The following is a 72089-nucleotide window of genomic DNA, read 5'->3' on the forward strand; positions in this document are numbered from 1 at the left end:
GGACCAAGGTGCAGCGTGGTAGGCGTACATGTTCTCTTTATTAGAAAAAGACGCCGAACAAATCAATAAACACTACAAAACAAACCGTGAAGCTTAAGGCTAAGTGCCATAAACAAAGTCAACTTTCCACAAAGACAGGTGGGAAAAAGGGCTCCCTAAGTATGGTAATCAGAGACAACGATAGACAGCTGTCCCTGATTGAGAACCCTACCCGGCCAAAACATAGAAATACAAATAATAGAACATAGAATACCCACCCCCAACTCACACCCTGACCAAACCAAAATAAATACATAAAAAGGATCTCTAAGGTCAGGGCGTGACAGTACCCCCCCCCCCCCCCCCCCCCCCCCCCCCCCCCAAAGGTGCGGACACTGGCCGCAAAACCTAAACCTATAAGGGAGGGTCTGGGTGGGCATCTATCCGCGGTGGCGGCTCAGGTGCGGGATGCAGACCCCGCTCCACCACTGGCTCACCCCACGTTGGTGGCACCTCTGGTGCGGGGACCCTCGTCGCCGACCCCGGACTGGGGACCCTCGTTGCGGGCCCCGGACTGGGGACCCTCGTTCCGGGCCCCGGACTGGGCACCCTCGCTGCGGGCCCCGGACTGGGCACCCTCGCTGCGGGCCCCGGACTGGAGGCCTTCGTTGGAGGCTTCGTGCCATGGATCATCACTGGAGGCTTCGTGCCATGGATCATCACTGGAGGCTTCGTGCCATGGATCATCACTGGAGGCTTCTTGCCATGGATCATCACTGGAGGCTTCTTGCCATGGATCATCACTGGAGTGAGGAGACGTATGGGCAGTCTGGTACGTGGAGCTGCCACAGGGCTCACCAGGCTGGAGAGACATACAGGAGGCCCTGTCCTTTGCAGAGGCACCGGATACACTGGGCCGTGGAGGCGCACTGGAGGTCTCGAGCTTGGAGCCTGCACAACCCGTCCTGGCTGGGTGGTTATCTTCACCCCGCAAATGCGGGGCGCTGGCACAGGACGCACTGGGCTGTGCAGACGTACCGGAGACACAGTGCGCAGAACCGGCGCAGGATACCCTGGGCCGTAGAGACGTACTGGCGGCCAGATGTGCTGAGCCGGCACCCTCCGACCTGGCTGGATGCCCGCTCTAGCCCGGCCGAGTCGGGGACCTGAAAGGTAGCGCACCGGGCTGTGCACGCGCACTGGAGACACCATGCGCTCCACCGCATAACACGGTGCCTGACCAGTATGACGCTCGCCACGGTAAGCACGGGGAGTTGGCTCAGGTCTCCAACCTGATTCAGCCACACTCCCCGTGTGCCTCTCGGGCTTCCTTGCTAGCCGTGTCCCTTCGTAACGCTGCCGCTCTGCTTTTGCTGCCTCCAGTTCCTCCCGTGGACGGCGATACTCCCCAGCCTGCCTCCAGGGTCCCTTACCATCCAGGATTTCCTCCCAAGTCCATGAATCCTGAACACGCAGCTCCTCCTTACCACGCTGCTTGGTCCGTTTGTGGGTGGAAGTTCTGTCACGGCTGTTGAAGGAAGAGGACCAAGGTGCAGCGTCGTAGGCGTACATGTTCTCTTTATTAGAAAAAGACGCAGAACGAAACAATAAACACTACAAAACAAACCGTGAAGCTTAAGGCTAAGTGCCATAAACAAAGTCAACTTCCCACAAAGACAGGTGGGAAAAAGGGCTCCCTAAGTATGGTTCTCAATCAGAGACAATGATAGACAGCTGTCCCTGATTGAGAACCCTACCCGGCCAAAACATAGAAATACAAATAATATAACATAGAATACCCACCCCAACTCACACCCTGACCAAACCAAAATAGATACATAAAAAGGATCTCTAAGGTCAGGGCGTGACAATGTGTCTCTAATATGGTCATACATTTGGCAGGAGGTTAGGAAGTGCAGCTCAATTTCCCCCTCATTTTGTGGGCAGTGTTCACATAGCATGTCTTCAAGGTCTGCCTACAGCGGCCTTTCTCAATAGCAAGTGAACTACGTCATCAAAGTTGGCATGCCGTCACACGAGCGTGGAGAAATTGGTGTCATGTGGAGAACAACAACAGGGCCACAGAGCCGGAGTTTTTAACTTTTTATGGCTGCAGGGGCAGTATTGAGTAGCTCTGTTTAAGGTGCCCATTTCAAACGGCCTCGTACTCAATTCTTGCTCGTACAATATGCATATTATTGTTATTATTGGATAGAAAACACTCTCTAGTTTCTATAGCCGTTTAAATTATGTCTCTGAGTGGAACAGAACTCATTCTACAGCACTTTTCCTGATATGGAGTGAGATTTCAGAAATCTTGGCCCCTGCTCCCAGGTCAGTTCATAAGTCCCTGTGAATGCTATGATGCTACAAACACTGCCTACGCCTTCCTCTAGATGTCAGTAAGAGGTGACAATTTGAATGGAGTCGATTGCGCAATCAGGGCCTGTATAAAAGGCCAAAGACCGGATGTACCGTTCTTTTCCTGCTGCGCCTGACGCACGATGTACGTCGGACCTGCTCTCTTTCCAAGCTTGGGTTTAGCCAGTAATATTTCGCCGGTCATGTTTTTACTCGTTATAGGTGTTAAAAACATCATAAGGTAGTTAATTTAAACCGTTTTATAGCAATTTATATCCGTTTAGTGCGATTTTGAGGCATTGCTTTGTGTTGCACTTTGAAGCGCCGGGCACATTTCGGGGTCCCGGTCGAACGTTAGTGGGCATTTCGACGGACAAGAGGACATCTTTCGACCAAAAGAAGATTAGACCCAAGAAAGGATACATTGCCCAAGATTCTGATGGAAGATCACCTCATAGTAAGAAATATTTAAGATGATAAATCGTTGTTCTGTCGAAAAATTTTAAACGCATATTCCGCCATTTTCTTTGGTATAGCTTCGCTTGGCGAACCCTGTATTGCACAGTAAGGATAATTTTAGAAATGTAATTCAGCGATTGCATTAAGAACTAATTTGTCTTTCGATAGCTGTCCAACTTATATTTTTTTAGTCAAGTTTATGAATAGTTATGCATGAGACAAGATCACTGTTAAAGATGGCGCCCGACATTTTCAGGCTAGTTTTGCTAGTATTGTCATTGTATAACCACGTTTTTTTGTGGCTAAATATGCACATTTTCGAACAAACTCTATATGTATGTTGTAATTGTCAGGACCCGGTGCGAGAAACAGTCACTAATAATCGTCAGAACCCAGAAGATGAGGCAGACACAGCAGTACTAGAGATGGTGGTTTAATTAAAGAACAAAATCTTCAGGCAAAGAAACTAAATCCACAATGTCCAAAAATAAAGCCAAGAGGCACAAAGTGGAAATCCTCCAAAATACAAAAGAAACTCCACAAAGTGGTAAAAAACAGCAGGGAAAAACAAACCTCAAAAGACTACTCAAATAATACACAAGAACTAAACCAGAGAACCTCTGGAAAATCCAACAAGAGAAATATCTATATAAAACAAGGCTTGGGCTGGGGCTGGGTGCTAACTTACAAACACTGAGCAAGGAACTGAGGAACACACAGGGTTTAAATACTAACAAGGGAATGACCTACAGGTGCAAACAATAATTAGAGCAAGAAAAACAAAAAGGTACAAAAAAGGTGCAATGGGGACATCTAGTGACCAAAACCCGAACAGTCTTGGCCAAAACCTGACAGTAATATGATGTTACAGGAGTGTCATCGGAAGAATTCTGAGAAGGTTAGTGAAAAAATTAATATATTTTGGCGATGATTACGTTATCGCTCTCTTTGGCTTGAATCAATGCTCGGGTAACGTTTGCACATGTGGTATGCTAATATAACGATTTATTGTGTTTTCGCTGTAAAACACTTAGAACATCTGAAATATTGTCTGAATTCACAAGATCTGTGTCTTTCCATTGCTGTGAGCTGTGTATTTTTAAGAAATGTTTTATGATTAGTAATTAGGTAATTCTCGTTGCTCTCTGTATTTATTCTAGTCGAGTTGTGATGGTGGGTGCAATTGTAAACTATGATTTATACCTGAAATATGCACATTTTTCTAACAACCTATCCTATACAATAAATATGTTATCAGACTGTCATCTGATGAGGTTTTTTCTTGGTTAGTGGCTATCAATATCTTTATTTGGCCGAATTGGTGATAGCACCTGATGGAGTAAGAAACTGATGGAGTTAGAAAAGTGGTGTCTTTTGCTAACGTGGTTAGCTAATAGATTTACATATTTTGTCTTCCCTGTAAAACATTTTAAAAATCTGAAATGGTGGCTTTATTCACAAGATCTGTATCTTTCATTTGGTGTCTTGGACTTGTTAATGTGTGAAAGTTAAATATTAAAAAAAAATTTTTTTTTGAATTTCGCGCCCTGCACTTTGAGCTGGATGTTGTCATAGGTGTACCGACCTCGGGCTTGCAGCCATAAGATTAAACAGAAAAACAAAAAACATAAACGTGGCAAGCATCGGACGAAAGGAGAAATCGAACGGGAGAACAAGGGTACGTTTGTGACGGAGGAATGTGTCCCTTTCTGTTGCTGGTTGTAGCCATGGACGTGCTGCTGCTGTGCTGCCGAACACGTGCTTCAAATTCTGTTTCGAACGTAACGTTAGCTGTGACAAATTAATATCATCAGATGTGGAAACTCCATACTTTCAGTGGTCGATTTTAGTATGTACAGCTTGTTGGGGCAAACACAAAAAATGTTTTGGGGATACATGACAGCAAAGGCACAACACTAAACAATACATTAATTGTACATCTATCCCTCCAGTGATAATGCTAAATTGTAATTATTTAGCCTATATGGCATATTTATTGCCTACCTCCCTACTCTTCTACATTTGCACACACTGTACAGATTTCTTTCTATTGTGTTATTGACTGTACTTTTGTTTATCCCATGTGTAACTCTGCGTTGTTGTTTTTGTCGCACTGCTTTATCTTGGCCAGGTCGCAGTTGTAAATGAGAATTTGTTCTCAACTGGCCTACCTGGTTAAATAAAGGTGAAAAATTAAAAATAATAATAATTGCGCTATGACGGTGACAAACGGTGCTCACATACTGTTAGGGCGTACTGTCCCAACAGCAGTCCCAACACATTACCACTGCCGCACCAGGCTAACAACAGAGCCTTGTCTGGCAGCAAAACAGTTCATTCAGCCTAATTTACTTCCTTTAAAAAAACAGCTGATATGGCTGACTTGCTTAACCCTGGTTGTTTTCCGGTCTGTGGGACCCATTTTCAATGTTTACTAAAAGAAAAATGATAAAATGAATAATTTTTCCAACCTGAGACTCATTGGCCTTTGCTCATTTTCTGGGAAGAACATGTTAAATAACACATTTTCATTGAGTGCACACTGCGCACCCCCTACAAATGTATATTACATATGTGGACCTGAGGGTAATAAAAGTGTGTATGTGTGTATGTGTGTGTGTGTATGTGTGTATGTGTGTATGTGTGTGTGTGTGTGTGTGTGTGTGTGTGTGTGTGTGTGTGTGTGTGTGTGTGTGTGTGTGTGTGTGTGTGTGTGTGGATGAAAACCAGTAAAAATGAAACAAGGTTTGCTGAGTGCCTTCACTCTGTCTTCCTCCTCCCTGGGCCTGCTGTTTCAACATATCGCCAATAACCTGTCTCCTGCTTTTCTCGCACACTGTACCCTTTGTAGTGTGTGAAACTATACAATGTCTTGTGGGAACCTGCACAATGTTATTACAGTACATTATTTTGATACATTGTAAAGAAATCTGTATTTTCCCACACTACCCTAGCCAGGTGCAAATTGGGGGAGGGACACAACAAATATATAGCTTTGCATGTGTGGCTCCTTACCAAAATCAATCAGTATGGCAAAAGTAATCTCTCCTCAGAGGGCCTTAGAAATAATTTTTGCAGAGAGAGCTGGTGTGAGCTAGTGTGGAAAGAGCATCTTCCACTTTGGAAGATGAAGAATTTTCCGAATATGAGGATCATGTCTCATGTTGGAAGAAGAGGATGAGATTGACCCTCAGCCAGCCCGTCAGCAGCCAGCCCAGGACGAACCCGTTGGCAACCAGCTCATCAGCAGCTGGTCTTCTTGCCCAAGGAATGAGCCACCCCGCATGGCTGCCAATATGATAAGGATGCAACCAGGGCCGACGCGGATGGCGGTTACTCATGTCTTCTTTTGAATTATTCATCCCAGACACCACCCAGAAAATCATTCTGGACTGCACTAATTTGGAGGGAAGGTGTGTTTTTGGAGAGAGACATGGAAGGAGATGGACCAAACTAATTTACATGCATACTTTGGGGTTCTTCTCCTTGCTGGTGTTAAGATCCAATTAGGAATCAACAGAATCCCTGTGGGATGCAGAAACTGGCAGAGAACTTTTCTGTCCAACAATGTCTCTGGAAAAATTCCACATTATTTCCAGGATTATCTGCTTTGATAACTGAGACACCAGACCTGCTTGGCTGCAGAGACAAGCTAGCTGCAATCAGGTCAGTGTGGGACAAGTGGGTGGTCCGCCTTCCCCTGTTTTACAACCCTGGGCCCAACGTTACTGTTGATGAACACCTTATGCCACTTAGGGGCCGCTGCCCCTTCAGGCAGTACATACCGTCTAAACCCGCAAAATATGGAATCAAGATCTGGGCTGCTGTGATGCTGCTTCATCATATGCGTGGAACTTGCAAGTGTATACAGAGAAGCCAGATAGAGGAGCCCCTGAGAAAACCAAGGGATGTGGGTTGTCCTGGACTTGACACAGGGACTCTGAGGCCACAACATCACATGGGATAAATGTTTTACTTCGCACAAGCTGGGACAGGAGCTCCTCAAGAGGAAGCTGACGATGATAGGAGCAGAACGAAAAAACAAGCCAGAGCTCCTACCTTAGCTGTTGAATACACGTAACAGGCCTATCAATTCCTCTAAGTTTGTGTTCACGGCCGACACATCCCTAGTGTCCTACGTGCCAAAGAAAGGCAAAAATGTGGTAGTCATGAGTACGCTGCATAGGGATGGGAGAATCTGTGGCCAGGAACATCAAAAACCAGAAATCATAATGGATTACAATGCCACAAAAGGAGGAGTGGACAATTTAGACAAGTTGGTGACTATTCTACTGTCACGCTGTACGTTACTGGTGGAGAAGTCAGGTGCAGGAGAGCAGAGTTGTGAACAGGCGCACACTTTATTAAGGCAGAGGCAAATAAAACAGACAGACGCCACTGCGTCAAAACCTCCAGCCAAAGGTAAAAGTGCTATGCGCGAAACAGTCACAAAAAGGGAGCAAATGTTGTACAATAAACATCCCTCGTGAAAAGCCACGGAATAACGGAAAAACCCAGCCTGGCGGGTACACACGAACATGTAACAAAAACAATTTCACACAAAGACATGGAGGGGAACAGAGGAATACATTCATGCAGTGTGATTAAGGATTGAAAACCAGGTGTGCAGGGAACAAGATAAAACAAATGGAAAAATGGAGCGGCGATGGCTAGAAAGCCGGCGACGTCGACCGCCGAACGCTGCCCGAACAAGGAGAGGAGCTGACTTCGGCGGAAGTCGTGACATCTACAATGTAGAAAATAGTAAAAAATTAAGAAAAACCATTGAATGATGAGTAGGTGTGTCCAAACTTTTGACTGGGACTGTGTATATATATATATTTTTTACATTGTTTGCAAACTGATATGTGACACGTATTAATGACAAAATAACAACGAGCCCCCCCCTGCCCTGAATGACGGGTCATCACTGCATACTCACTGCATACTTACTCGAATCCAGGCTGCATCACATCCGGCCGTGATTGGGAGTCCCATAGGGCGGCGCACAATTGGCCCAGCGTTGTCCGGGTTTGGCCGGGGTAGGCCGTCATTGTAAATAATAATTTGTTCTTTGTTCACATCCGGCTATGTTCACATGGATACAGCCATAGCCGGATGTGCTACAGCCTGGATTCAAACCAGGGACTGTAGTGACACCTCTTGCACTGAGATGCAGTGGCTTAGACCGCTACGCCACTCAGGAGCAACAGCAATGAGCAAACAGTGGTTGTATTTGATGAACGCTTATTGAAAATGTATAGATTTCAGCAAACAATGAAAGGCACGCAACTACAGAGGACGAACATAGGTACATAATTTACATTTTTGAAGTAATGACCTTGGGCAAGTCCATGTAGTAGGAGCTAGATTCCACAAAGCCTGGTCTCTACTCCACACCTTTGGTGGATCATCAGAAACCTCCTTCACCATGGAGAGGCGTTTAGTCCATTACCCTTACATCAACTGTAATTGTCTATCTGCTAGTGCACATGTTGGTAGCCATGCCCTTTCATGTGTTTCCATCCTGATCTGTCATTCACCTTTGAATGATGTCATCCCCAACAGGTAGAGTGTCGGTGACGGCTCTTACCAAAAAACAGAAGAAAGAGGCGAGAAAGCTGGACAAACGACACAAAGCCAACCAGCTGCGGCAAAATAAGAAGGACCTGGTAAGATGCTCTTACATTTGACACAATGTCACTTTGGAACCACAGCGGTATAAATCAGGCAAGTTAAAAGTAGAGTCAGCTTTATGACATTGCAACGAGCAGCACCGCACATATTGAGATGAACGCGATGCAAGACTTTGCAGTCACACAGAGTATATGCTACAACGTGGTAGCTATGGGACCAAAATAGATGAGAAGTTCAGCATCAATGCACTCTTAGTTGTTTTGGAAATCAGCACGATATTGCTATTACTTCGTACATTGCTGAGTCTACCTTAAATGCTACGTGTCTGTCCTGTCCAGGTCCTGGCAGAGAAACGTCATCTGGGCAGCAGGGATGGTCCCCCCCACCTGGTGGCTGTGGTGGCCCTCCATGCAGGTGTAGATGCTGAGGCTGTGACCAGGCTGCTGCGGTGTGAGGCTGGCGGGCTGGTGCGTGAGGAGAAGAGTGTGTATGGGGTCAGTGACAGCTTTAGCCTGGTCATGCCCCGCTTCAGAGGTTCACCTTCCTCCACCCAGACACCGGTAGCTCACTGACTTGGCTACAACAATTTGTTTATGTTGTGAAAACTAAAGTTCTATAGATACTGACTATAGTTTATGTAAATGTAATCCATGTCTGGATGTACTGAACGTTTATAAGGGGCATTCTGAGTCATTCATCTACATTGGATATTTATTCATTTAGCGGACGCTCTTATACAGAGCGACTTAAGACGTCCGCATGCTTCCCATCCGAAGTGTTTGTGCATATATTATGATGACGTTTATGTTAGTTTTGGACTTGGGAGGTGGCATTTTCTGGGGGCAAGCTGAAGTTCGGAGCCGAAGTCTACGCTCCTTCGTTGGTGATTGGTCAACAGTAGAGATTCTTCTATAAACTCTGTCATTCAATGAGAGACAACTCACTTTCATGCACATTTTTTAATTGAGAAATACTGCACCAAACATCTTAGGTAGATGTTAAATTGCGCTACTAAGATCTCTGCAAAAACATCATTTAATTATAGATTTCTTGAGATATCTTAGATAAATTCTGACTATTTTGAGGAAGTGTATACTTGCTATGGTGTCTCAAAATGGACAAACAGTACTATTGTCATTATATTTATATTTTTTAAGCAGAGGTTTTCTCAGGGAGTATGCGAGCGCACTCGTTTGGTTCGGCTAGCCGAGTTTGGCTAGGCACCAGCCGAACTGAAGCATGCTGACTCATTTACAGGAGCAATTAGGGTTAAGTACCTTGCTCAAGGGCACATCGACAGATATTTCACCTAGTCTGCTTGGGGATTCGAACCAGCTACCTTTAGGTTACTGGCCTAACGCTCTTAACCGCTAGGCTACCTGCCGTCATTCGATGCTGATGCTAGTACTAATCCGACAACATAATCTCTGACTCTATTCCCTCCCTCTCCCTTCTCTCTCTAGCTGACATGCACTCTCTACTGGATGTGGTGAAGGTAGCAGATAGTCTGGTGTTTGTGCTGGACTCTACAGAAGGCTGGAACAGTTATGGAGACTACTGCCTCTCCTGTCTCTTTGCACAGGGGCTACCAGCCCATTGTGAGCTTCCATACAAGCTATCCAAAAAAGATGCTCACAGTGCACTTTATTTTTTTCAACTTGCTGATTAGATAAATGTTTAGCAGATGACATACTGTAGATATTATACTGATTCCTTTATTCCAAATCTCAACTACCCCATCCCTTTTTTCTCTGCATCCACTGTCATCTCTATCCTATATAACCTCCACTTCTCTCTCCCCCAGCTCTGGTGTGTCAGGGTGTTTCAGACCTAGCAGTGAAGAAGCGTGTGGACTCACGGCGGGTGCTAGCCAAGATATCCGAAATCCGCTTCCCTGGGGCGCGCCTCTTCCCTCTGGACTCAGACCAGGATGCCACACTGACCTCAGACACCTGGGAACACAGAGGCAGAGGAGGTTGGGCTTCCGCTCCCGTCGGCCTCACCTCCTGGCCCAGCAGGTCTCCTACACCCCCAACAGCTCTGAGAAAGGGAGAGAGGAAGCCCCCACGGGCCTGGGGACCCTGAGTGTGTCTGGGTATGTTCCGAGGCTGCCCTCTGTAGGTGGACAGGCTGGTGCACATCTCTGGGTTTGGAGACTTCCAGCTCAGTCAGATCGATGCGCCCATAGACCCCCTTCCCGTCAACTCTATGACCCCTCGCCCTGCCAAGCCTGGGAAGGAAGGAGACGTAGGCATGCAGGTGGGTCAGTTTCTCTCTCTCTCTCTCTCTCTTTCCTAGGGCTCAGGTCCTCTGGGAGGGGAGAGAAATGGGAGGATTAGAGGGAACGTATTTAAGTTCACACAGGACAAAAGATAGGATAGACTGACCCTAGCTTCCCGGCACATACAGGTGAAGTCGGAAGTTTACATACACCCAGGTTGGAGTCATTAAAACTAGTTTTTCAACCACTTCACAAATTTCTTGTTAGCAAACTATAGTTTTGGCAAGTCGGATAGGACATCTACTTTGTGCATGACACAAGTAATTTTTTCAACAATTGTTTACAGACAGATTATTTAACATAACTTCACTGTATCACTGTATCACTTTAGAATCTTCTGATAGGTTAATTGACATCATTTGAGTCAATTGGAGGTGTACCTGTGGATGTATTTCTAGGCCTACCTTCAAACTCAGTGCCTCTTTGCTTGACATCATGGGAAAATCAAAAGAAATCAGCCAAGACCTCAGAACACAAATTGTAGACTTCCACAAATCTGGTTCATCCTTGAGAGCAATTTCCAAACGCCTGAAGGTACCATGTTCATCTGTACAAACAATAGTACGCAAGTATAAACACCATGGGACCACGCAGCCGTCATACCGCTCAGGAAGGAGACGCGTTCTGTCTCCTAGAGATGAACGTACTTTGGTGCGAAAAGTGCAAAACAATCCCAGAAAAACAGCAAAGGACCTTGTGAAGATGCTGGAGGAAACAGGTACAAAAGTATCTATATCCACAGTAAAACGAGCCCTATATTGGCATAACCTGAAAGGCCGCTCAGCAAGGAAGAAGCTACTGCTCCAAAACCGCCATAAAAAAGCTAGACTACGGTTTGAAACTACACAAAGATCGTACTTTTTGGAGAAATGTCCTCTGGTCTGATGAAACAAAAATAGAACTGTTTGGCCATAATGACCATCGTTATGTTTGGAGGAAAAAGGGGGAGGCTTGCAAGCCAAAGAACACCATCCCAACCGTGAAGCATGGGGGTGGCAGCATCATGTTGTGGGGGTGCTTTGATGCAGGAGGGACTGGTGCACTTCACAAAATAGATGGCATCATGAGGAAGGAAAAATATGTGGATATATTGAAACAACATCTCAAGACATCAGTCAGGAAGTTAAAGCTTGGTCGCAAATGGGTCTTCCAAATGGACAATGACCCCAAGCATACTTCCAAAGTTGTGGAAAAATTACTTAAGGACAACAAAGTCAAATCAAATGTATTTATATAGCCCTTCTTACATCAGCTGATATATCAAAGTGCTGTACAGAAACCCAGCCTAAAACCCCAAACAGCAAGCAATGCAGGTGTAGAAGCAAGTCAAGGTATTGGGATGGCCATCACAAAGCCCTGAACTCAATCCTATAGAAATCCTATCAATCCTATTTGTCGGCAAAACTGAAAAAGTGTGCGAGCAAGGAGGCCTACAAACCTGACTCCGTTACACCAGCTCTGTCAGGAGGAATGGGCCAAAATTCACCCAACTTATTGTGGGAAGCTTGTGGAAGGCTACCCAAAATGTTTGAACCAAGTTAAACAATTTAAAGGCAAGGCTACCAAATACTAACTGAGTGTATGTAAACTTCTGACCCACTGGGAATGTGATGAAAGAAATAAAAGCTGTAATAAATCATTCTCTCTATTATTCTGACATTTCACATTCTTAAAATAATGTGGTGATCCTAACTGACCTAAGACAGGGAATTTTTACTAGGATTAAATGACAGGAATTGTGAAAACTGAGTTTAAATGTATTTGGCTAAGGTGTATGTAAACTTCCGACTTCAACTGTAGACTATTGCAGCATAGATACTGGAGGCTGAGACGCGGGGGTCGGGGGACACTGTGGCCCTGTCCCACGATACCCCCGGACAGGGCCAACCAGACAGGATATAACCCCACCCACTTTGCCAAAGCACAGCCCCCACACCTCTAGTGGGATATCAACAGACCACCAACTTACTACCCTCAGACGAGGCTGAGTATAGCCCTCAAAGATCTATAGCCCGAGGGAGCACAAAACCCAGACAGGAAGATCACGTCAGTAACTCAATCCACCCAAGTTGAGTATAGCAACGTAGCTACCACGTTGCACGACGTGACGCTCCCTTCCTAGGGACGGCATGGAAGAGCACCAGTAAGCCAGTGACTCAGCCCCCGTAATATGGTCAGAGGCAGAGAATCCCAGTGGAGAGAGGGGAGCCCGCCAGGCAGAGACAGCAAGGACGGTTCATCACTCCAGTGCTTTGCTGTTCACCTTCGCTCCTCCTGGGCCAGACTACACTCAATCATAGGACCTACTGAAGAGATGAGTCTTCAATAAAGACTTAAAGGTCGAGACCAAGTCTGCGTCTCTCACATAGATAGGCAGACCATTCCATAAAAATTGAGATCTATAGGAGAAAGCCCTGCCTCCAGCTGTTTGCTTAGAAATTCTAGGGACAATAAGGAGGCCTGCGTCTTGTGACCGTAGCGTCCGTGTAGCTATGTACCAAATCGGAGAGATGGGTATGAGCAAGTCCATGTAATGCTTTGTAGGTTAGCAGTAAAACCTTGAAATCAGCCTTAACAGGAAATGAGTAATATTACTGGAGTAATATGATAAATATTTTTGGTTCAAGTGAAGATTCTAGCAGCCCTATTTAGCACTAACTGAAGTTTATTTATCAGTTTAGCTGGAGAGTATAGCATTGCAGTAGTCTAATCTAGAACTGACAAAGGCATTGTTTAGCTTTTCTGCATTTTTGGGCACAACATTTCTGTTACGGCTATCGTCATATTCTTCCTCCTCCGACGAGGAGAGGCGAGACGGATCGGACCAATACGCAGAGTGGTTAGTGTTCATAATGATTTATTAAAACGAAACTGAATACTGAATTACAAAACAAATAAACGAAGTGCATAAACCGATACAGTACCGTGTGGTGCAACAAACACAGACACGGAAACAAACACCCAACAAAACACACGTGAAACCCAGGCTGCCTAAGTATGATTCTCAATCAGGGACAACGATTGACAGCTGTCTCTGATTGAGAATCATACCCGGCGAACACAAACATCCCAACATAGAAAATCAAACATAGACAAACCCACCCAACTCACGCCCTGACCAACTAAATAAATACAAGAAAAAGGAAAACAGGTCAGGAACGTGACAATTTCAGATTTTTGCAATGATACGAAGATGGTCACAGCTTATCACAGGCTGATATCATTACATAGAAAATTGACAGTGATTTAATGAATAATTTACAAACTATAGTGAAGGCATTTATCAGTGCTGCTTCTGCTTGTTGGCAGTACGTGCTAACTGCTCTCTCTGTGTTTCAGGATGGTGGTGTTGATGAGGTGGCGTCAGTGCGGGTGCTGATGAAGGCAGACCCAGCTCGCAGGGAGAGTCTGCAGGCCGAGGCAGGGGTAGACCCCATGGATGGAGAGCAGACCTGGCCCATTGATACTGAACTGCTGGAGGCTGAAGGTGAAGGGAGAGAGTGGACAGAGTTATAGAGGGTCGTTACATTGAATTACATGATAGATTTATGGTTGCAGTGCTGTTGTTGGCATCCATTGTATGGGTACTTTGAACTGGTTCATGTCAACACATTGAGTTTATTATTGTCTTTGGGTTTACAATGTAATGAACTTTTTAAATAAATGTTCTCCTTCCTCCCTCGTCCTTCCCTCAGAGGCCAGAAAGAGCAAGCGTGCTATGAAGGTGCCTAAGGGGACATCAGACTACCAGGCCACGTGGATTGTGGATGAGGAGGATGAGGATGGCGAGAAGGGTGAAGTGAGCACGGACGATGAGGAGGATGAGGACGCGATGATGGACGAATCCATAGATGGAGAGGACCTTAACTCTCAGGTGGTGAGTAGAGAATACAATCCACAGCCTGGGAAACTGAAAAGTCTGCACAGAAGAATACTTATGTATGTATTTTTCCAGCACATACATTAGTTTCAAGTTTTATTGTTACGTGCCCAAGTACAGTGAAATGCTTTTCTTGCAAGCTCTAAACCCAATAATGCAGTATTCAAAAACAATGTAATAGTAAAAATAACATAAGGAAGAGCAAAGACACTAGAAATAAGAACAGGAGAAAGTAAGAAGCTATATACAGGGTCAGTTCCAGTACCATATTTACAATGTGCAGGGATACTGGAGTGATAGAGGTAGATATGTACAGTGGGACAAAAAAGTATTTAGTCAGCCACCGATTGTGCAAGTTCTCCCACTTAAGAAGATGAGAGAGGCCTGTAATTTTCATCATAGGTACACTTCAACTATGACAGACAAAATGAGAAAAAAAATACAGAAAATCACATTGTAGGATTTTTAATGAATTTATTTGCAAATTATGGTGGAAAATAAGTATTTGGTCACCTACAAACAAGCAAGATTTCTGGCTCTCACAGACCTGTAACTTCTTCTTTAAGAGGCTCTTCTGTCCTCTACTCGTTACCTGTATTAATGGCACCTGTTTGAACTTGTTATCAGTATAAAAGACACCTGTCCACAACCTCAAACAGTCACACTCCAAACTCCACTATGGCCAAGACCAAAGAGCTGTCAAAGGACACCAGAAACAAAATTGTAGACTTGCACCAGGCTTGGAAGACTGAATCTGCAATAGGTAAGCAGCTTGGTTTGAAGAAATCAACTGTGGGAGCAATTATTAGGAAATGGAAGACATACAAGACCACTTATAATCTCCCTCGATCTGGGGCTCCACGCAAGATCTCACCCCGTGGGGTTAAAATGATCACAAGAACGGTGAGCAAAAATCCCAGAACCACACGGGGGGACCTAGTGAATGACCTGCAGAGAGCTGGGACCAAAGTAACAAAGCCTACCATCAGTAACACACTACGCCGCCAGGGACTCAAATCCTGCAGTGCCAGACGTGTCCTCCTGCTTAAGCCAGTACATGTCCAGGCCCGTCTGAAGTTTGCTAGAGAGTATTTGGATGATCCAGAAGAAGATTGGGAGAATGTCATATGGTCAGATGAAACCAAAATATCACTTTTTGGTAAAAACTCAACTCGTCGTGTTTGGAGGACAAAGAATGCTGAGTTGCATCCAAAGAACACCATACCTACTGTGAAGCATGGGGGTGGAAACATCATGCTTTGGGGCTGTTTTTCTGCAAAGGGACCAGGACGACTGATCCGTGTAAAGGAAAGAATGAATGGGGCCATGTATCGTGAGATTTTGAGTGAAAACCTCCTTCCATCAGCAAGGGCATTGAAGATGAAACGTGGCTGGGTCTTTCAGCATGACAATGATCCCAAACACACCGCCCGGGCAACGAAGGAGTGGCTTCGTAAGAAGCATTTCAAGGTCCTGGAGTGGCCTAGCCAGTCTCCAGATCTCAACCACATAGAAAATCTTTGGAGGGAGTTGAAAGTCCGTGTTGTCCAGCAACAGCCCCAAAACATCACTGCTCTAGAGGAGATCTGCATGGAGGAATGGGCCAAAATACCAGCAACAGTGTGTGAAAACCTTGTGAAGACTTACAGAAAACGTTTGACCTCTGTCATTGCCAACAAAGGGTATATAACAAAGTATTGAGATAAACTTTTGTTATTGACCAAATACTTATTTTCCACCATAATTTGCAAATAAATGTTTTAAAAATCCTACAATGTGATTTTCTGTATTTTTTTTTCTCATTTTGTCTGTCATAGTTGAAGTGTACCTATGATGAAAATTACAGGTCTCTCTCATCTTTTTAAGTGGGAGAACTTGCACAATTGGTGGCTGACTAAATACTTTTTTGCCCCACTGTATAGGGGTAGGGTGACTAGGCATCAGGATGTATGACAGAGTAGTAGCAGTGTAAATTAAGATTATGTGTGTAGAGTTAGTGTAAATGTGTGTGCATGTTATGTGTGTGAGTGTGTGGAGTCCTGTGAGTGTTCATAGACAGTGCATAAATGAATGTGAAGGTCAACTCAGTTGGTGTAGCCATTAATACAGAAGAAAGAGTGACAACTGTTACGCTGACCTCGTCCTGTCCCAGGGCATTGGGTGCACTGCTAAGGTGTTTGTTTACGTGTTTGTTTACCCTCTGCCTGTTGCAATAGTGAAACCACTAAAGGAAAGTGTAAGCAGACAGGGTAGTGTAAGGAGAAGAGGGTGATCCTACAGTCTGAGTTGATTGTTGAGATGTCTGAGCTGATGTGGGGTGATGCGGAAGACTTCAGGGGGAAGCAGCTCAGACAGGACAGTGATTGGTGGAGAAAAAAAGTTGCGGCGCCGGACGGTGTGTGGTTGGGGGTGGAACAAAACAGTGTATACGTAACCCGTGGTTGGTCTGCAGCGCAGCACCACTGTTTGTTTTCTCAGTGTCTGCCTCTGGGCTGTAGTGCCAGGCTGCTCACCGTGGCAACAATAGTGTTTGGAGCAAGGGTCCCGAGAGAAGCCACCTGACTTCCTGCTCCGCGGACACAACTTCCTGTCTGGACCAAGGGAGGGACGGCCATTTATTTATAGCAGCCCTGCTTGAAAGAAAGGGGGAAATTCGTCTTTGGAGAAAAGGTTCAGCTCCATTTATTTTCTTTAATCGTTATTAGAATGTGTTTGATGTTGGGGTTGGACAGGATTGAACATCTAGGAGATGTTAACAATGGAGGAAAGGGTGCTGGGGATGATCATGATTATTATTATTATTACAGCTGGATTTGTTCTGAAGGTTGTGAATCGACCCCATGCAGTGTGGATTTCCCTCTCATGTATCTCTTGCTTACTGTAATGCCACTTCTGTGAGAACCACTTGTACACTTCTTCTAACTTCCTTGGGCCAACACCATTAGGTTTATAAGTAGTATAATGCCCTTGGCTTGAACCTCATTAACACCAGTAGTTCACATTACATACGGTGCCTTCGAAAAGTATTCAGACCCCTTGACTTTTCCCACATTTTGTTACAGCCTTATTCTAAAATGGATTAAATAAATCAAAATACTCAGAAATCTACACACAATACCCCATAATGACAAAGTGAAAAAACTGAAATGCCATATTTACATAAGTATTCAGACCCTTTGCTATGAGACTTGAAATTGAGCTCAGGTACCTCCTGTTTCCATTCATCATCCTTGATGTTTCTACAACTTGATTGGAGTCCACCTGTGGTCAATTCAATTGATTGGACATGATTTGGAAAGGCACACACCTGTCTATATAAGGTCTCACAGTTGACAGTGCATGTCAGAGCAAAAACCAAGCCATGAGGTCAAAGAAATTGTCCGTAGAGCTCCGAGACAGGATTGTGTCAAGGCACAGATCTGGGGAAGGGTACCAAAACATTTCTGCAGCATTGAAGGTCCCCAAGAACACAATGGCTTCCATCATTCTTAAATGGAAGAAGTTTGGAACCACCAAGACTCTTCCTAGAGCTGTCAGCCTGGCCAAACTGAGATTAAGGTAGCCCCGCCGCACCTCTCTGAGGGGTTGGGTTAAATGTGGAAGACACATTTCATTTGAATGCATTCTGTTGTACAACTGGCTAGGTATCCCCTTTCCCTTCCCAATCGGGGGTCTTGGTCAGGGAGGTAACCAAGAACCCGATTGTCACTCTGACAGAGCTCTAGAGTTCCTCTGTGGAGATGGGAGAACCTTCCAGAAGGACAACCATCTCTGCAGCACTCCACCAATCAGGCCTTTATGGTAGAGTGACCAGACTGAAGCCACTCCTCAGTAAAAGGCACATGACAGCCCGCTTGGAGCTTGCCAAAAGGCAACTAAAGACTTTTAGATCATGAGAAGCAAGATTCTATGGTCTGATGAAACCAAGATTGAGCTCTTTGGCCTGAATGCTAAGCGTCACGTCTGGAGCAAACCTGGCACCATCCCTACGGTGAAGCATGGTGGTGGCAGCATCATGTTGTGGGGATATTTTTCAGCGGCAGGGACTGGGAGACTAGTCAGGATCGAGGCAAAGATGAACAAAGCAAAGTACATAGCGATCCTTGATGAAAATCTGCTCCAGAGCGCTCAGGACCTCAGACTGGGGCGAAGGTTCACCTTCCAACATGACAACGACCCTAAGCACACAGCCAAGACAACGCAGGAGTGGCTATGGGACAAGTCTGAATGTCCTTGAGTGGCCCAGCCAGAGCCCGGACTTGAATCTGACCGAACATCTCTGGAGATACCTGAAAATAGCTGTGCAGCAACGCTCCCCATCCAACCTGACAGAGCTTGAGAGGCTCTGCAGAGAAGAATGGAAGAAACTCCCCAAATACAGGTGTGCCAAGCTTGTAGCGTCATACCCAAGAAGATTCGAGGCTGTAATCCCTGCCAAAGGTGCTTCAACAAAGTACTGAGGAAAGGGTCTGAGTACTTATATAAATGTGATATTTAAGTTTCTATATTTTTTATAAATTAGCAAACATTTCTAAACCTGTTTTTGCTCTGTCGTTATGGGGTGTTGTGTGTAGATTGAAGAAAAACTAAATTAATACATTTTAGAATAAGGCTGTAACTTAACAAAATGTGGAAAAAGTCATGTATATGATGTAGTATGTACAGTAGCTCTACAGTAGAAACTAGGGATGGGGGGATCGATACAGTTGCATATCGTCGGGATATTATTTTTGACGATATATTGTATTGACAATATCGCAATATTATTTTTGCGCCAGATGGCTGTACTTTCACCAAAATTCCACCATATTTACTTCATAGCTTGTTTAATAGGGAGCCAATTTTGTTTTCAGCACTTTTATTTCAATGACTGATCAACACTAGTTTTCTCATGGCTCTCTTGTCCTTCTGCAGCAGACATATAGTGAGCAATATGTTTGGAACATCGAATCACAATAAAATCACAGTATCTAATCGCAATACATATAGAATTGTGAGAATCGCAATACATATTGTATCAGCACCCAAGTATTGTGATAATATCGTATTATAAGATCCCTGGCAATTCCCAGCCCTAGTAGAAACATCCTGTCTTTTTCCATTTGGTTTAGGATGCTGCCTCAGGTTGTGGCTCGGAGGAGGATGAGGAGGAGGAGCTGAATTCCACATCAAACAAGGGTGGATCAGACCAGCGCTATGATGAGCACATGGACGAGGCAGAGGAAGGGGAGGGGTTAAAACGCTACCGGGAGGCTCGGGCCAATGAGAGGTTCCCAGATGAAGTGGACACACCTCTAGACCAATCGGCTAAGAACAGGTAAGGGCATGACTATCATATTGTCTATCAAATACACAGTGGCCCCTTTTCCTTCAGTACTGTATAGGACCCTCTGCTCTTAATGTAGGCTACAACACAGCGGGGCTGTCTAAGCAAAACCATTCAAACGATCCATGAAAAAGACATGTAACATCCACAGTCGACCCATGGCTCACATACAGGTAACTGCCAAAATAAAGGAAACGCCAACATAAAGTGTCTTAATAGGGCGTTGGGTCGCCATGAGCCAGAACAGCTTCAGTGCACCTTGGCATATATTCTAAGTGTCTGGAACTCTATTGGAGGAATGCGACACCATTCTCACGAGAAGTTCCATAATTTGATGTTTTGTTGATGGTGGTGGAAAACACTGTCTCAGGCGCTCCAGAATCTCCTATAAGTGTTTGATTGGGTTGAGATCTGGTGACTGAGACACACACACCGTTTAAACAACTCTATGCTCTTTTGAGACCCCTGAGATCTCTTCTAGCCATAGTAGCCAAAATAAAGGCAATTTCTGCATTTTTATACATGACCTTAAGCATGATGGGATGTTAATTGCTTAATTAACTCAGGAACCAAACCTGTGTGGAAGTACCTGCTTTCAATATACTTTGTGTCCCTCATTTACTCAAGTGTTTCCGTTATTTTGGTGGTTACCTGTACGTTGAGTTTATATTTACATTTGGAAAAATGGTCAAGCAGAATGTGATAACCTTGATGAACAGCTCATTTCCAGCCAGTGACTTGATCCTGGCCTGTGGTCAAAGAGTCAAAGCACTCCAAGATGTAACATTTCCTTTAGCAACACTCAAGGGAAAGTCTGAGGAGGGAGGAATGTACCAAACTTGTCTGAAACATCTGGTCATATGTAGTAGACAATGCCTTCGAGCCGTTAACGCCCAAACTTTACTTTCCAGGACGTCCTGGCCAAGCGTAATTATTTAGCTATACGTTGACGTTGCTAATTTCCTGTGTGCTCAGGTTCCAGCGTTACAGGGGCCTGAAGAGTTTCCGCTCCTCCCCTTGGGACCCCGTGGAGAACCTGCCTGCAGACTACTCCCGCATCTTCCAGTTCCAGAGCTTTGAGCGCACAAGCCGCCGCGTACTGGCTGAGGCTGCGCAGGAGGAAGAGGGGGCCATGGTAAGAGTCTGCCGTGTGTGACATTCTGTTTCATCCCTGTCCCCTCTCTGTGCCCCCCCCATCCATTAACCCTGCTCTGCTCTCTAGGTGGGCTGGTATGTGACCCTCCATGTAGTGGATGTTATCCCCACGGTGATGGAGAGTGTCCAGACAGGCAGGCCTCTGGTGCTGGTCTCCTTACTGCCACATGAACAGAAGGTATACAGTACTGGCATACTCCTGAATGAATGTGTCTTAAGTCTGAAAGTTAAGAATTGTAACCCATTTCTGCTGTAAAATATGTTGCTAAAAGTGTAGACAAACTACAGAATAATAGAAATTCTGAATATATATATTTGTATATTATAAATATGCACTATATATACAAAAGTATGTGGACACCCCTTCAAATTAGTGGCTATTTCAGCCCCACCCGTTGTTGACAGGTATATAATATCGAGCACACAGCCATGCTATCTCTATAGACAAACATTGGCAGTAGAATGGCCTTACTGAAGAGCTCAGTGACTTTCAACATGACACCGTCATAGGATGCCACCTTTCCAAAAAGTCAGTTTGTCTCATTTCTATCCTGCTAGAGCTTCCCCGGTCAACTGTAAGTGCTGTTATTGTGAAGTGGAAACGTCTAGGAGCAACAACGGCTAAGCCGCAAAGTGGTAGGCCACACAAGCTCACAGAACGGGACCACAGAGTGGTGAAGTACGTAGTAAAAATCGCCTGTCTTGGGTTGCAACACTCACTACTGAGTTCCAAATGGCCTCTGGAAGCAACATCAGCACAATAACTGTTTGTCGGTAGCTTCATGAAATGGGTTTCCATGGCCAAGCAGCCGTACACAAGCCTAAGATCACCATGCGCAATACCAAGCGTCGGCTGGAGTGGTGTAAAGCTCGCCACCATTGGACTCTGGAGCAGTGGAAATGCGTTCTCTGGAGTGATGAAATCACGCTTCACCATCTGGCAGTCCAACTGACTAATCTGGGTTTGGCGGATGCCAGGAGAACGCTACCTGCCCGAATGCATAGTGCCAACTGTAAAGTCTGGTGGAGGAGGAATAATGGTCTGGGGCTGTTTTTCATGGTTCGGGCTCGGCCCCTTAGTTCCAGTGAATGGAAATCTTAATGCAACAGCATACAATGACATTCTAGATGATTCTGTGGTTTCAACTATGTGGCAAAAGTTTGGGGAAGGCCCTTTCCTGTTTCAGCAAGACAATGCCCCCGTGCACAAAGCAAGGTCCATACAGAAATGGTTGGTCGAGAGCGGTGTGGAAGAACTTGACTAGCCTGCACAGAGCACTGACCTCATTCCCATCAAACACCTTTGGGATGAATTGGAATGCCGACTGCGAGCCAGGCCTAATTGCCCAACATCAGTGCCCGACCTCACTAATACTCTTGTGGATGAATGGAAGCAAGTTCCCAAAGAAATGTTCCAACATCTAGTGGAAAGCCTTCCCAGAAGAGTGGATGCCGTTATAGCAGCAAAGGGGGGACCAACTCCATATTAATACCCATCATTTTGGAATGAGATGTTCAACGAGAACGTGTCCACATACTATTGAACGTGTGTGCGTGTATTTGTGCGTGTGTACAGTGCCTTCGAAAAGTATTCAGACCCTTGGACTTTTTCCACATTTTGTTACGTTACAGCCTTATTCTAAAATGGATTTTAAATAAAAATCCTCAGCCTTCTACACACAATACCCCATAATGACAAAGAAAAAAACTGTTTTTCAGACATTTCTGTACATTTATTCAAAGTAAAGAACAGAAATACATTATTTACATAAGTATTCAGACCCTTTGCTATGAGACTCAATTGAGCTCAGGTGCATCCTGTTTCCATTGATCATCCTTGTTGTTTCTACAACTTGATTGGAGTCCACCTGTGGTAAATTCAATTGATTGGCATGATTCAAAGGAATTGTCCGTAGAGCTCCTAGACAGGATTGTGTTGAGGCACAGATCTGGGGAAGGGTACCAAAACATTTCTGCGGCATTGAAGGTTCCCAAGAGCACCGTGGCCTCCATTATTCTTAAATTTAAGAAGTTTGGAACCACCAAGACTCTTCCCAGAGCTGCCCGCCCGTCCAAACTGAGCAATCGGGGGAGAAAGGCCTTGGTCAGGGAGGTGACCAAGAACCCGATGGTCACTTTGACAGTGCTCTAGAGCTCCTCTGTGGAGATGGTAGAACCTTCCAGAAGGACAACCATCTCTGCAGCACTCCACCAATCAGGCCTTTATGGTAGAGTAACTCTAACTCCTCAGTAAAAGGGTTACAGCCCTTGCAGTTTGCCAAAAGTCACCTAAAGACTGTCAGACCATGATAAACAAGATTCTCTGGTCTGATGAATCCAAGATTGAACTCTTTGGCCTGAATGCCAAGTGTCAACTTCTGGAGGAAAACTGGCACCATCCCTACGGTGATGTATGGTGGTGGCAGCATCATGCTGTGGGGATGTTTTTCAGTGGCAGAGACTGTGAGACTAGTCAGGATTGAGACAAAGATGAACGGAGCAAAGTACAGAGAGATCCTTGATGAAAACCTCCTCCAGCCAAGACATCGCAGGAGTGGCTTTGGGGCAAGTCTGAATGTCCTCGAGTGGCCCAGCCAGAGCACGGACTTGAACCCAATCAAACATCTCTGGAGAGACCTGAAAATAGCTGTGCAGCAACGCTCCCCATCCAACCTGACAGAGCTTAAGAGGATCTGCAGAGAAGAATGGGAGAAACTCCCCAAATACAGGTGTGCCAAGCTTGTAGCGTCATACCAAAGAAGACTTGAGGCTGTAATCTCTGCCAAAGGTGCTTCACCAAAGTACTCAGTAAAGGGTCTGAATACTTATGTAAATGTGATATTTCAGTTTTTATTTTTTATAAAATTTGATAACATTTCTAAAATCCTGTTTTTGTTTTGTCATTATGGGGTGTTGTGTGTAGATTGATGAGAGAAACATTTTAGAATAAGGCTAACTTAATAAAATGTGGAAAAAGTCAATGGGTCTGAATACTTTCCGAAGGCACTGTATATAGATAGATAGAAGTTATAATTCTAACAACCCTAGCTTATGGTCTTATTAACACTATAGTTCATCAGAAACTATTCTTCCAGTTCCTTACCCCTTGGTTTCTTTCTATCCTCTGTGATTAGATGTCAGTGATGCACATGCTGGTGAGGAGACACCCCAGCAACACAGACCCTATCAAGTCTAAAGAGGAGCTGGTGTTCCACTGTGGATTCAGGAGGTCCAGGGCCTGCCCCATCTTCTCCCAGCACACATCAGGTTGGGGGACCTGGCTAAACTGCACCATTTATGTCTTGAACAAAATGATCTATTGAATAGAAAGTATGGCAAATATGCTGACACTGTGGGGACTGGAGTATTGTGTGTTGGCTAGCTTTCAGCACTTTAGCATTAACAAAGCAAGTGATGGAACCATGTCTACAGTCAGTGTTCGGCTCAGTGTTGTATCTAACCTGTGATTGGCTCTCTCTCCACCCGACAAGCACAAGCTGGAGCGTTTCCTTCGAGCCCCCACGGTGGTTTCTGTATACGCCCCCATTACATTCCCCACCGCTGGGGTACTGCTCTTCAGACAGAGGGAGGATGGAAAGGGTCTGGATAGAGGGATGTTTGGCTGAATTAGTATGTCTCTATCTGTTTGAAGATGGGGAAGACCAGAGGAACACACTGCCATTCTTTGCTTCTGTGTTCATATAAATGTTTGTGTATCTGATGTGTGGCTGAATTAGTATCTCTAGCTGTATTTGAGCCTGTATCTCTCCTGCGCTCCCGAGTGACTCAGTGGTCTATGTACAGCTCAGTGGGGATGTACACATACAGGTGTACTATATGGGTTTTGGAGTCTGTTCTGATGGACTGTGGCGATGACATTTTCACTCCAAGAGATGCATTGTCATTTGTATTAAATAAAACCAATCAGACCAAATCACTTGTTTATTTTTATTTCATTAGAAAACGTCCTTGTGGTCCAGTTAGTTTGTTTCCTGGCCATTAGATGGCAGCATTGTGTAAGAGGAAACAGGCTCTTTGTTGCAGTGACTGATAACTGGGTGGAACTGAACTCACTGATTATCTGAGAGCCATGCACTGTCATGTCCCTGTACTCAAACAATAAAAACTTGAAAAAACATGAAGAAAATGTTGAGGCATAATCAGAGGGAGCATGTTCAGATCAAAAATACAGTTGTACAGATTCCATTCTCAATTTCAACATGTTTAGCACATGAATTACACAGAAATATATCATCTGAACAACAATGATCACAATTTTGGATGAACTAGCTTGCCTTTCCTATTTAGGTCCAGTGCTCACTCTGTTTGGGGAAGTCTTCTCCAGCTCTTTCCACTGCCATTCCTTTAGGTCTTTACGTTTTATTCCCATATTGTAATTGTTTTTTTGTTTATTTTATGCAGATAGTGTACATTTCTGACGAAACAATTTCTGCCTGTTCAATTAATTTATTTGATTGAAAAAGTTTATTCTAAACACTTGGTTGACTGCTTATATCCTCCACACTAGCTACGGTCTCAGACCTTTACACAGTGCACCCCCCCCAACTCCCCGGTTGTCTCTCCCCGACCTGAAGACTCCATTTCATCACCAGTCAGACTCAAGCAGAGAGCGCGTGACCCCATGTTGGTCTCTCTGGATCCCCAACGCTCAACAGTTTTACATCCCTCCCCATCCTCATCTCATGCTTTGTGCTCCTCAGAGAAACAGTGATTTATGAATTGTAATATTTATCATAAAACTGCGCTCTTGCATGCTTGCAGCTCCCATTATTCATCCGGGGTCTCTTTTGGGACTGCACCAAAGAGGCATGCCAATATGTCTGGGAAACTAGAAGGTGAAGACTTGGGGTTGGAGGAGCGGAACATGATCCAAGAAATGGAGGCGGATCAAAAGTTCACTGTGTACATTTTTTCATACTGCGAATTTGATTACAGTGTGGAAAAAGTTGGAAAATAAAGATTAAACAATCGCACGAGTAATGCCTCTATTGCCTTGGGGGGCACGCCGGGAGCCCTGGACAGTTTTGCTGAAACACTCCATTTATTATCAGCTTTTTTTGATTTACTCGTGTGGATGGAGGCAAGGGCACTGAACAGTGATGTGTTGAACACATCTTGTTTAAAGCTGAAGGAAGGGGTGTGGCTGTTCTAGCTAGCTGTTCATGATCAGGGGGGGGGGGGGGGGCAATATCCCCACCCGCCATGGAGAATGTCCTTAAAGTAACACGTAAAAGAATAGGACTATGTCTATAGACAGCGTACACAAAATTTCCCGCCGACACAATTAATTTGAAACATAAAAATGCAGTTGTTTAGGGACCAACGGCGATGTGGTAACGCGGTGGAATCCAGCCTAAAAATAAGTGAAGTGTGTGCTTGGTACTGCTGGGTGCTGGCCATGGTCAGAAGGAGTTAACTAACGTGACTGACTGAGGCCTGCTCTGCTTGCTGCAGGAATGTCCTGTGGTTCCCAGTTCACTGCCACCACACTTAGCTGGCTCCCACTGAAGATATAATGGGTGAGATTTTTCCGTTGGATGCATATAAAGAGAGAGGGGGGGGCTAGTCAAGGAGAGAGAGATAAGGGAAGAACCCTTCTAGGGGTGTTCAATCTAAATAAAACCAGAGATGGAGAGAGAGAATGCAAAAGGGATCTATAGAACTGGGAAATTAGAATAAGAGCTGAAGAGGGAGAGCTAGGTGGTGTGGGTGAGGGAGAAGGAAAGCGAGAGTGTCTGGCGTTTATGGATAGCAGATGTGGTGCTGTGGGGTTTTGGCAGGGGCCGAGCGCGCCTGAATCCCGCACCGGCTGGGTGGCACCGGGGTGAGAGGGAGGTCACTGCACCGCAGCACACAGCCCATAAAACACAGAGAGGGAAGATAGGGAGAGAAGGAAGACTGCCTGGGCCTCACACACCAGCCTGGGACTCCAAGGCTGTGAGGGTGAGCAAATCACACTCACAAACACTATGCACTATGCACTATGCAGGTTGAGAAAAAACAATGATTTCCTAGACCAAGGATCTTAAAATTGGCCTGAGGTACAGGAAGGGGTCCACGAAAGTGAAAAATTGTGATTTTATGAATATCGCTAGCTGCAACAGAATACATACCATTGTGGATACAATTTGTATTTGTCTGTGTCCAGTATGAAGGACGGTACAGGTAGTTTCATGAGTCAATGCTAACTAGCGTTAGCGCAATGGCTGCGAGTTTACAGGAAAAGTTAGCATGCTAGCTATTCCTTTGATCCAACTCTGAGGAAGTAGATAAAGGGCTTCCTTGCCAAATTTTCTAACTATCCCTTTAATATGGAGGAAATTACAGTTATTGCTATTAATTACAGGGGTTTTTCTGTATAGACAATTCTTAGGCTGGCCGTCTAAGTGGTAATTTAGTTGACACTGAAAAACAGTTTGTGTCAACTTCAACAACCAAAACCAGATAGAAAGCATGCAGAAAAGATATTGAACTATATATATTTTTTATTAATACCATCTTTGAGAACAAACAATCAAAATAATAATTTATTTTTTAATTTAAACGGGCATTCAGGCCACATACCCATTGATTTTATTATAATGTTTGAGCAGAAGAACATAGCAGAAGAATGGCAAAATGCATAGAATCGCAGGAAATTAGCTTTAAAACTGCTAAATTGTCTCTCAGCTCCATGCCAACCTGTAGAATTGGCAAAAATTTGCTTTACAACAGCAAAATGCTCTCTACGCCGACAAGATACCTTTCCCGTTCGAGCAAATAGACTATGTTAGAGTGAACTCTGGAGACGTCAAAATAATGAAACTATCTACCAAAAATGTTAATTTAAAAATATTGATTACTTCTACTTGCCATTGACATTCACCTAATGATAAGACACAATTATACTGAACAAAAATATAAATGCAACATGTAAAATGATCCCAGAATAAAAGATCCCAGAAATGTTCCATAAGCACAAAAAACATATTTCTCTAAAATGTTTTGTACAAATGTATTTACATCCATGTTAGTGAGCATTTGTCCTTTGCCAAGATAATCCATCCACCTGACAGGTGTGGCATATCAAGAAGCTGATTAAACAGTATGATCATTACACAGGTGCACCTTGTGCTGGGGACAATAAAAGGCCACTCTAAAATGTGCAGTTTTGTCACACAACACAATGCTACAGATGTCTCAAGTTTTGAGGGAGCATGTAATTGGCATGCCGACTGCAGGAATGTCCACCAGAGCTATAGCCAGAGAATTTAATGTTAATTTCTCTACCATAAGCCGTCGTTTTAGAATACGGTATGTCCAACCGGCCTCACAACCGAAGACCTTGTGTAACCAAGCCAGCCCAGGACCTCCACATCCGACTCCTTCACCTGCGGGATCGTCTGAGACCAACCACCCGGACAGCTGATAAAACTGTGGGTTTGCACAAACGAAGAATTTCTGTCAGAAACCGTCTCAGGGAAGCTCATCTGCATGCTCGTTGTTCTCACCAGGGTCTTGACCTGACTGCAGTTCGGCATCGTAATAGACTTCAGTGGCCAAATGCTCACCTTCGATGGCCACTGGTACGCTGGAGAAGTGTGCTCTTCACGGATGAATCCCGGTTTCAACTGTACCGGGCAGATGGCAGACAGCGTGTATTGCGTTGTGTGGCCGAGCGGTTTGCTAATGTCAACGTTGTGAACAGAGTGCCCCATGGTGGCGGTAGGGTTACGGTATAGGCAGGCATAAGCTAAGGAAAACAAACACAATTTAATTTTATCGATGGCAATTTGAATGCACAGAGATACCGTGACAAGATCCTGAGGCCTATTGTCGTGCCATTCATTCGCTGCTATCACCTTGTGTTTCAGCATGATGATGGAAGCTGAAAATGTCCCAGTTCTTCCATGGCCTGCATACTCACCAGACATATCACCCATTGAGCACGTTTGGGATGCTTTGGATCGATGTGTAAGACAGCTTGTTCCAGTTCCCGCCAATATCCAGCAACTTGGCACAGCCATTGAAGAGGAGTGGGACAACATTCCACAGGCCACAATCAACAGCCGGATCAACTCTATGCGAAGGAGATGTGACGCTGCATGAGGCAAATGGTCACACCAGATACTGACTGGTGTTCTGATCCACGCCCCTTCTTTTCTTTAAGGTGTGACCAACATATGCATATCTGTATTTCCAGTCATGTGAAATCCATAGATTAGGTCCAAATGAATTTATTTACATTGACTGATTTCCTTGTATGAACTGTTACTCGGTAAACTTAGAAACTGTTGCATGTTGCATTTATATTTTTGTTCAATGTATTATTATTTTTTCATAACAGATGATGGGAGTCCCTGGGTCGCCGGTTTGCCTGGGCGGGGGTCCCTGGGAAAGAAAGGTTTGAAAACCCCAGTCTTAGACCACTAGAAACCTAGTAAACTCGTAAATTATCAGTGCATCAAACAGTTAAGTAATGACACAGATTTCTTATGTCAAATGGATCAGTAATGTTCCCTCAGTGGTAGGTTCTCCATACAGTGAAACATATCATTTGATAATGTGGGTAGACTGGGAATGTTCAGCCACACCATAGCTCTGTATTGAACTCATGGCAGAATTGTTACAGCGATGCTAGAAAGTAGGCCAACCACATGTGGTCTGACCCATTCTTACACTGTCTATTTTCTTATTATCAATCCATCCTCAACACTTTAACACTGCGAACATAACAGACTAGGGCTGATAGAGGATCACACCGGACACATCTCTTACCTCACACTACCACTCTCACAATTAAGATATCACAATATCTTATCACAAATCCTGTATTTCCCCCCGATTGAATATACTCTCCCAAACTTTTCTATCACCTCACACTTTATTTTGTTCTTTCCTTTATGATATCCAACCCTCTCTTTCTTGTTCCCCTTTTTTCTCCCCCTTAGCCTGGTCCTGACTCCCTGGTTCCTGGGGCCTGGCCAAGGCGTGTGTCCCTGGAGGAGCCAGCAAGGAGATGGAGAGAGGGGGCAGCGAGGGGGCGCAGAGACAGGCTCCAAAACCACAGCTGCAGCAGTCTTTCCTTCTCTCTTCTCTTCTCTCTCTCTCTCTCTCTCTCTCTCTCTCTCTCTCTCTCTCTCTCTCTCTCTCTCTCTCTCTCTCTCTCTCTCTCTCTCTCTCTCTCTCTCTCTCTCTCTCTCTCTCTCTCTCTCTCTCTCTCTCTCTCTCTCTCTCTCTCTCTCTCTCTCTCTCTCTCTCTCTCTCTCTCTCTCTCTCTCTCTCTCTCTCTCTCTCCTGTCCTCTTTCCCTTCCCTTCACATTGTAAGGAACTGGCCTGGCACACTCCCCAGCTCTGCCATTAATCAGGGAGTGAGGGGTAGTTCAGCGTGTGTGTGTGTGTGTGTGAGCGCACATGTGGCTGAATGTGTGTGTTTATGCGTATGTTTGTGTGTGCTGATAGAGAGCTGGATGGAATGGGGGTGATGGTACAGAGACCAGGACCTCCCAACAAAGCTGAAGAGTTCACCCAGCGAGCGAAAGGGAGGGAGGCTGACAGACAAAAAGCCTGGTGTACAGATTGTGACTGCCAGTGAGAGACAGAGGACGAGCTAGATGATCTACAGAGGCAGAGATGGTCCAGGCCTTTCCGTATGTACATGACCCACATTCTTCAGGCAGAGAAGTGATGGGACTGTCTGTTATCCTCAGAATGACTCTTCTGCCCAAGACCAACATAACATTTTAAATACCTTTCACGAACACTTTGAGAATGTTCATGTGTGTGCAGCAGAGTGCAAATCAGGGACAAGACGCAAGTGTGTACGACAGGTAAGAAAGTACAGACATCATTATACAGGGACGGTTCCCTGAAGGAAAGCAGTTCATACAAAGTCCATGAGACCCTCCCTCCCTCCCCCTCCAGTCCATGCCCCTCCGCCCTCCCTGTTCAACTCCCTCCCCCCCTCCCCCTCCAGTCCATGCCCCTCTGCCCTCCCTGTTCAACTCCCTCCCCTCCCTCCCCCCTGCTCCTCCAGTCCATGCCCCTCCGCCCTCCCTCTTCAACTCCCCTCCCTCCCCCCTCCTCCTCCAGTCCATGCCCCTCCGCCCTCCCTCTTCAACTCCCCTCCCTCCCCTCTCCTCTTCCAGTCCATGCCCCTCCGCCCTCCCTCTTCAACTCCCCTCCCTCCCCTCTCCTCCTCCAGTCCATGCCCCTCCCCCCTCTCTTCCCTGATTATCCAGGTGGGAGTGAAAAAAAAAACCCACTTCCAACCTGCTCACCCCCCAACGGGCCTCCCAGAATGCCTATCTGCTGACATCACTAAGCAGAGACCTGGCAAGCCAATCTCTTTCCTGCTCTGTTCTGCTCTCCCCTTTCCTCTTGCTCTCGCTAGCTCTCCCTGCTTCCTGCCCTCATGATGTCACACACCATATGGTTTTCAGCGAGTATCAAGCCGGAAAAGAGATTTAGTCGGCCGAGAGGAGAGGAGAAAAAAGGAGGAGGGGTGGAGCGGGTGTGTGGTGTGCGTAGGACACTGAAAACAAAAGTTTGCTCTGATAGTGGAAGGTAAAAGGAGAGGAGGAGAAGAAGAAGGGGTGAGAAGGAGAGGGTGAGAGGTAGAGGGGGTGAGAACTAGAGGGGGTGAGAAGGGAAGGGCTATGTTGTGTGAGGCTAATGAGGACCAGAGACCACTCAGCGGACAGCCATGTGCACCACAGACACCCAGCAGGCTGGCCTGCTCACACACACACTCATTGGGATTACCAATATACTCCCCCTGCATGATGATCCACAGGAACCAACAAACTGTAGTTGCTGGGGCAGCCCTGAGGGACAGGACTGGCAGCTGCACACCTCTGGAGCTACCCCAACCAACACTTCCACCTTGAGTGATAAACGTATCAAACGTATATGTTATGATAAACATACATTTTCACACATCTGCAGTATGATTTGCAGAGACATTTCAATGCCACCAATTTACTCTTACCATAGCCATTTCTCTGAGACGTGAATCCCCTACTATCCCTGTATTATCATAACTCATCCATGAGTATTTCTAATCTGAATTTTTTTATGGCAAGATAATTGCTCACCACAGAACTAGAATAGCGACCAAACAACACACAACAGCTCAGGACATTCAAATGACATGCCTTGCATGCCTATCCTCTAAAACTGTCGCAAAGCTGCTCATTACATTGACTTAAGAGAGGGGTGTGATTCAATGTTGAGCCTACCGTTAAATCTCTGGTGTAGGGTTGGCTCTCCAGGGGGAGTGCATTTGATAAGGACCGTGGCCATGTCTGCAGGGAGGGCAGGAGAGAAGGGAGAGTGGGATGATGAGCCTGGGTCAAAGAGAGAGAGAGAGAGAGAGAGAGAGAGAGAGAGAGAGAGAGAGAGAGAGAGAGAGAGAGAGAATGAGCAGACTGCCCTGAGAGAGAAAAATAGAGAAAGTGGGAGAGAAAGACCCTTGGAAGGTTGGACTGGGAGCAGAGTGACGATAGCTTCATCTGGTCTTGGTGTCTGGTGTAGGGTGGTGGGGTGCTAACTGCTAAGATGGCTGCAGGCGAACCATTCTATCCCCTGGTCCCTCCCGCTCTGCTCTGCTCTGTACTGTCTTGACTGCAGCAGGCCACCTGCCAGACAATAATGGAGCAATAATAACTTGATTGGAATGTTATTAGTCACTCTGAGCGCAAATTGAAACAAGGTGCTCTGAGCCTTGGAGGGCTGGCGCCCTCGTATCTACTCCTCACAACTGTCTGCAAAAAATTCCTAACTCATGTTGGGTCTACATCCATCCAAGTTGATCCAACCCTGCTCTAAAAACACACACACACAAACACAAAATTGCAGCCCTGACACAGTCGTAAATACACCGAGTGCACAAACATTAGGAACACCTGCTCTTTCCATGACATAGACTGACCAGGTGAATCCAGGCGAAAGCCATGATCCCTTCTTGATGTTACTTGTTCAGAGGGTGAATGAGCAAGACAAAATATTTAAGTGTCTTTGAACGGGGTATGGTAGTAGGTGCTAGGCGCACCAGCTTGAGTCTGTCAAGAATTGCAACGCTGCTGGGTTTTTCACACTCAACATTTTCCCATGTGTATCAAGAAAGGTCCACCACCCAAAGGACATCCAGCCAACTTGACACAACTGTGGGAAGCATTGGCGTCAACATGGGCCAGCATCCCTGTGAAATGCTTTTGACACCTTGTAGAATCCATGCCCTGACAAATTGAGGCTGTTCTGAGAGCAAAAGGGGTTGCAACTCAATATTAGGAAGGTGTTCCTAATATTTTGTACACTCAGTGTAAGTTTGGAGGTGTGTGATTAAGGTGACAGCTGACTTTTTAGTGCCTGTAGCTGTTTAGCTGCTGCAGCCAGCCTGCCTTATCTCCAGGTCTGGTTCCTAAGTGTGGTCCTGGAGGAAGTGGCCATGTATTCTGCATACGCTCTCTCTCTCTCTCTCTCTCTCTCTCTCTCTCTCTCTCTCTCTCTCTCTCGCTCTCCCTCCCTCCCTCCCTCCCTCCCTCCCTCCCTCCCTCCCTCCCTCCCTCCCTCCCTCCAGCTCAGCACTCCTCAAACACAGTCCTTAATTCAATCATTGCTTACACCAGCAATTTGGAAGCTTTCTCAGTTCATTAAGAGTTCAATGTTTTAGATTTGTCGCACACCAGATTATGGTAAATTGTGTTTTAAAAAGCTTAAGTTAAATGTCCAGTGCAGGCCTCTGGAGAGTGCTTGACATCTCAGATAAGGCCCTGTCTGGGAAGATCACTGTTATATCCAAACAGAGAGAGAAGAGAGGGGAGGGAAGAGAGAAGTGTACTTTAGGTCTACCTAACCAAACCAGCCAGAGTAGGAAGAGAAGTGAGAAATGTAATGTTGGCCTACCCAACAACCCACTTTTTCTGACAGTCTTGTTTTTTCTTATGCTGTGATATTCAGTACAAATACTAATATGTGTTTTACAACCAAAACAAAACAACAACATTTGAATTAATAAAATGGTGTATTCCCATGTTATATTATTGTACTATACTATGAAAATGTATCGAAGCTCTCTCACAGATCCTTAGATGGCCCATATCCTTGTCTGGTTCCATTCTGCCCACCACTGTGACTGAGGTTATCAACAGTTCATCATGGGAACCTGGAAGTGAGAGACAATACCTCCTCTCCTCTCTCTCCTCTCTCTCCTCTCCACCAAGCTAGGCCCGAGGCCTCGAGTGACTTTGACCACTCTAATGAAACAGCAGCCAGCAGCATCTTGAACTTGGATAATACCAAGAGGAAGACCCTGGATCAGAAGATTGTCAGCTGCTATTGTGATTGAAATACCACAACACGCGTTGGCTGAGACACGAATAGGCTTCTGCCCGGTAAGTGTCCTACTAAATCAACATCTTTTGTCTAAAGCGCAGCAACAAAATAATGATGGTGAAATAATCAGGGATCCGTCCAGTGGTGTTCATAATAACCTGTAGCAGCTCTTATCATATTGACATGGTGTTGGTCAGACAATGGGAGGATTGGGTGTTGGAGGGAGCAGTCACAATCCACAGCAAGGCCTATAGAATCTTCTATAGGGAACGGTTGAGTCGTTGTGATCATCAAAGATAAGACTAATTGAAATTCACTTTCAGTGACTCACTGATTGACCAAAATAACTAAATCGACTTAATCAAATGTCTTATGGAAACCTTGTTGATTTCTGTCATGTACAGTAAATATGTATTTTAGACACCTGCTAAATATTTGGTAGTTAGCACTATCAAATGAGAAGTTTAGACTCATGCATTTACAAACAAGTTGACATATAATTTCCTGTTCAAAATAACAGATTGTCTAAAATAGACAGGATATGTTAATATGAACAAAATATTAACCTCAATGTATCTGATTTTAATAATCCATCCAATTTTGCGAAAAAGGGTAATGTTTTTGGTACAGTTTTAAATATTTTCTAAATGATGGATTATATAGATAGTTAAAAGTATTGTGCCCATGTTTGTGCCATTAAGGGGAAAAATGACATCACATTAGAAAGTTTTGGAACAAATTATGACTGGTATCGGTATGGTTTTGTGTGCTTTACTGATGGGGTGATGTGTTCTATGCGAAATCCATTGAGGTTGCCCCATTACACTGGCATGTCTGGTAATACAGTGAATCTGACAGAAAATGTTCACATACAGCTTGGAGTATGGAGAAAGTATATACACTGAAAAAACAAAGCAATAGTGTAATATGGATTTTTCATAATTCCAAATATAATATAAGCACAAAGTGCAAATGAACTGGTTTAGCAGTGAATGACGGTACCTTTACGCAACGAAGGCTGCTGCTGCTGCGCATTACATCCTAGAATGCCAACCATTGGGTGTCGCTGTGGGCGCATCCACCCGGCCATAAACCTTGGTCTGATCGGACCCCGACCAAATCTCAAGAGGTGTCTGATATAGTACTATAGCACGTGAGAAATTAAAGAGTGTGCGGGGCAGAGAGAACGGGCGAGCAGTGATCGAGAACAGGAGAAAGCACGGAAGAGGTTGGTAATAGCACGGAATTTTGGGCGAGTGAGCGTGGAAGTCTGGATGGGGGAATCCCGAGGAGGAGAACTCACAAACGGCCACGACACCAGACATGAGTCCGAGGTGGGTAAATGACAGATGTGAGAGAGAGAGAGATAAAGAGAGCGATGCCCTCCACTAGCCTCATTATATTGACATCCCGTCTGGATACTTACTGCGACTTTAGGTGCATTCAGTCAGTGAAGGCAATAGACTATAAAAGCTCTCCTACTTAAGTATATATTTATAAACGTTTTAAAAAACATTTGTGTCTGACAGCTGACAAGTATAGACTACATTTACGCGTCCGGAGCTGGCATGTTATATCGCATTTTAAAAACTTTATATTATCGTGAGGTTGCTTAAAACAAAATCTCTCGTGAGAATCTCTAGGCCTATCTGAAAAAATCTATTGAAGACAAGTTGCAATTTTTTCTTGGAATGATTCGAGAGAGGAAACATGCCTTAGTAATTCAAAATAATGTTGTTAACTTATTAAGATGTTCGCGATAAGGGCAAAAGGCCCATTTGCAGTGACAACTAACAGAAAGATTTAACAATTAGTAGCCAAAGATTGTATACATATAGTCAATTGATAGAAAAAATTATTTGACATATGCTCAGCTTCTAAAAGTTTTACAACTGATGTAAATGACAAAAGCTGGTTGAGAGAGATTTCACGATTTTCAGACTCTGTCAGGCAACATAATAGTGCAACTATAACCGTGTACTAAAAATAGCAACGCCTAGGCTAAAATAATTTGTTATTGTACAAACATGATCAATTTCAGAAGTGTGTACTACTGTGGGGAACACTTAATCACTATAGGTCTGAAAACAAAAACAAACCTGCATAAAAGCCCTAAACAACCCTAACAGCTTCATGATGAATATATATTGTAATTATTTTGAGCTAATTTCCAGTACAATTTATGTGTACACTTAATCACCTGATACTGCGTATATATTTAGCCTACCCCAAACATAGAGGTACCTTTTCCGTTCCAAAATAGGCCCACGTTTTACGCACGAAACAACGTTTACGCGCGAAAACAAATAAGGCCAATGACTGCACCACTAGGTTACTATATAGTTTATGGTTGCAGGATTACCTTATAGGTATATTTGATGGATGGATAAAAATATCAGGGGACAGAGTTCTGCTCCTCCCCGCCCACCTCTGTCAGTGCGCCGAATCTCGCAGGATATGGGCCGTGGCAGTTTACTTATTGTAAGCTCTTGTCTGCTTGTCTTTACGTAAGCAGGTGAGACTCGTTAGGCCTTGGGCTACAAACACTAGACACCAAACTCTAATGATGAGGTGGCTCTTAGTTAGCCAATGGGGGTTGGACTGTAGAATGTCACATCCGTATAGGATATCAAAGGTTCACTCACTAGGACTAGTACACAATTTTACTAGGACTAGTACACATTTTAAACACTATCATAAGATTAACCTTATCAGTAGGTTTAATTAAAATATAAAAGGGTTATAGATCAGTTTCAGTCAAATGGCATATGAATAAACCAGCCATCATCTATCGGTGTGTAGGCTATTTCCTCGTAGTCTAATTGTTGACAATATGCATTTTTGTTACGGGTCTCATATGTCTCCAAACTTCAGTTCAGTGTAGGACTGCTGGGCCGTGTGATATACAATAAAGACCTGTCTCTTTAAGACGAAGCCGCGATGTGTTGTGAAGTTCAAGTGGGGGTCAGTTGAAGTTCCTGCCCTCGAGTTTACCTTTTAGTTTTATTAAAGACTGACATCACATGGGGCGCTAAAACACTTAAGGTGCATAGAGGCTCCATTATCATCCCCGCGCACGTTATTGCCTCGACACAAAAAAAATAGCCGAGGAAATTACAAAATAAAATAGGAGGAAACTGATGCTGGACTAAGCACGTCTTTTTTTTTATAGGAAGGGGTGAGAAAGAGAGGGAGAGGGGAGGGGCAGGGAGAGCGAGCGAGCGAGAGAGAGAGAGTACGAAGAGAGTAACAAGAAATTCATAGCAATTAATAATAAAAAGAGTTGGCAGTCGTGCTTGGAAAACTGGCATGGTTTTTGGAGGCTGGCAGTTCAAAGTTGAAACGTCAGAAATTACTCCAAAAGACTGTTGAGATGATCATTAAGGGAGACTTAGATCGGATGGCAGAAGAGATCGGGCATCCAGGTAACGTTTCAATACCAGCTTTTTAAAGTCCAGCACAGCTACAGATCAGGCAACATTATTGAGACCAGATATAGATAGTATTTAACTTTTTAGCGATCTTTATGTGAACATAGGGGGGTTATCGCGCGTTTAGTGTTTGGTTAATTTGTGTGTATTTTTTAAAGCAAAACATAATCGCGTTTTCCTAAATTTGTGATGGAACCTCTTAGTCTATATATTTTTGGTTGTAATAAGAAATGGTTGCTTATGTGAGGTATCTTTTGTTTAATTCAAACATTCTCATTTCCACTTTACCAAACTACGAATATCCTACATAACTGTATCATGCTAATAAATGGATCACTGGACTAAGTTCTGTAAAGCTACAACAAGGTAAGATTTCTATTGGATTATTTGCTGTGAAGTAGGCCTAGCCTATATGTCACCTATTGCCATCAGATGGTTGTGTAGTTATCTAGTTTTATACAGAAAACAGTGTAGCTAAGTCTCTGGGTGTTCAGCATGATGCCTCATCCTCAGTCAGAGGTAGGTTGATGCGGTGGGTCTCCGTGCAGAGTTCACACCCCACCACCGTGCAGCTATAGATCACAGCTCGCCTAGCATCGGACTAATGAAGGGTTCATGGCGCTTCTCATGGAGTTGAGTTGATTTGATCTTAGGGAGAGCGATGACGGCTTTATCTTCTGTACCTATTCTGTTCCTCTCCCAACCCCTCTGTACCTTTCTATGTCAACATTTAAGTGCTGTCGTTTGTTTAAACGTTCTGTTTAGGTAAACGACAGCACTTAAATGTACAGAGAGTGTATGAAATCAAATTAATCAATCAAAAAAATATTGACAACACGTTACGCATGTATAGGCCTATGTCATAGGCAATCACTAATCTACAGTTATTTCGATGAAATGTAGGGCTGCTTGAATTTCCCTTTGTACATTGTTTGTGGAGGGGATTTAGTGTAGACTCATGTGGTTATCTGACTGAGATAACGATGGTGATTTGTCTAATGCGAGGACAAGATTACAAGAGAAGGGATGAGAGAAGGCGAGATTTAGGATACCTAAATCATGTATATCATGTTCAAATTGTTTTGTTGTTGTGGAAAATGTATCCTATCTTTTAAAGAAAATAGGCCTATAAACCTGAATACAAATGACTTCTCAAATGGTCAATTTCTTAATACCCGACGTATTTATTAAGACATGTTGTAAAGATCTATAGCCTAATGGACGCATTGAGTAGACATATCATTACAGTTTCTAACTGTTTCTACAGGGCTCCGGAGTAGGCGAGTCTATTTTGTTAAAAGGACTTTGAGTTTGTAGGCCTATAGGCCTACTTCTCCTCTCGGTGCGTATTCAATCAAATCTAATGATTTAATTAAGACATGGTTGCATAAAACTAGACTTATCTTTTACAACTTTACAAACTTTACTGCAGTCAACATATCGTTTTAAAAAGGAGGCACATTTTTAAGTAAGTATTGTTGTCTTTTCTTATACAAGTTAGTAGTGACAAGGAAACTAACAGCAAAAACCTATTATAAAACAAATACAAAAATATTTTTTGAGGAACCATTTTTCTCTGTCCATCGATAGGCCTTGAGTACTTTGATTTGGTTTTTGAGACATCGCTATAACAATTATGGTAATAAGGGATCGTTTTGTCAATTTGACAACTGCTATCACTGTGGCTCTGAGAAAGAGGCACATTTAATAACGGGGATCGTGTGAACATGTCTACGGCGGGATTAGGAATGGAAATCTGGGGGTCTGTATTCTAGAGAGACGAGGCGCGCAGCTCAGGAGTTTCAGCTGAGTGTCTCATTTGAAATGCCCCTTATAAGGAAGTCAACGACAGAGCGAATCAAATTCATATCCAAGATAAAGGCGAGGTTGCGTTGATGAGGTGACAGACTCATTTTGGCGGCTGTGTCTAAACCTCTAAACTCACTTATCTAGCCTTCTAACTATAGAGGAAGTGTAAAATGCAAATGTCTCTGGCCTTGTCTAAAATCAAACAATGTCGACATAATTCGAGCCATCTCTCTGCACTGTTTAGGCTAAGCGCAGGACACCCACCCCTTAGGCTACTTATAAAGCCTCAAGTGTGGTTTTCATTAAATAAGGTTTCATGCTCTACTGCTTTTATTACAACCCATTCACAAAAATATCCTGCTACGTAAGGCCTTATAAGCTATAGAGCTCAGCGGCTCACAGTTTTTCCTTTTGGTTTGACAGGGTTCATGTTATGCCCGTAAACAAAATGACTACAGCAATGATAGATAGTATTTCACAGCATGAAAACAAACGTTTAGCTATTTCCCCAAAGTTGAGTTTTTACTCGAAACATTCATTTAGAATAGACTAAATAAAGCATTAAACACAACTAGCATTTCATTTGCTATCAATAAGTAGATATTTTTTATTTGCAACGTTCATTTATTATTATGTGCCTTAAATAGACCATTCTCAAACGAAAAAACACTACACTGATGTCCCAGATCAATATTGTTGTGTAGGAAGTTGCTCTAATTAATACCAGAATCTGGAATTTTTGCATAAACATGGTAAACCTACATGCATACAAAGTCGTTCCCTGAAAATCAGACAGGCAGAAGGCGTGGATAGGAAGTGTGGAGTGTGTTCTTAACCTAGAGCAGACCCTCTCAGTCTAAACCCAGCCTCACCCCCATACCAGAGCAGTGACAACACAGACACAACACAGGTATCATGGATACCAAACTGTCCAAAAGATGACTCAAACACTGTTTTTCACGAAGTCACCCTTGTACCAAGTCTAGCATTCACCTATAACTAACCACTCGGGAAACAAATCATGATACAGGTAAATATTCAGAATGTACATAACAGACACAAGAACCTTCAATATCCACTTACTGGTTAATCATATTCCACAAGATCACTCATTGTGATGATACATTTTTCAAATTATTTAAAAGCATGTGTAATAATTGAGAATAAACAATCTATAGGTTAGAGAGAGAGAGATAGAAAGATATAGAGAGGAAAAATATGAAAAATAAAGTAGCCTCATCCTATATTGTGCAGGTTAATGATATTTGAGTAATGAATATAAACTTGCAATGAGATGCTTCTCTCAACGTTTTAAAACGTTTGATTGGCTCAGTGGATTTGAGGGCTGTCTTTGATAGGCCGACAGGAGGATACAGTAGCCTAACTGTTAATGCTTGATGCTCAGACAAAGTTTTTAATACATTATTTATTTTGGTAACACTTCCTTCTCTTTCAACAAGAGAAAAAGCACAATGTGCATATTACACAAATTCTACAGATATGACAGACAGTTCATTCGTGTATTCTAACTGAATGATCATGCTAATAATATTTCATTTTAATAAATTTTTCGCCCCACAATTAATATTTTTTTCAAATAACGGATTTAAATGTGTTAATATTTAACATTTTATTTTTGCAATTGATATATCCAAACGATGCAGAAAATGACAAACCCGCCTTTACGCATAGGTTACAAGCGGATTGGATTCACGTTGATTTTTCATGCACCTGCAAGAGAAACAGGGATTTAGTGGTGGAGGCCGGTGCGCTGCCACATGCAAGGTTATTTTTTATCTAACTGTTTAGACCGCGTGTGCGCGCCTTTCTGTAGCCTACATGTGTGATATGATAACGATTTCATAAAACATCCGAGTAAGATAGCAATCAAACAAACGGAAACGAACCTAAGCAAAGTAAAGCATAATTGTGCCATACATGCAAGCCCACTCTCGTGCGTTGGACAGGTGCGCTTGTAAATTTGACAGTGTTTCCAGATTATTATCATTTTTTGTATATAAATATATGCCTGCTATTTTTTTCTGCTCTACCTTTGAAACATTTAAGTTAAACCCTATTTAGTTATTGATGGCTGCCATCCCATAAGGTGGTGGTATGTTTTGTCGAATCGCGTAAAGGGGACAGAGTAGCCCAGATCTCTGTTTCATGCTGCCTTTTTATTCTCTCAGGCCATGTATAGCCTGCTGTGACAGAATAGAAGTGTATTGTGCACTCCCATTCACCCTGGGGAAACATCCGCGCCTGTCCCAACCTCATGCGTAAAAGCCTATGAGGGCTAAGCTTTACGAACAGCGCACCAATCGAGTAGCGCAGTGCTCAGATATATGCCTGAAATTCTTTGCGCTGTTAAATGTATAACTTATCAATCGCTCTGAATATCAATTTTCATATGAGCCATATTGAATTATCTGTTCCTTTTCTTTGATTTGCTCCTCATACTGTGGAATGTGTAGTAAAATATGACCTGGGAGAAATGAAAGAGAGCAGCGTTTAAGAGAGCAGCAGTGGAAACCTGTACATGGTTAGGTTATGGGTTTTATTGCACCAAAACGAGACCGTGTTTTAAATGGCTAAGTTACTTTTGGGTAATGCTAAACATATATCAACACAACTACACAGAAAACTCCGTAAGACTGAAGTGTGTCTTTAAATGATAGGAATGGAAGGCTATGAGACATCCAGGGTATACAACTGTATAAGAACCACATATCCATCTAAAGAAAAGCAGTGTCTCTTGATATGTTTATGTGTGGTGTGCAGTGGGCTTGCAGGGCCTGGTTGTGGGCAGAATAGTGTCTTAAGGAGGGCTCAGTAGGTAATTAAATGTCCGCTTGAAATCTCATGCTTCCCTTTCCCTCTGACTTGGGGCTTATAGTCAATGAAATAAACAATAAGATGATGAACTTATGTCAGGAAGACGAAGACCATGGTCGGACATATTTATTTAGTTGCTTGTTTCCCATCAGCGAGACCAAGCCCTTAGGGACAGTTACAAACTGTTTCATCTCACCAGTAAAGTATCCTCAGACACCAATGTTTGAACAATGCATCCTACTAAATTTGTTCAGTTAATAATGTTTATTTAAGCCTTAGTACAACAATACACAACTTTTGAGTGTGTGTGTTTGAGTGAGTGTGTGTGTGTGTGTGTGTATTGGTATGCGAGAAGCATGTGTGTGCACATTAGAATCCCAGAGTTCATCTCAAGTTAAACCATTGGACCTTCTCATTTTGTCATGATTTACACCCTGTGTGATCAGAGTTCCTTATATGACTGGGCCGAATGGGAGCTCAAAGACATCTTTTTTTGGACTTGTCTTCTCCCTCCACAGGTTTATACCTGCTGTTCATCATACTTGCAAAATGTTCAATCTCTGCTTTGTTTAAAACACTGCACACCCCACCTCTGGAATATTTTTTTATGGAAGCCGGAAACAAGAAAACATCTCTCTCTCTCTCTCTCTCTCTCTCTCTCTCTCTCTCTCTCTCTCTCTCTCTCTCTCTCTCTCTCTCTCTCTCTCTCTCTCTCTCTCTCTCTCTCTCTCTCTCTCTCTCTCTCTCTCTCTCTCTCTCTCTCTCTCTCTCTCTCTCTCTCTCTCTCTCTCTCTCTCTCTCTCTCTCTCTCTCTCTCTCTCTCTCTCTCTCTCTCTCTCTCTCTCTCTCTCTCTCTCTCTCTCTCTCTCTCTCTCTCTCTCTCTCTCTCTCTCTCTCTCTCTCTCTCTCTCTCTCTCTCTCTCTCTCTCGTACACTTGAGTTTCTGATAATGACAAAACCTTCAACTGCTGCTCAGCTATAGCAATAGCTCACTTTTATAGAGCGACTCCAACGTGTGCTGCCTTTACTGTAAACTGAAGCCAATCTGTTCACTTTTCCTTACACATGGAATCAATACAATTTGTTGAAACCAAGTTAAGTTAGGGGATACAGTGGCATAGTTCAGCTATTAGCTTCATTTCGAAAAAAAAATTTGATAATAAAAAAAATGCTTCTACTCCTCAGTTTATTGGGAAGTCATTGTTATTTAAGTTTACTTCCTGAATTGACTGCCCTATATTCAAATTGAAGATTGAGATGTCTGGCAGTAGTAGATTTTAGTTCACTTTAATCATTTTTTATATACAGATGGCAAATCAGACCCTTGTCAGTAATGAGATTACATTTTATGTATGAAAAATACATTTGTTTTAAATGTCTCACCTAAATAGATAAAAAGAAGACAAAAACTAATTAGAGAATGTACCACAATGTCATGCAAGCATATTAGAAAAAAAAAATATATATATGTATAGTAGATATTGACTGATTGTGGACTGATACTACTGGCACTGCATGACGTTTACAGATATCTGCTGTTTTAGGTGGCGGTCTGACGACGATGCTCCATGCCATGGAAGTCCCAAGTCATGCTAGACACCTCCTCCTGCAACTCAACACCCAGCGCACCAAGGGCTTCCTGTGTGATGTCATCATCGTGGTGCAGAACGCGTTGTTCCGAGCCCACAAGAACATTCTGGCCGCCAGCAGCCTCTACCTGAAGTCCCTGGTCGTCCATGACAACCTCATCAACCTAGACCACGAGATGGTGAGTCCCGGGGTGTTCCGGGTCATTCTAGACTACATCTACACGGGCCGCCTGACCGAAGGAGACCCCAGCTCCCCGACAGAGCCCAACCTGGGGGCCGTGCTGGCTGCAGCTAGCTATCTGCAGCTACTGGACTTAGTGGCACTGTGTAAGAAGAAGATGAGGAGAAATGGGAAGTACCCTCTCCGCCCCACTCCTGCCTTTCTGCGCTATGGGAAGATGGTCCCCAATAGTTTGGGTTTGGGGGGAGGGGGCAGGTATCGGGTGTCCACCCCTGTTATTCAGTCCTGCTACCCAGGGGGAGTTGGGAACACCCACACGCCACGTGCCCCACCACTAGAGGAGCTGCCGCTGCACCCCCATGCCACCCATGCAGGGGAGCTGTATGCCCCCACCTCTTCACAGGGCCCTCAGGTGTTCCCCTCCACACCCTCAGCCCTGCCTGCCCAGCCCAGCCTGCGTCCAGCTCACTCTGACAGGAACTGCTCCCCCATCTATGGCCTGGACCTCTCCAAGAAGAGTCCCAACTCCCAGTCCCAGAACACGCCCTCCCACCCCCACCTGGCTCATGCCCTGCCCCACAACGATGAGGATCGGGAGGGGGGGCTGAGCGGCCGCACTAGCCCCATGCTGGGGGCCAACGGCGGGGCCTACCCCACAGAAAAGATGGAAACGGCTGATCAGGCTGGGTCTCTCCCACTTCACTCCTACCCTCACCTCAACCAGCCCCTCGGGCCCCACCTGCCCCACCTCCACCGCTCCAGCTCCCAAGGTCCAGACCACTACCCCTGCCCCCCCAGCCCCGACACCCCCACCGAGGCTGGAGAGCCCAGCAGGGAGGTGGGCAACATCTACCGCTGGGTGAAGCATGAGCCACTGTCATACACAGCTGAGGATGAAGAGGATGACGAGGATGAGGAGGAAGGGCGTCGAAACGGAGACCAAGACCACCAGCATCACAACCACCATCATAAGGCAGGGGAGGAGAGCGATGATCGCTACCGTAGGGTGGGCTGTGATGGGGAGGATGAGAAGAGTGGCTCAGGCAGTGAGGAGACAGGCAGTAGTGAGGGTCGACCATCACCCACAGGGGCCATGGGGAGGTTCCACCTACCCTACGAGCCTGAGAGCTTTGGGGACAACCTGTACGTGTGCATCCCCTGTGACAAGGGCTTCCCCAGCTCTGAGCAGCTCAACGCCCACGTGGAGACCCACACAGAGGAGGAGCTGTACTCTGGAGGGGAGATGGGTAGCAGCAACAGCAACCCCAAAAACAACAGCAGCAACAGTAACGGCAGCCTGTCCTACCTGGAGGGGAAGTCCAGCCAGAGCCTGACGCCTGGGGTCCTGGGGGAGATCATCAGACCCTATCGCTGTAACTCCTGTGAGAAGTCCTACAAGGACCCGGCCACGCTGCGCCAGCACGAGAAGACCCACTGGCTGACAAGGCCCTACCCCTGCAGCATCTGTGGCAAGAAGTTCACCCAGCGCGGCACCATGACCCGCCACATGCGCAGCCACCTGGGACTCAAGCCCTTTGCCTGTGACCACTGCGGCATGCGCTTCACCCGCCAGTACCGCCTCACAGAGCACATGCGCATCCACTCCGGGGAGAAGCCCTATGAGTGTCAGGTGTGCGGGGGGAAGTTTGCCCAGCAGCGCAACCTCATCAGCCACATGAAGATGCACAGCAGTGGGGGGGCCGGAGGGGCTCTGACGGCCGACGGCAAGCTAAAGCTAGACTTTGCGGAAGGGATCTACCCCCTGAGTAAATACGCAGCAGAGCACCTGGGGCTGAAGCAGGAGAAGGCCTCAGAGCTGCTGGCAGAGCATGCCATGGAGAGCCTGTTCCCGCTGTCCAAACTGGCAGCAGAACACCTGCGCCTCAACCACCATGACAAGATGGATGTCCTGGGGGTCCCGGCCCTGCCTCCTCCCCCAGGGTCCCTCTCTGACTCCCACTCCCGTATCATTGACCGCTACTCCCCCAGCTAAGATGGCCTTGGCAACCACACAGTCCTGTGGGCACACAACTTAACTTACAGTATTCTAACGTCATTCACCTCAACTCCATCAGTATCTGCACCTCAGACTAAGGCCAATACCTGGCCTAAAGAATGCACACACACTGTGTAGACTCCTATAAGTGCCTTTCTTTCCAAAGTTTGCATTATATGCATTTCAAAGACCTTCCTAGAAGAACTGTGCTATTTCTATTATATTTTGACCAAGGAATACCCACTCAAAACAGTGTAGTATCTATACGTAAATTAAACCACCGAGCCAAAAACAAATTGAGAACCAAAAAGCAATTGTTTTTATTTATTTTTTTGTGCGTAATGAAAAACCAAAGAAACTGTTGCAAGAAAGTGTTGCAATCAGACCCTAAACCTGTGTACTAAATGTACTATTACTGTTATAAATGTATATAAAATGGAAAAAAGCACATATGTACATGATTCAGGGCTCCTGTTCAGAACTGAAAGGACACAAAAGAAAAAGCCAAACCTTTGGGATTTGCAAGTGATTGGAACACTTAGTTTAGTTTTTGGGGTACTGGATTTCCTCTGTATCTTCCTATTCAGTTTTACCCCATGCTCCAGCTTTTCTAGTCATGAGGGAGTGAATAACGGAAAACAGCATTCGCTCCGCCATTTAAGTCAAGTGATCTATGCTTTGTTTTTCCACCGTTGTTACGTACTTCATGATGTTGTGTACAGAGAGACTCATATTAAATAATAGTAGCTTACTGACTCTAAAACCCAGTGCCATAACCCTTTGAACCCATAACCTCTCTTTTGACTTGCATCCCAGTGCCTTCAAACTGTTATTGAAAAGTAGCGAGGAGCACAACCCTGTGATCTCACAACTGGGACGCATCATGGTGCATACCCAACTGATGACACGCCAATCCTTCTCCATGGCTTCAACATCCAGTGGTGTGGAGTGTAGACTAAGCATGGGTGTTGCCTGTGACATTGTGTAATATTTACAATGGTGGGTGCAGCTGTACAACTCACCAGAGGAGAGCACAGAGAGGCCATCCAAGTCAGTGCCGAGAGGCTAGAGTCAATTACCACCAATCAGTCACTATCAATAGCAGCAATTCCCTCTAACACAGATGAAGAATCAGGACTGACAATTGTCCCATACTGCAGATAAATAGTACTAACCACTTTAAAAACCTTTTGACCACCCCCATGTAGTCTCAACTCTTGTCTGAGAGACAGAGGGCCGTGCTATCATTGACAGGCCAAAGTGACTTCTCCGCTGCTGCCTTAATACACACACGTTTACCCACACAGGGACTGGGAGCTGCTAATGTGACAGCGTTGTGAACATGAGAGCTGGGCGCTAGCTGCCTCTGACAGTGCTCTGCTCGTGGTGCGGCAGCAGGCCGGGCCGTCGGTGTGGGTGAACAGCACAGCACACCCCAGCTGCTGGCCTCCCAGTCTTCCAGTAATCCCTGTGAAATCTCACATTCTCCCTGACAATTCACACTGTCTGTCGGCCTGACGCCCCATTTCATGCCTGCCATCCAGCCCCTCTGATCCACACCATAACAAGACATCCGAGCACTGCCGAGCCGAGTCCTACCATCTGCCCTTCCCTGCCTCTCTGCTAGCAGGCTATCAAACATGGCACAATACAGTACAGTAGCACGCCTCAATATCAACTGACCAGTTCCTTTAGAAAACAATGAGCACTTATGGGTTTGGGGGTTGAGGGCACTTATTGTTTTGCAATTTAAAAAATAATAATATTTCAAGGAGCATGCTGGCTTTTTCTTTTTCTACGTTGTCGGACCTTGTGTCAGATTGGAGTTTGTTGACCACTATAGTGCCAATGCCAACCTCAGTAGGTTAATGTGAAGACTAAAGCCATGAATGCACTGTGATAGACTTAGTGAATCTTAAACCTTAGCTTGGAGACTGAGACAGTAAGCCCTAGTATTGTAGGATTGTATTAATGTACAACATTAATTGAAGGGCTTTATTCTGTAGCGTAATGAGCATATCAAGGTGTGTTTTTCTGTCCCATATTTTCTGTCTCTTTCTTTAGATTTTGAACCAAAGCAAAGTGAAACTGGTGCTCACCTCAGGACTGAACCCAGCATGGGGACGCAACACTTTAGCTACACAGCAATCAACCAACCAAACACACACGTACACACTTAGAAAGAAGCAGATACAGACATCTACACACATTTTATTTTGACATTTTTTATTTTGAGGGGACAATAGTCCTGTGTTAAACTTGTGGTTATTTCATGGTTATGAGATGTTTTACTTGTCTTACAATTTTGTTGATAACATGTGATATTAACATTTTCTGCTTTTATCTTAATATTTTGTGTAAATGTTCCTTTTTTACTGCCCTCAAAGAGGCTTTGTGTGGTTCAGGCCAATGACATTATCTTAATAAGGAAAAGTCAAGCTGGTGATCTTCTTTAATTCAACAGAATATACAAATGTACATGTTGACAGGGCTTGTAAGACAAGACGTAAGGCAATACCTCTGGTTCCAAAGAAACATATAAACACTATGTGAATTAGGTCTTTTATTTTTCACCCGAAGCCTTAATGTTTAGTGACGTGTTTGGTTGCACACGAGGAGTGATGTATTTCTCAATATTTCCCTAAACAGATAAACAGTGGCTGGGCTGTGAGTGGGTGAAAGCTATAGCCTGAAGATGTTTGACCCATTTCTCTGGAGGGGGTTTGTGAGCTGATGATGATGATACTCAGACTACGGCTGTGTGTGTATTCATACACAAACACACTTTAAGCTAGCTTGTTTCCAGCCTACGTGGAACACAAAAATCCACACTTGTCTCCAAAGTTAATTTAGAAAAATAGTCTCCAGCTGTTTTGTTATAACAAAATAAACTAGTTTAAATGACAGGGGCAGTGGACAATTTCAATCTTCTATTTATCATGGCAGTATGAGGTTGGACCATAGACATGTGAAGTCCCATAGACAAGAGGTAACAGCCCATTTGAAGTGGATGTCGATGGTGGGAATATACATCTCTCCTGCTCATTCTCTCTCATTCATTAGTTCAATCTCACTGAAAGTCTATCTCCTATTTTCCTTTTTGTGCACCGTTAAAACAAGAAAAAATGTGTTTCCACTGACACTCCGAATCTGTACAGGAAGAGAAAGCAGCATAATGTTCAGCGTTACTGTTGTGAAATGACCCTTTATATAAAGGGAAAGGGAATGGGGGATACCTAGTCAGTTGTACAACTAAATGCCTTGAACTGAAATGTGTCTTCCGCATTTAACCCAACCCCTCTGAATCAGAGAGGTACGGGGCACTGCCTTAATCGACATCCACGTCTTCGGCGCCCGGTAAAGATGGGTTAACTGCCTTGCCCAGGGGCAGGGGTGCCGTGTGTGTGCGTGCGAGTTTAAAGGGAGAAGTGTTGGGTTGTCTGTTTGCGTCCACATGTTATTTGAGAATATGAATGGCTGTTAATGTATGCTCTGGGAATAGTTCTGGTGTGAAGGAGAGGAGAGGTGTGGAGGAGCAGGAAGTGAACTCTTGGCTGGGCTTTAGTGTTGAGCAGGATGTGCAGTGTGTTTCTGCTCGCAGACCGATAGAGACACAGATGGAGATTGGGAGGGAGAAGGGAGGGAGAGGAGCATGGAGAGCGCAGCAGGGTGGACATGAGCCCATTGTTTAAATATGAAAGACTGATCTTACTTCTAAACCTCTCCATTCAGAAAACGTTAATAGCCTCCCTATCTTCTTTTTCCCCTCTTCCTTCCTTCCTTTCTTTTACATTTTTTTTTAAAGGGAGGAAACCCCTGTCCACTCTTATATTGTACAGTGCTGTTCTTACTGTGCTCTACTTCCAGAAAGGTCCAATGCAGCCATTTTTATTTAAATATTACAATTTCTGGGTAACAATGAAGTACCTTACTGTGATTGTTTTCAATCAAAATGGTAGAGAAAAAAAAGCTTCTTAGCAAAGAGCAATTTCTCAAACAAGTCTGTCTGGGAGTGGTTTGAGTGGGGAGGGGAAAACTGATAATTAGCTGTTATTGGCAGAGAGGTTTGGAACTCTTTCTTATTGGTCTATTAACTAATTTAGGCTGGCCAAAACTCCATCCCACCAAAACAGCTCTTCAAACAGCTCTTACACCAAAAGGGCATTCTCATAATTTTCACAATTTCACAGTATTATTCCAACCTGATAGTGTGAAAATATATATATATATAAAACACAGGAAAATCACGATTTTGACTGCACTGGTCTTTGAACAACCACTTTCATAAGCTTATTACCAAATAAAACATCCCACTTTGTGGTGTACTTTTAGCACAGCCAGTTCAGAAGAGGGCTCTCTATAACATAACTGGTTAGGAAAAAGAAGAGCAGCCTCCCTCCATATCACCACTATTACAGTTGACATTTACTACACAATGTGTGCCAAGAGAACGTTAGCATTTTGTTGACAGTGCTAGGGCTCAATACAAGACAGAAAAATAAAGCTCTGTCAGTTTTAATGCAGAGACAATATTTTCATTATTATTTTATTGGGATAATCTGTGCCTCATTCTTGCCTTGCAGACTGACCTTGCCTTATTAGAAAAACAAGCAATGCTGATACTAGCATTCAATGCAGACTTGTTGTAACTTTTCTGGTCAATGTTCATATTGAGGTTTTAATTTTTTTACTCCTGTGATTTTTTGTGGGGAATCTTATAAACTCATGTGGAAACATGTATAGGTATTTGAACCCTAAGCCTGATCCATATGTCAATTATTATGAAATAAGCCTGCAGTACATTAGATTATGTAAATTACTCTGATGTCTGGTGTGCGTGTGCATCTGCTGAGTGACCACAATGCACCTGTCCATCTGTGTTATTTCTCTGCTGTTCCCACAGTGGACCTGTTTGAATTAGAAGGGAGGGAGAGAATTGACACTTTCAACGGTCTTTATTACAAGCAGCTGCTTTCCTCCATTTATTCCCCCAAACTGCACTTTTCTGGGGAAATCATTGAATTATGATTTGTATTACCCTCGCGACTCCCTAAAACCCCCCTCAATCGCCTTTCCTCTCCCACATTGCTTCCTCCTTGTCCTCCTTTTTCTTCCTCCGTCTCTCCCCGATCCAACCACTGGCCTCCCACTTTTTCTTCCCTCGTTACTTCAAAGCACTGCTCTCCCCTCACCTCTCTGTCTGTCTCCCGCTCTCTTCTTGACACTCAGCACGAACCACTAGCCCACGCCGCCAACCCTCCTCCTCTACTCCTCCTTCCCTATTCCCCCTCTCTCCCATGATCAAGTCACTTCCAGCTGTTTTTCCTGCTGAAGAAGACAGTTGTCTAAATGTTTACGCAAACAACTTTCTTTTTCTTAACGCCCTGATCAAGTTCCAAAATGAACTTCATGGCATGTGTTACAATACTGAGGATGACGGGCCAAACATTTGATGACGTTATTATGTACTTGCTTTCAAGTCAGGAAGTGTATTACAAAGGCAGATAAAATAGCATTATTATTGAGGAAATGCAGGATACTATGAGAAGGAAATGTTCAGGGGGAAATATGCTAAGAAAGATGCCAGTAAAGTAAACATGAGTGGATGAAATTGCATAATTGAGCCGGACCGCTGAGATGGAGAGGGAGAGAAAGAAAGAGAGAGAAAGAAATAATGAGAGAGTTAAAGTACCAGTCATAGCTTAAGTAAACAACATAGAAAAAACTGAGTGGCGGTGAGCTGCTGCATCGTCAGGTTTTCATGTTGGCGTCTCAGTCTGAGTGCCCTCAGCATTGGTGTCTTCTTACCAGGCCTTCAAATCATCACTCAGTCTCCACATGATAAAGACAGACAGTCTTTGTTCAAGCAGAGGAGAGTGGTGTGGCTAGTGGCTGCCACTGTCTTCTTCAGTATGTTTTGCTTGGAGCGTTCTGTCTCCACCAGGCAGTGAAATAGTCAGACCGCAGACCTGATCAACAGACAAGATTTAAGTGGACACGTTTAATCTAGAATATAATTTTGCCGTTTCTCAAAGCTTGACTCTAATGATATTATTCATTTACGGTACTTCTCCTAAAGTACCCCGTTTCGGATCTAACCCGGGGTCTAATAGTCATGTATGAGTACACACGCACACGCACACACACACACACACACACACACACACACACACACACACACACACACACACACACACACACACACACACACACACACACACACACCTGGATGGCAGACTGCCCTGTCACTGTTCAGAACTGGCTGTTCCAGATTAGGTCAGATTTAATTAGGCTTCCCTGCTCCTTTTGGAGTGTCAGTTCTTGTAGAAAAAGTCATTACTAAAGAAAAGGCAATGTTACTGACGGCCTGAACTGAACATACACTGAGATGCCTGCCAGAATGTCACAGAGGGTACACACACTCTCATTTATATCACACACACACACACACACACACACACACACACACACACACACACACACACACACACACACACACACACACACACACACACACACACACACACACACACACACACACAATTTGATCCCATATAGAAATGGTGGATTTACTGAGGTGATTGAGGTGGAAATAGAATTTGAATTTGTGGTTACAGAGATGGAAAGTTCAACAGGCATGTGTACTGAATAGGGGAAGACAGAGGCACTTTTACTTACAGTAAAACATCACCAATTTACATCAGATATTATTCTGTTTTTTCCAGGAAGATGATGGAATTTAATTTACTAAACAAGCACACCAGTATTTTTTTATTTTATTAATTTAAAATATTTCAGTTTTTTCAAGCGCTTTCTTGAAAATAAAAACCAAGGGTTTGAATACAAAGCAATGAACAAAAAACCAAACAGTATTTTTCTATGTTACATTTTCAATATTGTTCTTATTTTGCATTAGTGAAATGAATGTATTTATTGCATGTCTAAATGTTTTATAGGTCATTGTTTTGTGTACATTTCAATTGTGGGATATTATCATTATTTTCTTTAATTCCAATGTCTAAATAAATCATTTTTGATAAGGCTTTTATTTGTTTTAAGCCATTGTGAAAATGTTATGTTTTTGTTTGTTTCTATACTCAAAATCAACTTGGCAATAAAAATGAATTGCATAATGGTTTCACAAAGCGGCTGTCTTGTCACTTTATTTTTCTTGTCACTTTTAAGGAATGAATCCATCCACATCAATAAGATTGTCTTTCAGCACCAGACTCAATTAAATCCATAGCAAAGAATATCTGAATTGTAGAGCAGTTCACATTTAAAGGTCATTTCCGATTGCGCCGACATATGCAGCGTTTACTGCGAATGCAGTCTCCGTAACCACGGAAATGTTGCCTTTAATCGTCAGTCTCTTCAGAGCTACAGATTGAATAGAGCCCCTAGTGTTGTGTTGAAGAGTTTCACCACATTGTGCCAGACAGTGGCAGCTCACACAACGCAGTCTGTGATTCGGCTTCCATCAAATACCTGAGATGAGTGAGATAGCTATTTTACCTTCCGGGAGACTAATAAAAAAAGTACAGCTTTTATCACCTGCGCCTGAAATATTTCATTGAGATTTCACTGAATGTCAATGATGATTACCATATCTTTTTTAATGCATTCTGAAATAAAGACCCATGGAACAGAGACAAGAACCTCATGTGGAAGTAAGAATTTCAGCGGAATCTCATGCATCATATTAGGTCCACATGCAACACTGAACAGATCAATTACCCTGTCAGCAAGAGCAAGAGCAAGAGCAGCCAGAGACACACACCATGTGTGCACGTTTCCTGATACACTATTCAACAGCATGTGAAATCATTGTATAATTGACATCCATATCTGGATATGGATCCATAGCCAGCACCTTGCTGCGACTTGCTTCGTGACATAGAAGACATGTAAAAGAGAGAACGCTGTACCTGAAATCTAGAGCTCTACTTGCGCCACCACCTTCACATTCAACGAATAGGAACATTATGACACAGAACATAGACACCGTCAGTGCCACAAAATAATCTCCATTCAAATACATAAATTCACTATAAACTGTAATGCAAACTTCTCTTTGGTGTGATTTCATTGGGAAGCTTGTATACCAACATGATATACACGGAATGTCCCAGAGTGCCCCAGCTAGCTGTATTCCTGTCCTGAGCCTTGGAGGGGCAGGGGTGGTGGATCCGGGGCAGAGATGCCTCTGCCCAGGGCACATTCTGATGGGGTGGTCTGAAAAGGCAGGACCTTACTGGCAGTGTGCCAACTCTCACTCTGCCCCCCTGCAACACCCCAAATCAAATGGCAAAGGTCTGAGGTGTCTGGTATCGGGCACTGGTGCCCTGACCCAGCATGGTAATGTCAGGGGGCACAGAAGGTGGGTGCCCCCACCACCGTCCCCCCCAGCCTGTCACACAAGCACTCTTATGGGCATTCCTTGCAAGGCACAGACTCATGGGCATATACTTAATCACTGACATGCATAGGTATATGAGATCATGATCAACACAGATATGAGTGTAAAAAACATGTGGAGCCACATGCCAAGGATCACATTCAATCTACATAATTTAAACTCACTTTGGTTACATTGAGAACATGTTTATGCTCTTAGGGCATTGCCAAGGTGTGCCCTCAATCAACAACAGCCAAAGGTAACTCCCCATTTCAGATGGTCATATCAGCATGGCCCTAGGTACTGAGTGTACCACCATTCTGCATTCTGCATAGGCATACCAGTAGTCTTCCAGGAAAACGACATCTAGGGATGGGAGTGGTCTTATCTGTGTGTGTGTGCGTGTGCGTGCGTGTGGACAGTATGCAGGCCTGGCTGTGTGTGGCGTCTGGAATGGGGTGATGAACCCTGGAGAAGTAGGGGAGGAAGGCAGGGAACCGAGGTGAGGGGAAGGAGTCGGTGGACCGAGATGAGGGGAGGAATTCGGGGGTGAGGGGGGACTGGATGAGAAGGCCACGGGTGCTGTCTGCTGTCTCATCCTTAGGGGCAGGGGCCTTGCCAGAGTCAGGACAGAAGATATAGAAATACACACACTGTCTGTCTGCTCAGCATTTAGCTTCCCCTCCCCTCCCCAAACCAACACACACCACTTTAGCCTATAGAGGGAGCTAGCATGTATATGTGTGGGTGTCTGTTGAGGGGCAGAGCTGTTAAGAGGGTACTGCTCTTCTGACCTCTGTCATACCCAACCCTCATGTTCTTCACCACATGAGTCTCTCCCTGTATTTCTCTTCCCCTCTCTTCCTCTCCCTGTCCACCCAACCCTTCTCTCCCTCTATCCCTCTCTCCCACTCCCTCTTTCACTCCTTGGACTTCCACAGAATGGAAAACAGCTGGGTCTGGGACTGCCCAGAGCACATTATGCCCAGCTATTCAATGATCCCCCCACCTCTCCCCTCCTCCCCTCTTCTCCTCCACCCTGTCCAGTGCGTTCCCTTGCTCCCTCTCCTCATTTAAGGTGTGGTTGTGCAGCTGAACAAAAGGAAAACAGCTTGTATGAGAACATGGTTCTCAACCACATATGGTACTCTTCTCTCTCTGTTTCTGTGAATTCCTTTCCCAACCCAACTCCCTGCTGATCCTCTGCTGTTATGACTGCTCCTACTTTTGACAAGTAGAAAAATGCTGAGATATAGTGCAGCCGAGCTCTCCAGCTAAGTATTTGTATCCTTAACTTGGGTAACGTGTTAAAGAAGTTACTACCCCCCCTTCCACCCTCACCTAGTTCACCTGCTGTGGAAGGTAGAGGGGTTGCAGACTGCAGATTAGTACGACAACAGCAGCTGCAGGTGCCAAATAACAGAGAGAACAATGGCACATTGGTTGGACATGAGAGACTTTTCTATTGAAAGACGATTGATTAAACATAATGCAGCATGTTGGTAAAATGGCTACTCCACTGGTCAGACATGTAGGGGATAGTGGGGTAAGGAGCCAAAGGTTTAGTTGAGCCACCTCTTGTTTCTAGGAAACCATACACAAAAGTAATCACGTGACCAAAATATCTAAGAAGAGATTATGTAAAAAGTTGTAAATTAGGTTAAAAAAACAGACTTTCACCAAGTCAAATGAATTTATTGCGTTATAGGTGTCATGATGCTTGTATCTAACCCAAAGTAGATTGTTTTATACACCAGTTGGGGTCTCTGTAAGCTACAATATGAGGTCCTACCCCTAGCATCAAAGTAGCTGGTTGTTACTCCAATGTTTGCCTTGGGGTAACTTGAGCCAATGGCCACCATACCCCATACAAATGATAACATTTTGTCAGTTTTATGCATAATATGTGTAGTATTCATGTCATGTATATGAACTCAAGATAGTGCGTTGTTACAGGGCAGATATCATCATGCCCCGTGTATACACTCTTAGAAAAAAGGGTTCCAAAAGGGTTATTCGGCTGTCCCCATAGGAGAACCTCTTTTGGTTCCAGGTAGAACCCTTTTTGGTTCCATGTAGAACCCTCTGCGGAAAGTTTTTTTTACATGGAACCAAAAAGGGTTCTTCAAAGGGTTCTCCTATGGGAACAGCCTAAAAAAAACTTTTAGGTTCTAGATAGCACTTTTATTAAGAGTGTAGGATAGAGGAAAACAATCAGAGGTCTAGCCCCCCTTGAGGTTATTGAGAGAGCAACCAGGAAATGAGAGTTGTGAGAGAAGGGAATAAGTTCATTTGAACAGCAGCAAGGGAGGAAAAAATAGACTGAATGACACTGAAGAGGTACAATGACAAGAAATAAAACTCACACGTACCTGTGTGAAAGACATGGAGTCTGAGCTTGAATCTCGCAGACTAGTTTCATGGGCTTAGTAGCCTCAAATGCAGAGAACTTGCCCACAAACTGGCACATTAGTAGCCTCAAATGCAGAGAACTTGCCTACAAACTGGCTACAAACTTGACTATAAACTGGTCAAGAAATGAAAGGGTAAGTGATATCTATATCTGAATTTAGGCATACATGAATTAAACTTTGACCTACCAGCATGAATTAAACTTTGACCTACCAGCACCATCACCCCCCACTGACCAAAATAGGGGAGGGTTGTACCATTTGTTTTAGGGCTTTGGGGAGTGTTGTTTGGCTTTTTATTGGGCACAGGGGATGGTTTACATTCGCCCTTTTGCAGGTTTTACGATATAATTTCTTCCATATAGCCACATTTCCTCATCAGCTTGCATGTGCCTACAAAATCAAGGTGTTTTGGTACTTCCCTTATGCACTATGCTTTTCTGCACATTTACTATACCCCTGTCACGTTCCTGACCTGTTTTCTCTTGTTTTTGTATGTGTTTAGTTGGTCAGGGCGTGAGTTGGGGTGGGCATTCTATGTATTGTGTTTCTATGTTGGGTTTAATGTGTTGCCTGATATGGTTCTCAATTAGAGGCAGGTGTTTGACGTTTCCTCTGATTGAGAACCATATTAAGGTAGGCTGTTCTCACTGTTTGTTTGTGGGTGATTGTCTTCCGTGTCTGTGTATGTCGCACCACACGGGACTGTTTCATTTTCGTTCGTGTATGTAGTCTGTTCCTGTTCGTGCGTTCTTCGTGTTTATGTAAGTTCACATGTTCAGGTCTGTCTACGTCGTTTTGTTGTTTTGAGTTTATTCAAGTGTTCATCGTGTTTCGTCTAGTTATAATAAATCATTATGGATTCAACCTACGCTGCATTTTGGTCTGATCCCTACTCCTCCTCTTCAGACGAAGAGGAGGAGAGAAACCGTTACAACCCCAGGTCAATATAGACTACCAGTTTAACTGTCTATACTGCCATACATCAGGACCAACTGATCAAGTGAATCCAGGTGAAAGCTATGATCCCTTATTCATGTCACATGTTAAATCCACTTCAATCAGTGTAGATGAAGGGGAGGAGACAGGTTGAAGAAGGATTATTAAGGGTATGGTAGTAAGTTCCAGGCACACTGGTTTGAGTGCAACGCTGCTGGGTTTTTCAAGCTCAACAGTGTGTATCAAGAATGATCCACCACCCAAAGGACATCCAGCCAACTTGACACAACTGTGGGAAGCATTGGAGTCAACATGGGCCAGGATCCCTGTGGAACACTTTCGACACCTTGTAGAGTCCATGCCCGACGAATTGAGACTGTTCTGAGGGCAAAAGGGGGTACAACTTAATCTTAAGAAGGTGTTCCTAATGTTTTGAATGGTGCATATCCACCATTCATAGTGACAACAGTGGTAGGTAGATCATTTGTCCCAAAGTGCAATAGGTTAACCATTCAAAGCTGCTCCAAGTGTCTATATAAATGCACATGAACATAGAGTAATAGCTGATAGGCAGCGGAGAGGCCAGGTATGTCATTGCTCATGAACGAACAGAAAAGACATGAGACGCACAGCTTAAAAAGCTCCCCTATTGGTCTTGTTTAGGGACAACACAATTATCTAGACTAGCCTACAACACCACAATGCAATTCATAATTGCATTCTTTTCAAGTGTGTGTGTGTGTGTGACAGAGTGTGTGTATGCCATTTCAATTTCCTGCCCTATGATTGACTCAAATGTGGGCACCTGCCTTGACAGAACCACCCATCCTGTTCCTCTCAGCTTGCTGTAAGGACACATATACACACATGAACACACACACGCCCAAAACACATACATACAAAGAGATGAAGACGCACACAAATACGACCACAATGCCTCTTGTCCCGCACACCTACCCACCCTTACCCACACAGAACAACACCTTCACAACCCACCACCCACTACAATCTACAACTTAATTGAAGACAAAAATATGTTCTGTAATAACAAAGCATGTATACACATGTACCACCCTCCACGGAACTGCTAATTGTACTACATTCTAAGCAGCTCAGGATAATGAATAAGTAATGCTTGGATCTGGAAGCTGTGGGGAAGCACATGGTAAACAGGGGCCTTTACAGTCAGAATGGGCACATCCAGCACAGCGGAGGCCTGACAAGTCCAGACGGAGCCCCCGTGGCCTGGGGGGGAGTGGGGTCAGGGGAAGACTGCGTGGCTGACTGGCTGGGAGGCTGGCTGAGCCAGCTCTGGAGCTCAGAACAGAACAGAGGCATGGCAGCCAGAGAGGCAGGGTCAGAACAAACACATTCATTCACATGTGGATAATAAGGAGATGTCTATCTATCAGTGAAGAGGAGGAGAGGAAGAGTTGGAGAGGAAGAGAGAGAGAGAGAGAACGAGAAAGAGGTAGAATTAAGGAGAGAGAGACTTTACATGCCTACAGGGGGACAGGATGATCTGAAAGCTAATGTGCTGGCATGCAAACCAATTACCTGACAGAGGAGTGGTGTGTGTGTGTTTCAGTGAATATGTGTGTGTGTGTGTGTATGTATGTGTTTTCCAGCATATGTGTGTGTGTACAGTACATATCAAAAGTTTGGACACACCTACTCATTCAAGGGTTTTTGTTTGTTTTCACTATTTTCTACATTGTAGAATAATAGTGAAGACATCAAAACTATGAAATAACTCATAAGGAATCATGTAGTACCCAAAAAAGTGTTAAACATATTTTATATTTGAGATTCTTCAAAGTAGCCACCCTTTGCCTTGATGACAACTTTGCATACTCTTGGCATTCTGTCAACCAGCTTCATGAGGTGGTCACCTCAAATGCATTTCAATTAACAGGTGTGCCTTGTTAAAAGTTAATTTGTGGAATTTCTTTCTTTCTTAATGCATTTGAGCCAATCAGTTGTATTGTGACAATGTAGGGGTTGTATACAGAAGATAGCCCTATTTGGTAAAAGACCAAGTCCATATTATGGCAAGAACAGCTCAAATAAGTAAAGAGAAACGACCGTCCATCATTACTTTAAGACATGAAGGTTAGTCAATCTGTAAAATTTCATGAACTTTGAAAGTTTCTTCAAATGCAGTCGCAAAAACCATCAATAGCTATGATGAAACTGGCTCTCATGAGGACCACCACAGGAATGGAAGACCCAGAGTTACCTCTGCTGCAGAGGATAAGTTCATTAGAGTTACCAGCCTCAGAAATCGCAGCCGAAATAAATGCTTCACAGAGTTCAAGTAACAGACACATCTCAACATCAACTGTTCAGAGGAGACTGTGTGAATCAGGCCTTCATGGTCGAATTGCTGCAAAGAAAACACTACTAAAGGACACCAACAATAAGAAGAGACTTGCTTGGGCCAGAAACACAAGTAATGGACATTAGACTGGTGGAAATCTGTCCTTTGGTCTGATGAGTCCAAATTTGCGATTTTTGGTTCCAACAGCTGTGTGTTTGTGAGACACAAAGTAGGTGAACGAATGATCTCCACATGTGTGTTTCCCACCGTGAAGCATGGAGGAGAAGGTGTGATGGTGTGTGTCTTTTTTTGCTGGTGACACGTTCTGTGATTTATTTAGAATTCAAGGCACACTTAACCAGCATGGCTACCACAGCATTCTACAGCGATACGCCTTCTCATCTGGTTTTTGCTTAGTGGGACTATCTATTGTTTTTCAACAGGACAATGACCCAACACACCTCCAGGCTGTTTAAGGACTATTTGACCAAGAAGGAGAGTGATGGAGTGCTGCATCAGATGAACTGGCCTCCACAATCACCCTGCCTAAACCCAAATAAGATGGTTTGGGATGAGTTGGACTGCAGAGTGAAGGAAAAGCAGCCAACAAGTGCTCAGCATATATGGGAACTCCTTCAAGACTGTTGGAAAAGTATTCCAGGTGAAGCATGCCAAGAGTGTGCAAAGTTGTCATCAAGGCAAAGGGTGGCTACTTTGAAGAATCTTTGATTTGTTTGATTTGTTTAACACTTTTTTGGTTACTCCATGATTCCATATGTGTTATTTCATAGTTTTGATGTCTTCACTATTATTCTACAATGTAGAAAATAGTAAAAATAAAGAAAAACCCTTGAATGAGTAGGTGTGTCCAAACCTTTGAATGGTACTGTATGTGTGTTTGTGTGAGTAAAAGTACATTATCATATGCAAACTGAGTGTGTTTGCATGCGTGACTGTTGATGAATGTGAGAGTGCTAATTGATGTGTGATTGTTGGCATGTGTCAGTGAGAGGGAGTGACTGTATCAGTTGGAGCAGTGGTTGATGCTTTGATGCTGTTGTTTGATGCGGTGATGTCAAGCGTGGGCTGGGTCTGGACTGGACAGGCAACAGGCACCTGTGTGAGTGTCTGTGTGTGTTCATGCGTGCGTGTGTGTGAATGTGCTAGTGTGTGTTTGTGTGCCTGTGTGTTTGTTTGAGGCGTGCATGCATGGGTGTGTGTGTATTGGAAAGGGTTGGTGGTTGGTGGACTGAGTACAAAAAGGTAATGAAGCATTGAGAGCTGGGTGTCAGTTACCTCTGCAGCATATTAAGTTACATCCTTAAAAGTAGTCCATTAATATTCTGTACAGTTTGACAGGGTCCATAAATTACTCTCACTTTCATTCCACTAGACTTTGTTTTAGCAGTGGGTGCTGTAGATGTAGTGAGAAGAAAACCAAGGGTGTTGTTTCTTGTTTCTGTGTGTGTGTGTGTGTGTGTGTGTGTGTGTGTGTGTGTGTGTGTGTGTGTGTGTGTGTGTGTGTGTGTGTGTGTGTGTGTGTGTGTGTAGTCATAGTGTCCTCAGTCTCCTGAGTTTGAGACTCAAGATTTTTGTTATTGAGAAAAATGAATTATCCCAAGTACTGTAGTGTATGTGAATGCTGCATTGGATGGGTGAGTGTGTTGTACTTGAGCACGTGTCAGCGAGAGGAAAGTTCAGAAGACTAAGTGTGTCATACAGCCGTAGATTGGTACCCCTATTAGCATCAGTGGCTGGCCTGTGTTTGGACTGGCTATAAACACAGCCAGGTGATAGTCCCAGGTCCACTCCATCCCAGCCAGGTCACCCGTGAAACAAGTCAGTATTCGACGTCCATCCATGTCTGAGGACGTCGGGAGATGACGTGGTAACTGGCCACGAGGGGCAACAGTGAGCGCTGTTACCGTCAAGTAGGTTTCAGTTTTGTTAGGGCGTTGTGAACGGGGATGGGGGGTGGGTGTAAGCATGTTCCTCTGGTGCCGAAGGTTGCATGTTTGAATCGAGCAATAGAAAGAGATTTTTGTTTTATGCCTATCCCAAACCTTATCCCTAACCTAAACATTCTGAGTTAATGCCTAAACCTAACATTAAACACTTAGCAATTTGACGTTTGGAACAACTTCAAAATGTGATGTTTGAGAAACATGGATTAACGTCTAATTCTGACGTGCGACTGTGAGAGCATGTTGCGCCATCCACCACTACCCTCTGATAACACACACACACACACACACGTATGCACAAATTCCTGCACACATTTATAAAATGTGTTGTTTCATAGTTTTGATGTTTTCACGATTGTTCTACAATGTAGAAAATAGTTGTCACGTTCTGACCATAGTTCTTTTGTATTTTCTTTGTTTTAGTGTGGTCAGGGCGTGAGTTGGGTGGGTAATCTATGTTTTGTATTTCTGTGTTTGGCCTGATATGGTTCTCAATCAGAGGCAGCTGTCAATCGCTGTCCCTGATTGGGAACCATATTTAGGTAGCCTGTTTTGTCTTTTGGTTTGTGGGTGTTTGTCTTCTGTGTCAGTGTTTGTCGCCACACGGTACTGTTTCGTTTGTTCACAACGTTTATTGTTTTGTTTAGTGTTCTGAGTTTAATTAAAAACATCATCATGAACACTTACCACGCTGCGCTTTGGTCCTCCTCTCTTTCTCCCGAAGACGATCGTTACAATAGTACAAATAAAGAAAAACCCTTGAATGAGTAGGTGTGTCCACATTTTTGACTGGTACTGTATGTATGTATATATGTATGTATATATATATATATACATACATACATACATTCCCTCCCTCTCTATCACGCTCTCACTTATTCCCTCTCTCCCTCTGGGCACACCAAGACTATCTCGTTCCCAGGATCACATGGCCCAGTCTTGCTCAACAGAGCTTTCAATTTGAACAACAGATCATCTCAAGCTACAGTACATAGCCAGGGTTATGTATATAGTGATAGTGATGACAGTGATGACTACTCAGCAGGTAGCTACCCACACTTGGCCAACTATTCTGACTAACCAGATAACCAGCCAAGAGTGGATTTTTGGCTGTTCTACTGTGTGTTGAGAATGTAGATCAGGCTGAGAGTGGAACTGTTACATCTGCTCCTGCCACGCCCTCTACTGCTCATCCTGTGTCTGCTTGACCTGCCGCCACTCCCCCAGTACTCTCTCCCTCTCTCTCTCCCTCTCTCTCTCTCTCTCTCTCTCTCTCTCTCTCTCTGTGTGTGTGTGTGATTGTGTGTGCGGAGACGGGTGTGCTAGAGTCTGAGCAGATCCCCACCAGCTGCAACCTGTTCCATAAACAAGACCTCTACAAATACTCAGTCCTGCCACTTCCACACTACCAGATCGTAATCTCTGCTCATTCTGCCCTCTCCGACTCTGGTCCCTGTCTCCAGTCCCACGTCTCCTCATCCCGCTACTCTGCCCTGGATTCCCCACTCTACTGCTCCCTTGGATTCCCCTCCGGACCTGCTTACCCTGTCCCAACCACTCTTGCTCCAGCCTCAGCCTCCACACATGGTTTCCTGCAACCCGCCCGAGCTTCCCCTGGCCAGCAGTCCATCTCCCCCCTGTGTTTCAATAAATACCTTGGTTACTTCATCCCAGTCTCCTCGTCTGAGTCTGCTCTTGGGTTTCCCTGTTCCAATCCACGTAACAGGGACGAGGCAAAAGTTGGCTCTTCGGTTATTAAAGAATAAAGATGGAAGTGAGTGTGAACTTGATTTCCTTTTCCCGTTAATGTCTATTGTGAGACTTGAAGTAGAATGTTCAGGGCCTAGTGAGGTGATCAGAGAAGTGCAGGACAACAAAGTTCTTAGTTTGTCATTTATTTTTAGCTCCAGGTGAAGGAATCCGTTTTCCCAAGATATTTACAGTGAAAATCACAAACATTTAAACAATTTAAAACAGTAAAGTCAGGCTGAAAACATTCAGAGTTTACCCAGCATAAAGGAATCTAGCTCAAATCAACTTTGAGTTGGGACGGAGTTTCAACAGCATTGCTGTCACAGTGCGATGTCGGCGCAGAGCCTCTTCATCACATTTTATCATCACGTGGAGAAACGCAATACTATGGACATTACTGTGTAATTACTGTATAATTGTGGATGTTTATACTTATAACATCTTATATAATGTTACAACCCAAATAGTGAGCTCATAGGAAATCTGTGACCCCTGATGTGAAAGGAAATTTGCAAGGGACAGAGATAAAGTGTACTAGGCATTGGTGTGAACCAAAGTTCCTTGTGTATTTCGGGGAGTGTGTGTGTGTGTGTGTGTGCATCTCAGCTCCAGCCTCCTGCCCCAGTTTGCTGGCAGTGGCCCCACTGTCTGTGCTAAAAGTCACGTCGCGAGAAGAGAGAGAGAGAGGGAGAAACGGGGGAGGAAGGAGGAAAGGGTGTAGGGGGCACAAGGAGCAGGACACAGGAAGTGGAGAAAAATGAAGAGCAAGGAGACAATGAGATGTACAAGAGGTTCTGAACTGGAGGGGGGAAATAGGAAAAAACAGCAGAGAAAGGAGAGACAGAGAGAGGAGAGGAGGAACGTGGGAAGAGGAGTGTGCCTGGAGAGAGGAGAGACAGAGAGAGGAGAGGAGGAACGTGGGAAGAGGAGTGGGCCTGGAGAGAGGAGAGACAGAGAGAGGAAAGGAGGAACGTGGGAAGATAAGGAGTGGGCCTGGAGAGAGGAGAGACAGAGAGAGGAGAGGAGGAACGTGGGAAGATAAGGAGTGGGCCTGGAGAGAGGAGAGACAGAGAGAGGAGAGGAGGAACGTGGGAAGAGGAGTGGGCCTGGAGAGAGGAGAGACAGAGAGAGGAGAGGAGGAACGTGGGAAGATAAGGAGTGGGCCTGGAGAGAGGAGAGACAGAGAGAGGAGAGGAGGAACGTGGGAAGAGGAGTGGGCCTGGAGAGAGGAGAGACAGAGAGAGGAGAGGAGGAACGTGGGAAGAGGAGTGGGCCTGGAGAGAGGAGAGACAGAGAGAGGAGAGGAGAAACGTGGGAAGAGGAGTGGGCCTGGAGAGAGGAGAGACAGAGAGAGGAGAGGAGGAACGTGGGAAGATAAGGAGTGGGCCTGGAGAGAGGAGAGACAGAGAGAGGAGAGGAGGAACGTGGGAAGAGGAGTGGGCCTGGAGAGAGGAGAGACAGAGAGAGGAGAGGAGAAACGTGGGAAGATCAGGAGTGGGCCTGGAGAGAGGAGAGACAGAGAGAGGAGAGGAGGAACGTGGGAAGATAAGGAGTGGGCCTGGAGAGAGGAGAGACAGAGAGAGGAGAGGAGGAACGTGGGAAGATAAGGAGTGGGCCTGGAGAGAGGAGAGACAGAGAGAGGAGAGGAGAAACGTGGGAAGAGGAGTGGGCCTGGAGAGAGGAGAGACAGAGAGAGGAGAGGAGGAACGTGGGAAGATAAGGAGTGGGCCTGGAGAGAGGAGAGACAGAGAGAGGAGAGGAGGAACGTGGGAAGAGGAGTGTGCCTGGAGAGAGGAGAGACAGAGAGAGGAGAGGAGAAACGTGGGAAGATAAGGAGTGGGCCTGGAGAGAGGAGAGACAGAGAGAGGAGAGGAGGAACGTGGGAAGATAAGGAGTGGGCCTGGAGAGAGGAGAGACAGAGAGAGGGTGTGCGCCTCTGGCACTAGGAGGCAGTGAGAGATAGCGTGGGCCAGGCTGGCCGGACGTGTGTGTTTGTGTTTGACTGAAGAGGGATGTGAGACACAGAGACCCCTCACTGGTTTAGCTCTTATACTGGAACCCAGCCATACAGTGATGGACACGGACACACACAGACACACACATTCTGGACACAGATATACACACGCGCACAAGACCCAGATACACACACGGACGCACACACACTCCACAACACACACCAAACTATCCCTCTATGCTCTCAAATGCAAATACCTTCATGCATGTACACAGACACACATACACACACTGTGCACAATCAACTCTAAGCTTTCTCACAAACACACGCCAAAGTATGCGTATGCAAACCAAATGATATATAGAGATATAAAGAAAGAGATGAGAGAGATGTGGGAGCAAACAGCAATGTACCCGGACTCTGGAAAGCGGTCTGGACAGAGGACTGGAGAGGGTGAACTAATGAGGGCTACCAGTGAAGCTTCCGCCACACAATCTCCAATGATAACAGATGTCTCCAGGAAAATGACACTGCTTAAGGTTACAGCAGCATCCCAAAACAGGATGAACCCACATCACCCCAAGACTCCTGTTTGTGTGCTACTGTACACAACAGTGCCCTGGGTAAGGCACCAGGAAAACGCCACAAAGTTAGGCCTGATAGCTGATGCGTGAGGCGTTAGGGCATAGACAGGGCTAGTTCAAGTGCAGGTCATTCAGTATAGGTCGGATAGAGTTGGATGAGCCTGATATATATACGTTGACAGGCACTGATATCCTGTCCAGAATTGTTGCATGCTTGGTCTCAATGGCGTATTTCTGCCCTCATAACGTCAGCATCACCTTGCGGCCCCCGCCCGCCAGCCCGCCGTCTGAGAATTTCTTTCCGTCGCTACCAGAGTCACTTCCTGTACTTTGTAGCAGTGTCCCCATCGTTAAAGAAACAGTGGAGCGCAGCGTGGAGAGGAGCGGCCTAATTCTCCTCTCTTCCTTATGGGACTCCAGAGGACTAGGGAACACAGCTGAAGGTGTACACACACGTACGTACACACACACACACACACACACACTCCCTACGAGGGTGGAGGCAGCGTGTCCCATAATGGCACAGGGAGTGTGTGTCGAGGGAGGGGGAGGCCGGGGGAGGGACCTGGGAGGTCCATTGTTTTCAGTCTGGAAGGCATGACTGCTGGGGGCGGGAGGGGAAGGTGAGGGGAGAGTCAAGGAAAGGCTAAATTTAGAACACCTTAGTCCATATTGGGAAAGTCACGTGTACATTACCACATGCCTGTAACAGGACTAATAGGATCTCAGCAAAAGTAGACTACAACTTTTTCAAAACATAACAGACAGGTGTCAAGTGGTCTGGCTCTTGTTTTGCAACAAGTTAATGGGAAATAAGTGAAACAAGTAGTTCTTTCACATCTGGAAGTTAATAGAGTAGACAGTCCTTATTGGACAGTAACAGTTATACAGTAACAGTTGGACAGTAACAGTTATACAGTAACAGTTATACAGTAACAGTTGGACAGTAACAGCTATACAGTAACAGTTGGACAGTAACAGTTATACAGTAACAGTTGGACAGTAACAGTTATACAGTAACAGTTGGACAGTAACAGTTATACAGTAACAGTTGGACAGTAACAGTTATACAGTAACAGTTGGACAGTAACAGTTATACAGTAACAGTTATACAGTAACAGTTATACAGTAACAGTTGGACAGTAACAGTTATACAGTAACAGTTATACAGTAACAGTTATACAGTAACAGTTATACAGTAACAGTTGGACAGTAACAGTTATACAGTAACAGTTGGACAGTAACAGTTATACAGTAACAGTTGGACAGTAACAGTTATACAGTAACAGTTATACAGTAACAGTTATACAGTAACAGTTGGACAGTAACAGTTGGACAATAACAGTTATACAGTAACAGTTATAAAGTAACAGTTGGACAGTAACAGTTATACAGTAACAGTTATACAATAACAGTTATACAGTAACAGTTATACAATAACAGTTATACAGTAACAGTTATACAGTAACAGTTATACAATAACAGTTGGACAGTAACAGTTATATAGTAACAGTTGGACAGTAACAGTTATATAGTAACAGTTGGACAGTAACAGTTGGACAGTAACAGTTGGACAGTAACAGTTGGACAGTACCAGTTGGACAGTACCAGTTATAAAGTAACAGTTATACAGTGACAGTTGGAGAGTAACAGTTATACAGTAACAGTTGGACAGTAACAGTTGGACAATAACAGTTATACAGTAACAGTTGGACAATAACAGTTATACAGTAACAGTTATAAAGTAACAGTTGGACAGTAACAGTTATACAGTAACAGTTGGACAGTAACAGTTGGACAGTAACAGTTGGTCAATAACAGTTATACAGTAACAGTTATACAGTAACAGTTATACAGTAACAGTTGGAAAGTAACAGTTGGAAAGTAACAGTTATACAGTAACAGTTATACAGTAACAGTTGGACAGTAACAGTTATACAGTAACAGTTGGACAGTAACAGTTATACAGTAACAGTTGGACAGTAACAGTTATACAGTAACAGTTATACAGTAACAGTTATACAGTAACAGTTGGACAGTAACAGTTGGACAGTAACAGTTATACAGTAACAGTTGGACAATAACAGTTATACAGTAACAGTTATAAAGTAACAGTTGGACAGTAACAGTTATACAGTAACAGTTATACAATAACAGTTATACAGTAACAGTTATACAATAACAGTTATACAGTAACAGTTATACAATAACAGTTATACAGTAACAGTTATACAATAACAGTTATACAGTAACAGTTATAAAGTAACAGTTGGACAGTAACAGTTATATAGTAACAGTTGGACAGTAACAGTTATATAGTAACAGTTGGACAGTAACAGTTGGACAGTAACAGTTGGACAGTAACAGTTATACAGTAACAGTTGGACAGTAACAGTTGGACAGTACCAGTTGGACAGTACCAGTTATACAGTAACAGTGATAAAGTAACAGTTATACAGTGACAGTTGGAGAGTAACAGTTATACAGTAACAGTTGGACAGTAACAGTTGGACAATAACAGTTATACAGTAACAGTTATAAAGTAACAGTTGGACAGTAACAGTTGGACAGTAACAGTTGGTCAATAACAGTTATACAGTAACAGTTATACAGTAACAGTTATACAGTAACAGTTGGACAGTAACAGTTGGACAGTAACAGTTGGACAGTAACAGTTATACAGTAACAGTTGGACAGTAACAGTTGGACAATAACAGTTATACAGTAACAGTTGGACAATAACAGTTATACAGTAACAGTTATAAAGTAACAGTTGGACAGTAACAGTTATACAGTAACAGTTGGACAGTAACAGTTGGACAGTAACAGTTATACAGTAACAGTTATAAAGTAACAGCTATACAGTAACAGTTATATAGTAACAGTTGGACAGTAACAGTTATACAGTAACAGTTATACAGTAACAGTTATACAGTAACAGTTGGACAGTAACAGTTATAAAGTAACAGTTGGACAGTACCAGTTGGACAGTAACAGTTATACAGTACACGTTATACAGTACCAGTTGGACAGTACCAGTTGGACAGTAACAGTTATACAGTAACAGTTATAAAGTAACAGTTATACAGTGACAGTTGGAGAGTAACAGTTATACAGTAACAGTTGGACAGTAACAGTTGGACAATAACAGTTATAAAGTAACAGTTGGACAATAAATGTTATACAGTAACAGTTATAAAGTAACAGTTGGACAGTAACAGTTGGACAGTAACAGTTGGTCAATAATAGTTATACAGTAACAGTTATACAGTAACAGTTGGACAGTAACAGTTGGACAGTAACAGTTGGACAGTAACAGTTGGACAGTAACAGTTATAAAGTAACAGCTATACAGTAACAGTTATATAGTAACAGTTGGACAGTAACAGTTATACAGTAACAGTTATACAGTAACAGTTGGACAGTAACAGTTATAAAGTAACAGTTGGACAGTAACAGTTATACAATAACAGTTATACAGTACACGTTATACAGTACCAGTTGGACAGTACCAGTTGGACAGTAACAGTTATACAGTAACAGTTATACAGTAACAGTTGGACAGTAACAGTTATACAGTAACAGTTGGAGAGTAACAGTTATACAGTAACAGTTGGAGAGTAACAGTTATACAGTACCAGTTGGACAGTACCAGTTGGACAGTAACAGTTGGACAGTAACAGTTGGACAGTAACAGATATACAGTAACAGTTATACAGTAACAGTTGGACAGTAACAGTTGGACAGTAACAGTTATACAGTAACAGTTATACAGTAACAGTTGGAAAGTAACAGTTATACAGTAACAGTTGGACAGTAACAGTTATACAGTAACAGTTGGACAGTAACAGTTATACAGTAACAGTTGGAGAGTAACAGTTATACAGTAACAGTTGGACAGTAACAGTTGGACAATAACAGTTATACAGTAACAGTTGGACAATAACAGTTATACAGTAACAGTTATAAAGTAACAGTTGGATAGTAACAGTTGGACAGTAACAGTTGGACAGTAACAGTTATACAGTAACAGTTATATAGTAACAGTTATATAGTAACAGTTGGACAGTAACAGTTGGACAGTAACAGTTATACAGTAACAGTTGGACAGTAACAGTTGGACAGTAACAGTTGGTCAATAATAGTTATACAGTAACAGTTATACAGTAACAGTTGGACAGTAACAGTTGGACAGTAACAGTTATAAAGTAACAGCTATACAGTAACAGTTATATAGTAACAGTTGGACAGTAACAGTTATACAGTAACAGTTATACAGTAACAGTTGGACAGTAACAGTTATAAAGTAACAGTTATACAGTAACAGTTGGAGAGTAACAGTTATACAGTACCAGTTGGACAGTACCAGTTGGACAGTAACAGTTGGACAGTAACAGTTGGACAGTAACAGTTATACAGTAACAGTTATACAGTAACAGTTGGACAGTAACAGTTGGACAGTAACAGTTATACAGTAACAGTTATACAGTAACAGTTGGAAAGTAACAGTTATACAGTAACAGTTGGACAGTAACAGTTATACAGTAACAGTTGGACAGTAACAGTTATACAGTAACAGTTGGAGAGTAACAGTTATACAGTAACAGTTGGACAGTAACAGTTGGACAATAACAGTTATACAGTAACAGTTGGACAATAACAGTTATACAGTAACAGTTATAAAGTAACAGTTGGACAGTAACAGTTATACAGTAACAGTTGGACAGTAACAGTTGGACAGTAACAGTTGGTCAATAACAGTTATAAAGTAACAGTTATACAGTAACAGTTATATAGTAACAGTTGGACAGTAACAGTTATACAGTAACAGTTATACAGTATAAGTTGGACAGTAACAGTTATAAAGTAACAGTTGGACAGTACCAGTTGGACAGTAACAGTTATACAGTACACGTTATACAGTACCAGTTGGACAGTACCAGTTGGACAGTAACAGTTATACAGTAACAGTTATAAAGTAACAGTTATACAGTGACAGTTGGAGAGTAACAGTTGGACAGTAACAGTTATACAGTAACAGTTATACAGTAACAGTTGGACAATAACAGTTATACAGTAACAGTTATAAAGTAACAGTTGGACAGTAACAGTTATAAAGTAACAGTTATACAGTAACAGTTATACAATAACAGTTATAAAGTAACAGTTATACAGTACCAGTTGGACAGTAACAGTTGGACAGTAACAGTTATAAATTAACAGTTATAAAGTAACAGTTGGACAGTAACAGTTATAAAGTAACAGTTGGACAGTAACAGTTATAAAGTAACAGTTATAAAGTAACAGTTATAAAGTAACAGTTGGACAGTAACAGTTATACAATAACCGTTATACAGTAACAGTTGGACAATAACAGTTATACAGTAACAGTTATAAAGTAACAGTTGGACAGTAACAGTTATATAGTAACAGTTGGACAGTAACAGTTGGACAGTAACAGTTATACAATAACAGTTATACAGTAACAGTTATACAGTAACAGTTATACAAT

At 43.9% G+C, this 72089-nt stretch overlaps 1 protein-coding gene and 1 pseudogene across 4 annotated transcripts; both read left to right on the plus strand.

Annotated features, from left to right (window-relative positions):
- Positions 1–4407: 4407 nt before the first annotated feature.
- On the plus strand, positions 4408–24704 carry LOC120018533 (annotated as a pseudogene).
- A 10871-nt stretch (positions 24705–35575) lies between these two features.
- LOC120018183 (hypermethylated in cancer 1 protein-like) lies at positions 35576–49161 on the plus strand. Of its 4 annotated transcripts, none has more exons than XM_038961234.1 (2): positions 35576–35748; positions 44018–49161. In XM_038961234.1, exons 1-2 carry the CDS (start codon positions 35689–35691, stop codon positions 46250–46252), a joined length of 2295 nt encoding a protein of 764 aa, XP_038817162.1. In that variant the 5' UTR covers positions 35576–35688; the 3' UTR covers positions 46253–49161. The 4 variants fall into 4 exon arrangements, with proteins under 4 accessions (XP_038817162.1, XP_038817164.1, XP_038817163.1 ...); XM_038961236.1 differs by having other exon boundaries at positions 44034–49161; XM_038961235.1 differs by lacking the exon at positions 35576–35748 and adding an exon at positions 37664–37839 and having other exon boundaries at positions 44034–49161.
- The last annotated feature ends 22928 nt before the right edge of the window (positions 49162–72089 follow it).

This window comes from Salvelinus namaycush, chromosome 23, assembly GCF_016432855.1.
Source record: "Salvelinus namaycush isolate Seneca chromosome 23, SaNama_1.0, whole genome shotgun sequence".
In the NCBI taxonomy this organism is placed as follows: Eukaryota; Metazoa; Chordata; class Actinopteri; order Salmoniformes; family Salmonidae; genus Salvelinus; species Salvelinus namaycush.

What these genes read in the sequence shown, in the direction of transcription:
- LOC120018183 (XM_038961234.1), top strand. Translation starts at nt 35,689, where the DNA reads ATGGGGGAATCCCGAGGAGGAGAACTCACAAACGGCCACGACACCAGA. An exon ending in ACACCAGACATGAGTCCGAG is followed by an intron (nt 35,749 to 44,017) that starts GTGGGTAAATGA and finishes TGACGTTTACAG; the next exon opens with ATATCTGCTGTTTTAGGTGG.